Source organism: Periophthalmus magnuspinnatus, chromosome 1 (genome assembly GCF_009829125.3).
Source record: "Periophthalmus magnuspinnatus isolate fPerMag1 chromosome 1, fPerMag1.2.pri, whole genome shotgun sequence".
NCBI classification, from domain to species: Eukaryota; Metazoa; Chordata; class Actinopteri; order Gobiiformes; family Gobiidae; genus Periophthalmus; species Periophthalmus magnuspinnatus.
In genome coordinates, this window is record NC_047126.1 from 19224567 (window position 1) to 19284174 (window position 59608).

At 39.0% G+C, this 59608-nt stretch overlaps 2 protein-coding genes across 2 annotated transcripts; one reads left to right on the forward strand and one right to left on the reverse strand.

The window, feature by feature from the left end:
- The first annotated feature begins 649 nt into the window (after positions 1-649).
- On the forward strand, positions 650-27468 carry zbtb45 (zinc finger and BTB domain containing 45). Its single transcript, XM_033975643.2, has 7 exons — positions 650-903; positions 3107-4108; positions 11224-11479; positions 11914-12048; positions 17808-17948; positions 19277-19550; positions 22340-27468. The coding sequence occupies exons 2-7, from the start codon at positions 3366-3368 to the stop codon at positions 22744-22746; spliced, it is 1956 nt and encodes a 651-aa protein (XP_033831534.1). The 5' UTR covers positions 650-903; positions 3107-3365; the 3' UTR covers positions 22747-27468.
- Positions 27469-33859: 6391 nt separating this feature from the next.
- Positions 33860-41085, reverse strand: dla (deltaA). Its single transcript, XM_055221541.1, has 11 exons — positions 40750-41085; positions 40219-40521; positions 39961-40021; positions 39338-39595; positions 37701-37761; positions 37481-37611; positions 36466-36635; positions 35536-35752; positions 34652-35429; positions 34456-34564; positions 33860-34330 (listed from the first exon to the last, which is right to left on the reverse strand). Exons 1-11 carry the CDS (start codon positions 40801-40803, stop codon positions 34325-34327), a joined length of 2148 nt encoding a protein of 715 aa, XP_055077516.1. The 5' UTR covers positions 40804-41085; the 3' UTR covers positions 33860-34324.
- Between the last annotated feature and the right edge of the window lie 18523 nt (positions 41086-59608).

Genomic DNA, 59608 nt, shown 5'->3' on the forward strand with positions numbered 1-59608 from the left:
AACATTATAAACAGGATGTATGGGATGTATAGAGCCACAAAAATCTGGTGTCTGTCTCCAGAGGATAACTAATATGTACAGCAGTTTATGAACATTATGTATAGGAGGAGGGTCAAAAATATTCCTCAAAACTATATATTGGGTAAATTAATACACAAAAAAAGAATAATATCTCAGTAACATAAACATTAAATTGCAGTCCGTGATGAGATGACGACAGATTTCACTATGTAATTGTCATTTTAGAATAATAAAAAATATTGTAATGTGTACTCTAATATAACCCTACTCCAGCTATCAAAATATGTAATAAATTGATTGAAATTGCAAATACTTTCACTATAGGCCAAATGGTTCAAATGAAGTTTGACATTGTGGCTTGACTAACAATGAACCACGTTGTTGCTATTGTTTATTTATATTTTTGTTACATTATTGAAGTATATCATAAGCGCTTAGTCCTTCCTTGATTACTCATGCATGTTATAGTACTTTGAGACAACATGGCTATTTCCTATTTTAATTGAATGCAAATGAAGCTCAACAATAGCCTCACTTTCCCCATGTTTCTTTGTTGAGATAACCAGAAAGTGTGTGGGTGTTTCTGCAGATAGTTTGCATGCAGCCAGCTGGCACAGTGCAGGTATTTGTCCTACTTTACTTTGGGTGTGATCAAGGGCTGAAACAGTTGAACAGAACCCGCCTGGCAGCATTCATGCACGGCTGTAGATAGGGGCAATAATCCGCAGTCGCACCAGCAGCTCCTGCAGTGCCCGATGCGCGTGGGTCGGGCTGTCTGTCTCGGTCTAGTCTACTGTTTGTCTGCAGCTCAGGTTGGATCACGGAGGGCTTCCTGCGGCATCAATCTGCCTCCAACACACAAGCGGCGGGCTGACACTGCAGGTAGGTAACGCATCTAACACGTTAATAACACCACACGAACAATGAGCTTATTACACGTAACGATACGTGCTCGGAACATAAAGAACCGGCAGCATGCTAACTTTGATAGTTGGCAGACGGTGACTGCTAGCCAGCATTGTAGCCACGTTAGCAAAGCTTCGTAGCATGAGGTGAACTCGAATAAATAAAAGGCTAGGCAACGTGCCAGCTAGGTTAACGTGTTAAGTGTGACTCCGTAAGGACTTATTTGTTAAAATTCTGCGGTTTGCACGAGTAAACCTGGATGCTTTTGCAGATTTCTGCGCGAGAGCTTGGGCGCTAATGTCAACAGCTAACGATAGCCACTGTTAGCTGCCAGCGCTTAACCAGTTTGTTCTTGTTGTTTGTGCGTTAAACCATTTGTTGTAGAGAACAGCGTGTATCGATGACACAGTGTGGTGGCTTTACTGTTTTTACCTTTACCTCGAGTCGTCGGGTTTGTAACGGAACTGTGTCATGTGCGGTGCATTAGGGCCACCCACAGAGCAGCACGAAACTGACCCGCGGCACGTGCTGTCACCACAGGTGAGTCAGGTGATGCGCCGAGACGTCCACGGCGGAGTGGGGACTCTTTTATGTGGGGAACTGTTTTTATCGAAATGTTCAGAATTATAATTATTCCTTGGGGCTTTAGGCCTGACGCGCGTTTTTATTGCCATATTGCCAAGAGACAGCGCGAGCATTGCCATAGAAGCCCATTTCTTAAAGGTGCAATATGTAACTTTTCTGTTGCCTGCTTGTCTTCATGATGTTTTCGGTTTGTCTGTAATGCTCCACAGTATGGTATTAAACTAATGAATCTCGCTTAAATTCTATTGCATTAAATACATTGAAAACATGCATTCATACTGTGAGCAGGTCTCCTCAGTCTCCACAGATCTGACCTGTAAAGTAGCCTGGTGGCAACTGCCTGTATCAATGGAGTTAGATCAGTTTAATGCTACACTACAGAACACTTCATGCAAAGTAATAACACCTCCACTGAGACAAATATGTGGAGAAAAGTTGCATATTGCACCTTTTAAAACACAAAAATCACATTGATAATTGTCATTGCACCTAGTTGTTAAGCACCGCAACAGTGTTGGAGTTTCAGACACTCATCATGATCATGTCCTAATTAAGTCATTATCATGTCATAATCATTCTGCCAGTTGCAATCAAAGAGTAACATAGCATGAATGCCTTTCTCTTGTGCTAATTAAAATAATAGGCTAAATGGAGCACAACCCACTTGAACAAATACATTTCTATGAACAGTGGCTATATTTACATACCAAAAATCTGATAATTGCCTGATTTCTAGAGTTATCAGATTATGAAATTGTGATGTAAATAGACCTGATGTGATGTGTGGAAAATCTGAAAGAAATTACTCACATGTTCAAGTTTTCACAAGGAACATTGTGTAAAAAGAGACAAACAGAAAATGTATTCTAAAATGTATTCTTTGTTTTCCAAATAAAACCGTTATTCTAAAAATCTATTGAAGAGACTGGAGCCATCTGCCCACCATGTAAATAAATATACAAATAAGCAACTGTTTTCAAAAAATGCCATAGTTTATACCAATTGTTTTGTTTAAGAGAAATTTACATAATGTGCTTCTCTATTACAACTACATCAGCGAATAACTAGGCCGGTCATAAAAAAAGAAATGAAAGGAAGTGAAAGTGAAAGAAATGCGATATGCAATGTGTACAAAATGCGAGGCCCTGTACAGTTCAAATGTTATGCAAGAAAGTCATTGCTTGTGCAAAAAATATGTGCCATAAATACTGACCCACTAGAATTATTGTAGTAATTACGGCTAGGCATTTTTGACAAAAAAAAATATATCTCAGTATTCTTGGGCTTATCCTGATACCAACATCCAGACAATAAATAATAATCTAAAACGTGTCTGTAATTGTGTTTGTTGAGGTTGAAATATCACAAATAAATGTAAATTTAATCACAAAAGTACAGAAATATCATAGGACTGTTTGGAAGATTATGTTACAAGCTCTTATTATAACCTTTTAAAATAAGTTTTAATCTATTAATATACTCAATTTTCAAATTTTGCCAGAACAACAATTACATTACAATACATCTTTCACTTCTAATAGTAATTATCATGACTGGCCACTCTACTAATCACTTTGTAATTTTGTTTCTACAGGTGACTGAAGCTGTACTCTCTCTCTCAGGACCACCCCCCCTGCCCCTCCCCTCAGCAGACTTCTCCCCCTCCTCTCGCCTCATGGCTGTGTGACGTGACAGGGCTCACCGTGGCCCATGCGTTGGACCCGTTTCCCTCCCTGTCCTCCTGCTCCCTCAAGCTGACGCAGAACCCTAGGCACCTCCCTCCCCTCCCCCACCCCATATCCCACCCGGTCCCCAGCGACTCCCCCCCTCCTCCGCCCACGCCACACGCTGCTATGGCCCCTGGCACGGAGACGGTACACTACATCCACCTGCACAACTCCAGCCAGTCTGTTTTGGAAGCTCTGCGCACCCAGAGAAGAGAAGGCCTATTCTGCGACGTCACTGTACGCATCCACGACTCTTCTCTCCGAGCCCACGCCTGTGTTCTAGCCGCTGGGAGTCCGTTTTTCCAAGATAAACTGCTCCTGGGTCACTCTGAAATCTCCGTCCCGCCACTAGTGCCCGCCGAAACGGTCAAACAGCTTGTGGATTTTATGTACAGCGGTTCCCTGGTCGTGCTCCAATCTCAGGCTCTGTGCATCCTCACCGCAGCCAGCATATTACAAATCAAAACGGTGATTGACGAGTGCACGCAGATCATTTCACAGAGGAAAGCGGCAGCGGGGGCAGCAGCGGCAGCGGCCGCAGCAGCAGCCAGTGGGGGTGCTATGCTCGGGGGTATCCTGCCCAAACAAGAAGACCGTGGAGGGGGTAAAGGCCGCGACAGCAGTGGGAGTTGCTCTGGAAATCCGGGCGGGTATCCAAACTTCTCCAACTTCATGGCCGATTGCGCGAGTAACATGTCGGGGATGGGGAACGGCGTAAATGTTGCGGAGAGCGGAGGGATGGAGCAGCAGAACGCCGTGAGCCTGATGGGGCTCGGAGACATGGGGCCCACAGGCATGTGCGGAGGAGACGGACTCGGGTCAGGACAGATGCTGATGAAGCAGAGCCCAACCTGCACACAGGATGTCCGGTAGGTGCAAAATTGAATACTAGGGGTCAAGAGTAACGAGATCCTATTGTCCCAGGGATGATCAGATCTTTTCACTGGGACAATCTCAAGACAGATACTGCCCTCCTCCCTTGTAACAGTCATTGTTTGAAAAATATGTAGCATCAGCGCATTTATCATACATTTTATTATTATGGTCATTTTAAAGAGCTTTAAGGGGAAAAGGGGTTCACATGCCGCACAAGTTGCAGAACTTTTGGAGTCCTTTGCAGACTGTCTGCTTACTGCAAAGTGCAAAATGCACATGTAAAATTCCACGTTTTATCTATGCAGAGGACAGAGGAGCAGGAGCTTTTTTTCCCATTACGTTTTTTTCAGTAGCCAATAGCATGTAGCACTGCTAACACAGCTAAGCTGGACTGGAACTGCTGTTACTATGTTCCACCTGCTTTAAACCAATCTGTCACAGTGTCACAGAAAACAATGCACAAATTAAAAAAACAAACATTGTCACTTGTCACAGACAAATCAAATACTTTTAACCAAGCGTCCACAGATCAAGTCAGTTAAGAAAATAAGCCCACAATTTATTAAAATAATTAAGAAATTATAATACAAGAAATGAAACTGTAAGTGGGTAAAGTAATAAATACAAATGTATATGTGCAGTAGAATATGTAGCAGAAATTACCTGGAAATACTTAATAAAAACATTGATATTAGCAATAAACAAAATTATTACCTTAAATTTAATTATATTCGGACAGAAGGAAATTTATTTAGTGAGGCTCAGTCTTTGATTTGGGATGGTTTTGGGACAGTCCCCAAAACAGTGGGCCTAGAGCTCTGTTGACTACATTTACCCCATTTTGCCTTCATGATTATGTTTGATTTAGGGCTGTTCAATTTTGGAAGAACAATTAAAGGGCCAGATACTCGATTGTAATTTATTCTTGTCCACATAAATGCTCATTACATCATACATTGTATGGTTAAAGCAGCTAAATAAGAAAAAACATTTAGATTGTAAAATATAATCTATTCATTGTGCATAGCATTGTTATGTTTGTGTCATAGTGCAATATCACAGTTGCAGAAAGGACTAACTGAGTCGAACTAAACAACTGATTCATTTTTTAATTGCGCTCAATCACATTTCATTTGATTTTTTTTTAAAGGTATATTTAGTTTTTTAATAACATTTTTTGCATTTGTCTCTTTTTCACATTACTTACTTTACTAATATCTTTATTTGTAGGTATGAATACTATCTAGAATTGAGTTTTGGAAAAAACATATAGGCCTATTTGTAATAATGTGAAGCAGTGACATTATGATGTCTTTTTTTAATTATAGTCATAACATCAGGAGTCATTCATTTAAACATTGCTGTGGTTTCAGTGCTCCAGAGTGCAACCAAATGATTGTTTTAATTGACAACTAAACAAAAAAAAGCCTTAATTCAGCTCTCGCCTCTGTACATACTAACGCTAGTCAGAGCTGAGACCGATGCGCCCAGGTCACACTCTGATGCACAGTGCTAAATGCACAGTGGACCTCATAAGTTGTTTTTTTTTCATCTATTTGTGAATGAGACACTGTATTTAAAGTGTTTTATTTACAAATGTGCAGATCCTCCACACTGTGTGTCCTTGTGTGAGGTGAAAAAGAAAAATCTAGACAACAAAAGATGTCACAGATCAACTACTGAAATTGAAGAGGTCTCACTCTGCACTTAAAGTGAACTGTAAAGATAATTAAAAGCACAGACCTCTCACTTTGACTAGTTTTTGAAGCTAATATTTATTTAATAATTTTTTATTGATTAAATTTATAGGCTTCTAACTTATTCCATATTAATGAAAACAAAATGTAAATTCTTAATGTTATTTGAGCAAATAAACATCTTTCATTATATATAACTAGTCATTATTAATATATTATTTTTACTATAATAATGTTGTGAAAAATAATTACAATTCTAGGTGAAAAGTAATCAATTTGCTAAGCCCGGTGAGTTTTGAAATACAGAAAAAGGTTTATTCTTTGTTACAGCAGATACAGACAGAACAGGGCCCATGTGTCCATGGGCCAATGTCTGGTCTGGGTCAGACTGACACAGATCAAATGCATTTAAAGACATACGATATGAATATTTTCTTCACAACATGAATATACTTAAATTTCCACTACAAATAATATTGTTTTTTTTGTTTTTTTCAAAGAAGCGTCAGGTTTTGGTGTTTTGGTGCACCCAGATCATGTTCCGGTGCACCAAAATGATAATCTTATGCCCGCTGGTGCACTCAACTCAAATCATTAGTCTGGAGCCCTGGGGTTTACTGTCAAGTGTTCAAGAATGATGTGCTCTATTGCTGTCTGACTCTTTCACAATAAGGCTCTTTCTGAAGCAGGAATATACAGAGACTTTTATTGTGTAAGAGTCATTTATTAAGCATTAGTCACACTACTAGAGCCTTGACATCTTAAACAGCGGAACTTGTTGAAGTTATCGTACTTTTGGAAGACTATTGCACATGAGAGGACATTTTGCAAATGTGCTCTGCTTTTTTAACATTTTCACGACATGGGAAGGCTTGGATGCTTAGTAACATTTTTACAACAACGACGAGAAAGACGCAGTGCTTGGATCCTCCTCTCCTGCTCTGTGTGTATGAAGTAAACACACACTCCTCTCATCCTCCGCAGCTCCACACACAGACATACAGAGCAGTGAAGGAGAATATTGCACACTCTGTTTTTTGTTTGAACCATGCACCAATCTCCTAAATTCAGCTGAAGTTGAAGCACGCTGATGGCCAAAATTAACATGCGATTCATTTGCGTAAAGATTTGTTGCCGACTCATGTTATGAAAGCAGATACAGGCCATTTAAAGTTGCACTAACTTTTCTGGTGGAGCGTATGCCACCTGCTTGTCTCATGGAGATGTTACGGGTTTTCCTGGTATGTTTTACAGTATGGCATTGAACATAATTATTCATACGGAGATACAAAAATAAATAAATAAATACACCAGACCAGAGGCTTATACTGTGTAGCTGGATTAGAAGGTTAGCAAAGTAACTTCGGGGTTAACACTGGTTTAGGGGGTACTACAAAGCTGCAACACTTTCTGTAGAGGGAGCTGTCTATGGTAGCATACCTTTAACTCATAACCTGCTCCAGACCGGGGTAAGTTCTTGGGTAAGATAAGAAAATGACTCTGTGACCAATCAGACATGAGAATCCAACTGCTATGAGCCCAGCGAGCAGCCGGAGGGAGAGACATGAGGGAAGCGATACAGTGCGTAATCTTTTATATCAGTGTCCACGGATTTATAAAGAGTAATGAAATTTAACGTGTTCATCTTAGAAGGTTATCCCTGGATTGAATATACATTGTTAAATCATTCTGCATTACACTAAGTACTTGCTATTATAATCTGTAAAGATTTAAAACTAAAATGTAGTTGCACATATTTGTATGAGGCGTGTTTCTTTAGACGCTGCTTTGCACAGACATAAGCGCCATTCATTCAGTCCACGGAGCTGTATGATGATGTCATATCTGTGTTTTATGACTTAAGTACATCTATATTGATGAATAATATTCAAATAGGCTATACTCTCCTTGGTGTAGCTTGTGTGGATGTGATTGGCCACTAAGTGGCAACTTCACTTGAATGCAGCAACTGCATTTCCTTTGGCTTGTTCTTTATTATTTCCTCAAATAGTTTGTGTTTTTGATTGGCAGTTCCTTGTGTGTGAAGTTCCTTCTGATTGGTTGGCGAACACATATGACTTAGTTTATGCAGGTAAGAGAGAAACTTACCCAGGATAAGTTCAGGCAGCTTTGTAGTGCAGGCATCTGATCTGAGGCATTTATAGTAGGAATACATGTTCTCTAAAGTATTTTGACCAATAAAAATAGATCTTGCATTTATTCAATTGCTGTCTAGTTTAATGCCACAGCACTAATGCTCTAACTATTATTATGCAAAACAGAGCATATGAACGGGATAAACCGGTAAAGTGACTTCAGTCTATTATACAGGTGATGATTCACATTCTGTTACAGTATTGCACATGATTGCTACAGGAGAATGACACGTGTACAGGGGTAGCATTGTTCATTGTACAGTCTAAGAGCAGCAGCAAGGAAAGAACTGCGGAACCTCTCCGTCACACAGCAAGGGTGGGTCAGTCTGTCACTGAAGCTGCTCGTCAGAGCCAGCATAGATATGAGTTTAGCCAGGACCCTCTTGTCCCCCACCTCCTGCACTCAGTTCAGAGGATACCCCTCTGGACTCCATTTTCTTCCTCCCCCTTCCTCCCCCCTTCCTACCCCCTTCCTCCCTCCTCCGTACTGGATGGCTGATGCCACCACAGAAATGCCCCCCTGAGTCTCCTCTTGAGGAAGAGCTGCTCTGGCCCTTGCTGCACAGTGCATCTGTAGTTGTGAGTCCAGTCCAGTTTGGTGTTTAGATGAACACCCATATGCTGGACCCCAACCAGAGAAGTTGCATGCACTTTTAGAGCCGTAGTTTACATTTAATTTCAATGAATGGGCACTCCTATTTTGATTTAGAGTTTCCATGATTTAATTTCAGCACAAAAGGAAACCCTGGTCCATCTTTATGTTTGAATTTGACATAAAGAAAACATATTTTGCAGTTTTTCTGGTATTACTATTAAACTATTGCATACATAGAGCATTATTTTAAATTAATGCTCTATGTTTGCAATAGTATTGATATAAAACAGGTCCATCGTGGTCAAAACTGCATAACTGACACCAGGTTTTCTGGGCCCTATGCACACTGAACATGGCAGAGGTGGGAGTGACCAAATTTATAAAATATGAAAGTTTAAAATAATATTACTCAAGTAAGTAACAGTTAAGTAAAAGTAAATAACGAAGTTGGATGTAAAATAAAATAAAAATTTAAAAAAATTTAAATCTGATTTAAGATGTAATCTGGCAGACAAAAAAAATGTAATAATATACAAAAATGTGTCTGAGGGTAAGGTGTATGTCAACATAAAGCTTACAAACTTAATATTACTCAAGAAAAGTATATTTTCATGTAAAAAGTCTTAACTCATCTGTACTTAAATGCAACCAACTGATGACTACCCACATCTGCAATGAGGCTGAACGGGTTTATAAAATAAATAAATAAATAAATGGTATTGACACTTATTGCTTATTATCATCTAGTCGGTTCAGTTCACAGTGCACATTTTAAACTTGTCCTAGAGAATTACAACTTTACAGCATAATGAAATATTAACTACCATAAAGTGCAAATATTACATGCATTTAAGAACACCTTTGTAGAGGCCGAAACTACAGGGTTATCAGTTTGGTACACAATAGGACTCCATGGGTAGACTGGGATATTTGGTCTTATCTTATATCTTATATTTAGTTCTGTGCAGTAAACTTCATATTGCCTAAATTGTCTATTGTGACCAGTCAAACTGCTATTTTGACTCAGTTGTAATTAAACCCGGAGTCCTATGTCCCTGGTGATGTTGTATGCCACAGTGGGATGAAATGAGATGTTTTGCTTTCAGATATTCAGTAGCTCACCTCTGCTGGAGCTGCTGCTATGCACTGCAGTAGATGACTCATAAAGTTTGTCTATACATTTTGCTGTAGGTACGTGCTGTTTAAGGAATATTGTGAAGACACTATTAATTCTGCCAAGTTTTTTGTGTCATAAATTGCTATTTCTATTATTAACGCATGGGAAGATATAGCATCAAAAGACTTACAAATATAGTTGACTTTGTGATGTATTTTTGTTTTAAATCTTGTTTAATAGGTGACTATGCAGTTCATAAATAAAGTTAGTAGGATGGTCAAAAGTATCAAAAATCAGATGCTTACCCATACTCATTTGAGCAAGTATCTGTCATGAAAAAACAACAACAACAAATGTAACTGGATACAATTTGATCTTTTCTGAACAGTTTCATCAGAACTGGTGTAAGACCACATGGTATAATAAATAACTTATTTTGTGTTGAAAATTACAATATTGTCTAAAAAAAGCTTTTAAGCTCTATTCTTTGAGTTTCAAATTTTAATATCATGACAACACCACTTAGTTTCAGTGTTAAAATTTCAAACTCAATTTTGGGATTAAGAAAAAGACTTAGAGGTCCTATATTACGCAAAATTGACTCTTGTGAGCTTTAAACCATGTTATAATGTTGTTACCTTTTGTTTCATTCACACATGTCTGAGTAACCCTGCATTATTAGTCTGTCTACATTTCCAAAGTTCAAAATCTTCTGTTCGACCTTGTGATTTCATGATGCAGTAGTCTTTAAGTTAACAGCTATATTTTACTTTTTGTTCAGTAGAGATAGGTAATTCCAAGGCTGAAATCATTCATATGATTCTAGTGAAGGTCTATGGGAATTAAAAACACAATGTGTGTATTACAACATGACATCACAAGGTGGAACAGAATGTTTTCTGTTTGAGAGAAGATTTATGTGTTGGAATATGCGTGAATGAAACAAAACATAACACTGGGTATGTTTTCATGAGGAAACATCATCATAATAGATCAGAAAATATGGGTAATATGGGCCCTTTAATAGTGTGAATATTGATATTTTCACAACAATAGATATTATTATGTCTTATACTATTCCTGATTTAGACCAAGACCATTCTAAGCTATACAGGAATGGTCCAGATTTATCCTATATCTGTGATTTTTTTCTGTATCAAAGCTTGTTGAAATAATTGTCTATTTTTAGTCTAGTTTTTAGTATCAATTAGTGTCTGAATATTGATTTTTTTGACAGCCCTTATAATTAAAACTAAACAATATTGATTTGTTTGGGTTTTTTTTTTCTGACCAGAGTGTGATTGTGATTCTATTTATGTTTTAATTCTCGGATTAGAAACATTAACTGCTAAACTAATACAATTATCAAATACATTTTAGAACATGTACATATTTTTTGAAAGTGCAGTCAATCTAATTGCACCTAATCTAATTTCAATAAGATTGCATTTGAGGAATCTTGCAGTCTTACTAGTAGTTTTTTCTCCAGTCTGCTTTGTCTGGTCAGATAAATGACCCTTAGCTCTTATATTTGTCCACACAGGTACAAGCTGCGTGACCTGTTAGCGCAGACGGCTAACGGTGCTAGTGGGGGTAGCACTGGAAACCTTTCGGGTGGCTGTAGCTCCGGGGTGGGCAGCGTGGACAGCATCAGCCGGGACAGTCTCCGCGGCAACGACCTCTCTGACGACCTGGTGGGCATGGACCGCTACAGCGAGGAGGAGGAGCTGGACCGCGAGCGCAGGGGAGATAGAGGGGCCGGCCACAGTCGCAAGCAAAGGCAGCCGCTCCGACTTCAGGTAAGAGGGGAGGGAGGAGGGAGAAGGGGAGGAAGAGGAGGGGTGAGAGGGGCTGGTTGCCATGGTTACAGCTTTCAGGCATGCAGAGCTGCAACGCGCCGCTTTTTCCTTTTCTGTTTCTGCTGGCTTTCCCTCTTCTCACTGCATTGGCGTATAGCGCTGAGATGTTTCGGCACTTTGCACAATCGGAGACAAGCCCTCATCCTAACTTCAACACCTTTTGCCTTGTTGTTCTATGGACTTCTGCATATTTACTGTAGGTCATTAAACTTGTTAGCCCCTGCTGCTTGCAAAAAAAGGACAACCGCAGGCTGCTCTTTCTCTTGCTGTCTTTGTCGCTCTCTCTGCTACCGTTGCTGCTACTGCTTCTACCTTCAGATGTATTTTCCGTGCTGTGTATTTTCTTTCTCTAAGCTGTACTTTTGTGTGTGCAGGTGCTGGGGGGAGAAGGCGTGGTGGTGAAGGATGAGGGGGTCCAGGACACTGATGGGTCGGTGTATGCGCTGGAAGACGGACGGAGAGAGGGAGACCACCAGGATGCACAAGAGACCATGGCAGGATTCGGACAGGTGAGCCTCAAGCAAAAACTAAAAAGCTAAGAAAACTAGTATACACCAAAGAGACTAATTTAAATAGATTAGGACAGTGTTTCCCAAATATAGTACATTATGTTGCAGTTCAAATATCAATTTCATCCACATTTTAGAAAGCAATTGTGTAGACCTTTTTCTGGCTAAAAACATTATTCATTTAAAACTGTATACGCAAAAGAGACATGTTCTAATTTAATTCATTAGGACAGTATTTTTCAAACTGTGTTGCGTTCTGCTGTAAATATCGATTTAATGCGCCTTTTTGTCCTCTTTTGTGTTTAGAATTAGTAAAGCAATCATGTAAACCTATTTTAGATCTAGTTTAGTCCTAGTTTAGACCAGTTTTAGGCCGGGTTACAAGAAACCATTGCAGGATTAGGACAGGTGAGCCATATCTAAAAAAAAAACTAAAAAAACTGCTTTATGTAAAAATGTATGTGCAAAAGAGACATTTTCTAATTGGTACCTTGGTAACACTTGAAAGTAACCACACTTTTGATAGCCTTAATAAAACATGAACAAAGACTTAATTGATAATGAACAAATAGTTTATTAAGGCTCTGTAACTACCTAATTAATACCATAACTCATAATCCTAATTTCTTAATTAAGTTGTTACTAAGTCTGAATCATTATTAATAGTAAAGTAAATAGTAAAGTATTTGTTAATTATAAATGCAGTCTTTGTTCATGCTTTATTAACTTTATTTAAGGTGTAATTATTGTGGTGTTAAGGTGTTATACATTGGGACATTGGGCAGTGCACTTTACGTTGCAGTTCAAATATTTGCTGAATTTAGAGTCAATGTTATCCACATTTTGTCAAATTTTTGTGTTATAACCGGTTTTGAACTAGGAAAGCAAGTAGACCCATTTTAACCCACTTTAGTCCTAGTCTAGACCTGTAATAGTCTGGTATTAGACCTGGTCATTAATAGGATACTCTAAAAATAAATAAATAATATACACAACAAAAAACACACACATTAGGAGATACATATATTTAACATATATAGGAGGTGACACCATCTCGTCAAGTTGCAAGGGCAGTAACAAAACCTGTATTTGAATAAATGCTAGATATGTAGATAGGTTTAATGCCATATATTCAAACATTCCTGGCAAAGCAATGACATTTCCATGGAGACAAGCAAGTGTAGGTATCTTGCGCCAGAAAAATTACATAGTGTACCTTTAAAAAAAATCACACAGTTTTTAGGTTCTTATGCAACTCAACCACTTTGCAAAAGAAAAGTATACTTGGTGTAAGGCTGTACAATAAATGGGATGTCAATGTAATGCAACTTATTTTTTGAAACTTAATTTACTGTATAGCATTAGCCTATGTGAATAATATGCAGTAATTCCCGGTGGCTCCATGCTGAAGTGAAGGAGAAGCAGTTGGATTCTGCCGCAGCCTGCTGTACTCTGCAGACTGTACCAGAAACATCTGCCACACAGAGAAAGAGACTCCACTGTCAGAGTCCTCCAAAGTGAGGCATTCAGGTGCAGGGAGGGAGATGCAATTTAGAGGCTAGAGACATCAGACACAGTATTTCCCTTTAATAAAAGGAGATAATAATAACATGAGACACAGTGGATAATCATTTATCCAATATTTTTTTCTAAACTGCAATAAGTTTAAGCAGAAAATCAGAATAGCATTTTGTGTGGTTGCTAAACTGCTATTATGAATGCTGCTATTGCTTAGGTAATACTTTATCTTCATGGTATCTATATCTATCTATATAAACCTGTTAACAATGTAGTTTAGACCTCTATAATTAACTTCTGAAATCTGTCAAATTCTTTATTCTCAAATTTCCTGGTTTAATATCTGCTTTTAAATTTCAAACATTGCAAATCTTATCACAGTTAGGACAATACATACTAATACTATTCAGCCCAGCTATTGGGGTGGGCAATAGGTAAAAAAAAATATGACACAATTTTAGATTTGATTTTATCACAGTTCAGGCAGTTTGTATATTTTTTGTGCCATTAAAGGGTAACTAAAGCCATGTGCTGCTGCTGAGCGTTCACACTTCACTGTGATTGGTTAAAACCACCTGTCAGTCACTCAGAGCATGGTGGGAAAGTGTCTGTTTGACCAAAAAGCTGCACTAGACAGAAAACCACTGAATCATGATAAGCTCATCAAAATACCATAATGTTGCATCATTAGATCACATTTAGATGTTTTTTTTTTTTCACCATAGCGCCCAGCCCTAAAGAGATTCATGTCGTTTTCTATAACAATAGACATGTTTTGACTGCTTGTCTGCAGTCATCCTCAGTAGAGTCGCATGATGTTGCTGGGAAGACGTCACAGTAAAATAAAACATCTAACTGCAATATTTCTTACAAGCACTGCGATTGAACAGAATCTTATTGAAACATAATTCACAAATCAAATCACAAAGTTCACATGTTAAACGCAACCAGAGGAAGTGACAACAAATGACATGAAATATGAAGAATATTTTTGTTGTTTGCAGAGGAAATTATTCTACTAAAAAAACTGCAGTCTTTGCGATTTGGCCAATTGCGTTAAAATTGAAATTTGAATTTGATTAATCTTGACATAAACAAATCAAATTTTATGTTACATTCAGTTTTTATTCATCTAGTTAATCCCTGTTTGTTACTAGTTTTGATATAATATTACATAATAGTTGGCAACATCTCTTACATGTGATATTTCATGTGTATGTACATTAATCCAGCCCCTCCCTTTTTGGCAAAACCTCCTATTATCTCAGCTTTGGGACATATTGTACAACACTGAAAAGTTGCATGACAGGTCTAACCACAACATGCTATCTTTGGTGGGTGAAAGTAGTGTATGTTGTGTATGCAAATAATGTCAGGCACTCTGTATGTATGGATGTACGAGAGGAACAGGAAAACTACCTCTGCTCACATAAGACTGTCAAACAAATTTAAGCTAGTTTGAGTGTATGACTAGTATGTGAGGACAGACGCAATGCAGTTTGTAAGTATTCAAAAATTACTTAAACTCTGTATACTTGTGAAGGTGGCCCTATCTCCTGCTTGTTCTTATAGAAATGTGTTTGTTTGGCACTGAATGTATATATCTTGCTTTTAGTATTTTATAGTTGGTTTATTGCTATGCATTTTACTTTGAGTGGCTTCACTTTTCCAGAGATTTGACCTGTAACATACCCTGGTGCTTGTTTCCATTGATATAGACAAGTCTAATGCCATACATTGGGATATTCCAGGCAAAGCTGTTACATCTCCATGTAGACAACCCAAAGTGTTACATAGTGCACCTTTAAGGAGACTATCTGATTGTATTTTCTTCTCTGTTATAAGGTTATTAGGTTCAAAAGCAAGCTACAGCAGCACAGTGGTTAGCAGCATTACTGTAAAAATGTGGTGTGTGGAATTTGCATGTTTGCATGGGTTTAGTTCACTGTATATTACAACAGTATAAGGATCCTATAGTTTAAGGATTAAATGGGCTGTCCAGTTAATTAAATTTTAACAAAGATTTATTCATTTTTTAATAATCATTGAAGTTTTTTAACTTGTCATTGATTGTCAGTAAAAGCATGTGGTTTCAATGACTTTGGACAAAGAAATTTGAAGATTGTTTTGTGGTAAATGGCTATGATTACAAGTATAGTTTATGTTCAGAAAATTAATATTAATATTTCTGTAATTACTGGACCATGTGTAAATTTATGTAAGTTTATTTTATTTTCAGATTGGCTTTATTAGACAAAAAAAATGACATTTAATTCTAGTTTTTGTAATTTTATTTTTGATGTTTGGCTTATTATGGTGTAATAATAATGTAGCAGGTGCAGTAGATGGTAAGTAGTACTTAAGACTATTGAAGTATCGCTCCAGCTTTATAGGTTCCGATTCTGATACTATGGCCCAAGTATCTGCCGATACCCAATATCAACCGATACCAGTGCAGAGACTGAAAACAACTTTTATGTCCATAAAACTAAAATAAAAAGAGACAAAACTGATCCAGTGTGTATGTAGCTGTTTATTCCTCAAGTAACTACAGAGCAATTTTTTATAAATAAAATTCAAACATTATGAGACTTTCTGGACCAGCTACAAGCAGTAAATAGTCAAAGCAAGCACATTTTCCAGTATTGGCCTGGAACAACTGCTGGAGGGCAGAGACCAGTAAATAAAAGACCAGATAACAGAATATTGAGTTATGGTTGTGTATTGCACAAAATAATGTGAAATTAAGTAACCTTTATATTTACTGTGCTGAAACTCAAAATAATACCAGTAAATCAACCAAATGAAATCAAATAATGGAATCAAATAATTGTGTGTAATTCAGCATTATTGAAAGAGTTTGAGGTGGCTTTGGCCAAATAAAAAAATGCAGGTCTCCCAGTTTGATTTGGAAACTCGGGGAACAAGGCCATGCACCGCACAAAAGTCATTGATTCATTGTTCAGTTTAAAATGTCCATACGTGCAAATGATCCAGAGATTTGGTTTATGGAGTGGTTGTGTTAGCTTTGAGTAGTGGGAGAAAAGAACAGGCTGCTGAGCCTCGTACCAGACCGTGGTTATAGCTGTAAACTCCATTTGACCCAACACAGGGGATCTGGCCTATACAGAACAAACGAGGCCATTCAAATTTTACACATCCCTGGGTACAAATAAAATAGTAACATAGTAATAGGTACCAATACACAAAGGAGCTAAGGGTAAGCTAACATTAGCATACCAGAAAACATTACAAAAATATTCAAAAAGCACAGAATTCTTAATCAACTCATTTTAGCGTGGGTTAGCATCTTAGCATTAGCATGCTAACATTGGCATACTGGTTAGCATTAGCTTCATCAATGTTTTTTTATTTATTTATTTTTTTAGCTTTATTTTTTTTTTTTGCTTTCTACCATATTATAGCGTTCAATCTTCAAAAACATGCCTGAGGAGGTTTTACATGTCACCCATGCATGTTTGAGTATTTTAGTGATATCTCATGTATGTCATGCATTCTCCAACACGACAATTTTCCATAAATTTACAAAGGCATGATATAAAACCCAATAAACATAATGGTTTGGTTCTAAAGAGGGTTTAGAACAATGTCTCAAACCTAGTGCGTAATGAATCAGCGATTTGACACAAAGCACAGGCTCTTCAAAGCACTGCTTCTAAACACCATTCGTCAACGCGGATGTCCTGCACAGTTCCCCGACGCACCTGACAGCCAATCAGAAAGCACCTTGGCCAAAAAATTAGTAGACGCCAAATTTCCGCTGAACGCTAAGGCTGTGATTGGTTGATCCACAAAGACAGTTGTGATTAGATTTGCAATTCATGTTTTATATTTTAATAATGGGATTCAAAGTTCATACTTGCGACCAGGGGTACTGACAAAAAGACAGACATATGAACTGAAAAACTAATACAAGAATCACATTTCAGAACATGTTTGTACAGATCTGAACTACAGGATTAGGACATTTTATGCAGAATAAGACAGGATGTTTTGTTGTTTGTGGAGGAAATTATGGCACTAAAAAAAACTTTAAAAAGTGCAGCTTTTGCGATTTGCTAATTGCGTTCATTCAAATTGCAATTTTGATTCAATGGCTGATCTTGCAGCCCTATTTTCAATGTGTTCTTGTTGTTGAAATGTTCTCACCAGCTGCTGTTGTGATAAATTATTTCACTTGCATGTAATCCAATTTTGACATCTGTTTGTTTTTTCTGTAGGATTTCTACGATGAACAGGGCGTGTTTTCTGAGAGTTTTTGGCCTCAAAGTGAACCAGCTCAGCCCATGCAGTTTAACCCCAGGGGGCGTGTCAATAAGCCCCTGACTCCGCCTCCAACCTCACAGTCCATGACTAACCCGGTAAAATAAATACTGTCATGTCCCTCATGCATTATATGGGTAATGTAATCTAGGAAACTCATTGACAAGAATATGTGTGTCTGTGTGTGCCGATAGTTCTCTCTCTTTTCCGAACTGACACTTTGATAAAAACAAGCAGGTTTTTTTTTGTTGCTGGTCTAAACTGCGCTGAAGTTAACTTATTCATAGTCAGTAACTTAGTTCAGACTACAGGAGCAGTTAAAGCAACCGCCTCCGTGCTGCCTCAGAGCACATGTGCTGTTGGAAGTAAGAGCACGTGACTCTAGGGCTGCATTCAGGTGCAGTACAGCGTCACAGATACACAGAAAAATTACTCCACAGATAAATATTGATGCGATAAATATAAAAAATATATCTGTCTGTAAACTGGATAAAATGGTTCTGATATAGAGTCTAAGATTTATAACGAGGTATAACATGGGCGTGGATTGTTGGCCCATAATAGCTAGATTTAGATCGATAGCCGATGTCTCCAAGTCCACATATCGGCCCATAATATCGGCCAAACGATATATCAGTCAGGCCCAAGCCTACTGTCATTGTGGTAAATGTGCATAAATAGGCAGACAATGCAGTTTTATTTTTATAGCATAATTTGTACTCAAAGTAGGTTTGTCAAAAGTATCGAAACACTAATCGATACTAAAAACCAGTATTGAAACAACAAACAGGTATCGATACTAAAAAAAGTCACATTCACAGGAATGACTCTTTCCTGAGTAGCTTCATCTTGAGCTGTATCAGAACAAGTATAAGACCACATAGACTAGTATACGCCCATGGACCACTATGGAACCTAAGTGGACAACTGAGGGATTAAACAGATATTATCAGATTGCCACATAATAATATATAAGAAAGTACTACGATTTAATGTTGATTGTTCGATTGTTCTTATAGTCATCATGGTATGAGAATCGGTATTGAGCATTGAGTCTATTCCTTAGGTTCAAAATGGAGGTTGAAATTTTAGTATCATTACACACATTGTGATTACAATTAGATTAGCTGGATTCAGTTCTAAAATATGTCGGCTAAACTATTAGAGCTTCTGCAGTTATTGTGTGATGATGTCAAGAGCCAGTTTTTTTCTATTGATTAACTTTGCCATGAAATATCCAAAAGGTAAATGCACAATGTAGGTGACTAGACCCTAGAACTCACTGTATTACAACAAAAATCTGCATTTTAATAGTCATTATTTCAACTGCCCCAATGTGTATTAAAATTATTGTTGTGATGTTTCTTCTCATAATAATCTTGAACACCAAAATTTGTTATTGTGACATTCCTATTCTCTTCATTAGCTCCTGTTCCAGTACCCAGTGAGCCAATCGCAGCCCGCTCCATATTTCGTGGGAGGACCAATGACGGGGATGGACAGCATGGCAGGGGCGGAGCCAAACCAACAGGCCCCGCCCCCTGCTCAGATGCCGCCGGTCCCTCCCCCTTCCACCTCGTCCTGTTCGGCGGGGCCCTCTCCTTCGTCGCAGGGATCGGAAACCTCATTCGACTGCACGCACTGTGGCAAATCTCTGCGCTCGCGGAAAAACTACAGCAAGCACATGTTCATCCACTCTGGTGAGATGCCACACATATTTCACACATATTTCACTGTCTGGTAGGACAGATATGGCCTAAAATGTTTGTAGTTGTTTTGGGCTATTTAAAGATCCTGTATGCAGTTTTCTTCCATGTATTTGTGCAAAATTTTCCTTGTCTCAGTACAGATATATTACATTAGCAGCTCTTTAGGTCAAAATAAAATCAGCTGATCTGTTATATTATGATATTTCATGTCATCCTTATATATGTCACAATATGACTGGCGATATGATATGGCCCAGTCCTAATATCTGGAGGTTATAGTAAAGGTAGGTTAAAGATATACAGGATGTGCTCTGGTTTGAAACCAGCCTTCAATTACATGAGTACAAGTTTGCTCTTCTCAGCTTGTATGAGTGTACCATTTGAAAGCTCAGAACAGGCATGTCCAAATTATGGCCCAGGGGCCAAATGTGGCCCTCACGCCAATTTTTCTTGACACTGAGGCTTTTAAATTTACCCAAATTACTTAAATCAGTACTACACTTTGTTTGCTTTTTAATCTTTAAAATCCAATATCAAACATTTGACTAGTGTGTCCCATTGAAATTCTAAGCCCCAATACAGGTCGAGTGGCTCAGTCTAACCTGTGTTAAATTCATTTTAATCATTCACTGTATTGACCAGAGGTTACATTAACTCTTATCAATCAGAGACAGATTATTTTCAGTTGTGACTGAAAAGTGAGTTTTTGTCAGGTTGAATAGATAATGGCCTATATTTGTACATAGGATAGCAACATAACCTCCCTCTCTCGTTTCAGCCTTTTAGTGCCGCAGTGGACACGATACACATGTGTAGCATAACATGGGCAGAGAGCTAGTTTTGATCATAAAAACAGACAAGAACAGAGAGGAGTGTGACAGCAGGAGGATACAAATACTTGCAGGTGCTTGTACGTGTCGGTGTGCTCAGCAGGTAAATTGCAGAATATTTTCCTGCGTTACTGTGCTTTTAATAAACTACTAAGTTTAAAGGGATGATAAACAAAGAAGCATCCATTTTACATGTGTAACAAAGAAATCTGACTTCTTAGTGAGAGCGTGATTAGTTTTTTGCATTTAAAAAGCCCCAGAAGCACTTTGTGTAATCATCTGCCACACACATTCTGGAAAAATGTGACAGATGACATGATGATTTTTTTAAATTTGTTTGTCACAATAACAGATTTGAATTATCTGTACCGATCCCTCTGGTATTGGCCACCAGTTAGTGGCCCCCAATCTTCTCTCACATCATCTGTGTTTCATTTTGTAGTCAGTTGATTTAAAAAGTTTGAACATTACTGGTTCAGAGCCGCTGACAGAAGCACAAATAAAGATGCTGGGATTTTGGAAGTGAGCATTCTAATCTGAGTCAACCTTTTATGTCTTTTTTTTTTCTCCAACTGTAATAGTTATAGGATCAACTACTTGACCATTGTGTGAAACAAAAAATTACAAACTGGGTAAATTAAGTTGGGTGAGATTGTTTGAAGAGTTATGTTTTGTCTTCTCTTCCTCTGCTCTTACTGTATTTATTTATTCACGTAGATTCACAGTTTTAAGAATTTGGGCATTTGCTACAATTATATAGACCTATAGAGCTAAAATAGGCTTGATAAAGTAAGACTGAGTTTGCGAATAGGCTATGCAGTAGTAGCAGCAATCCATAAGTTCTAACTTTTCAGACTCACTCAAACTCTTAAGTGCTCTGCAGTAATTTCACAGCTGATAGTACTTAAGGAAGTTTCTCTGTTTTGTTGGAAGGACGACCTCAGGGCCTAAACTCTTATAGCGTTTACATTACATTTTACAGCCGGCTGTTCTTTGTGAGCTCAAGCTGTGCAGGAATACTTCCTTTAAGGAGACATATTGTGCAAAATCGACTTTTCAGAGCTTTTAAACATGTTATAATTGTTCTCCCTTTTCATTTACCCTCTCAAAGTTGTATTTATTGTCTTGCATTCAGGACGCCATTTGTCTGTTCTACCCCAGTTTTTACCGCCACTGATACACGCCCACTGCTCTTTACTTACGTCATTCTCAAATTTTATTTCTTAATGCGTGTAGGATTCTGCAGTTTATTGCGACTTACCGTACTGGGGCATGTGGAAATAGATTCAACAATAGGTTACATGGTAATTATTATAGCAGCAAGCAGAATATGTCTTAAAGTCTTGGATTCTAACGAATGAAGAAATATTACATTTGCCTTAATTTAATGTCTGACACTATGTCCTTTTTAAGCTCTCATAAGTGCAAAGTCGCCCTAAAATGGTCTCTTTATTGAATCAAAGTCTTACTGTTCTTTAGTACACCTCTTGAGCAAATATCATGTTTTTGTCATGTTTTTTGTAGCTCTGCCTGTTCCTGTAACAGTTGCTGCACATAGGCCTGTCACAATAACAAATTGGGATATATTGTTGAAGAAAATATAGAAAATAAATGACAATATTGAAATGCTACAGACACAACGATCCAAAAGTAGGAGTGCCCCCCTAGAAATATATATATATTCTAAAAGTACAATATTGTTAAATCATGAGTTGCAATAAATAAATAGCACAATGATACACCTTGGTATTTAAATATCTTGAGTCAATTTATTTATTCACTCAGATCTTATTGTAGTACAGACGGGTTCCCCTCTAATACAAAGAAAAAGCATCCACAATAAATATGGACCCCAAAAATGATTGTTTCAGGTATCATTTATTTAATGTTAGGCCTGTTAATGATTTAATCCTATATCGGTTTAACAGCACACGTTTTTACCCTGTGCAGGTCAAAAACCTCACCAGTGCTCCATCTGCTGGCGGTCCTTCTCACTGCGCGACTACCTCCTCAAACACATGGTGGTGCACACAGGCGTCAGGGCGTTCCAGTGCTCCATGTGCGGCAAACGCTTCACTCAGAAGAGCTCCCTGAACGTGCACATGCGCACGCACCGAGCCGAGCGCACCTTCCAATGTAACGTGTGCCACCGCGCCTTCACCCACCGCACCCTCCTGGAGCGCCACGCCCTGCAGCATGCGCACCACAGCGCCCCCCAGGCCCCGGGACGAGACATGACCTCACCAAGCACCAAGCACAGTCCCCCGGCGCTGGGCGGGCCCTCAGGTATGGCCCCGAACCAGGGCATGGTCGGAGGCATGGCCAACATGCCCAGCCACGGGGCGCCCACCTCTTAGGCACAGGATGTGATCACACAGGGGAGAGGGAGGGAGAATGTAGACATCTTTAGCCCAAAACTAGAGCCATGAAAGAGAGTAAGGACAAAGCAAGTTCTCTGCTGCTCTCAGTAGTTCCGTGTCATGTCCCTAAAAATGAAGATTATACTTTGATTTACAGTAAATGGAAAAATACCCTGAGCAGCCAGACTCGTTCACTTTATGAGGTGAATTATAAAAAAAAATGTACCAGTTTTTAATCTGAAGAATATTATGTTTTTAATTGGCAGGTTCTGGTACGATCAAAAAATAATTATAAACAATGAATCTTGTCAACAATTGCACTTAAATTTAGATTTTTACCTATAGGCAAGGCTTATAGACCAGTGCATTTCACATGTAGCAGTCATTGGTTGTTGCCAAAATGAGAGGACTTATGGGCATCAAAACTTGCAACACTCTCTTTCAACAGCTCTTATAAGAATTTTGTTAAATACATAGATACCACTGGATCGCCTTATTGGGCAGGTCAACACAATGTAATGTTTAACCACAACTTTTGTGAAGAATTTGAAATCTCATAATGTGTATGTACCACTGCCAATATTATATGACTGCACAGTTGACCTGTCCAATATGGCATCCACGTAAGTACACTTAGGACACTGTTAGTCAAATTCAGCCTCATTCTTGTAGTGGGAACAGCTAAAGACACATTTCAGGGTTCCTACAAACAGGTAACATGTACATTTATAAGATCTTAAATAGGAAATTGCACAAGATATTTGGGAAGAAACCCCTTGAAAAAAAGTAATCTTCAGGTCTGTGTCCATTTTGACAGTTCATTCCTTCAATAAAAAATTATATTAAACACTTTATTTTGTTACAAGCACTATTTTATGTGCAGTGACCCAAAGAACATTTTAGCTAGTATAAGGCATCTAGTGTAACTGGCACTTTTTCCAAGTGAGGTGAGCTGAAAGCTGTTTTAGTAGATTAAGAATAATGGAGTAATTATCTTATTTTTATCAATTTCATAATTAGGTGTTTACATTTTAATAATATATTGCACTGAAAAGAGTATTATTGTAGTAATATTGTAGCCTTCAAATCTGTCAATTGTCTCAATCTGACCATTACTTAGTTATATATAATTTTTTATAGATTGTGAAAAGGCAAGTAAATGTAATTGGATTATTGCACTATTCTAAATTACATTGATATTGCATTACATTAGAATGGGATTTGCTGCTTGGGTTGTTTCTATTGTCTAAGTTGTCAATGGAAAGCTGCCTCTAGCCCTACCTTTTATTTATTTTTTTTACTTATAGACAGCATACAGCAACATAACTGCTTGTATATTGGCTCAAAATAACGTACTCTGTGTAAAATTACATAGATATTCATAGAGATACCTCCTTGCTGCATGTGCAAAGCTCTCATTTTAACTATAGCCTTCTATACATTTTACTGCAGTCACAGTGGTGCCGAGTTGTCATGGAAACCATACTGTAAGGAAAATGTTCACTTTTTTGCACGGACTGCATATATCCCAGCACTTTTCCCCTAAAGAAGGAACTGAAAAACTCAACATGGACACGGACCTTGTTTTTTAAGATGTAAATTGTAGTTTTAAAAGAAAAAAAACGTAGCCGTCATTGCTCTGTGTTGTGACATTAATGCTGTAACCATCGCTAACAATCATAAATGCTAAACAGCCATAGAACGTAGGCTATATTAAAAAAAATAGCCAAATATAATAGTTTTTTGCGAAGGTTAAGAGTAGGAACCCTGTTTAAGACACCTGGAGTCACCAAAGAGGTTAGCAACATAAAGCAGTCGCGAAAAGGGTTAACATAATGGGGGTGAGAGGGGGCAATGCTAAAAACAAGCTTCATTCACAAATTCAACAAATTCAGGATCAAAAAGCAAAAGATTACAAGATAAAAATGGTTTCTCTTTCTTGTGTAGCAAAAAAACCTCACCCACGCAGTTTGCAAATTTATTATATAATATGCCTCATTTTGTGGTTTGATGGTCCATGAAACCTCACATACGCAAAAGTCTTAAGAATATTTAGAATAGATTATATTTATGAAAGACAGGTGTAATCTATTTTGACGGTCGAAAGAGGTAATGTTTATTCTGCCTTGCAACAAAACAGTAATACTGATTGTAGGGATTAATTAGTCAGTGACGTCTTAAGGAACCCATTTTTTTATGTGAACTAATTATTTTTTAAATATTTGGATAATAAGAATTTAGATGGATAGGGAGTGAGTTATCTGGAGCTTTGTAGTGACTGGACAGTTTTATCTGACATACATAGTAGTTGTTTTAAGTGCATTTCACAGCCACATAAGAATACATTAAAGCAGACCTATTATGCAAAATCGACTTTTCAGAGATTTTGACCATGTTATAGTTGTTTCTCCTTCTCATTTACCCTCTTGAAGTTATTTTTGGAGTGATTCATTAATGTTGCAATCTTTAATCGCATGTTGTGATGATGTTTATGGCAACATTAGCTCCCATTGGGCATTGTAGTTTTCTAAGGCGGATGGTAGCGGACTTGTTTCTTTATTTTAGATGAATATTGCGATTTAAATTGTGTAAATTATAACATACTGATCCACGGGTGTTATAGATTTCAACTATATAGCAGACATAAGCACAGTAGGTCTTCTTTAAGCTCTTACTTTAGATCCTCCACATAATACATTTTGAATAGAAATAAATGCATATATAACATTAAAAATCCAGGGACAAAGTACTATTGTAACTAACCAAGGCATTAGGTATGGAAATATGTTGTAGTAGGTCTATTATTAAACTGGTTAAATGTGAAATAGCCAGAGCAGCTAGTTTTTCTGACAGCTGTCACATAGAAGCCCATTAGCTGTAATAATAATGGTATGCCGGTAACGTTAGCATTAGCGCTACACCGCAGGGATAGTTGTTTGATCAACTGAAACCTGTCAATCAAAGCATAATGTGAAACTGCAAGGCGAAAGAATATAAATTAAAAATTCAGAAAAAGTGACACATATTACAGAAAAACTAAGTGTACTTGGTCTCTTCCACACGGGTATTTTCTACAGTTTTATAAGCAGTTTTTTCTTTGGGTCACACATTTTACTGTTATCCAACCATTACCTCTTTTAACATAAGCTGACCTCTTGTGCAATATTTTGACTGTGGCCAAAACAGTGTTGGTGCTAATACTATTAAATAAAGGACCTGCATGTACACATATATAAACCAGCCAAATCATTATGACCAGTACAAATCTCTAAAATATAGTATTATATATATATTCATGGGTTTCAGTTTTCTAACTAATGAGATAAACTATAGTAGATCTTCTATAGATATTAGAATTGTAGGGTACTTTGTGGGGTTACCTTTTTTGTTTTTTTTTACTCCACAAAATGTTTCAAGTTAAAATTGCTAAACTTCCTGGAGAATAGGTTATCTGAACATGGTGTAGAAAAATATTTGTAATATTTTCAGATGGAGGACATGGTTCTACATAACTATATGTTTTTTTGAAAGAAATACCCAAACTTATTGTCCACAAACTATATTAATTTAGCATAATTTAATTTAATTTGGCATAAAGTAATTAATTTGACACAAATACATTCTGTGATTAAATAATGGCCTGACTTCTTGAAGATATTGTAAAAAAAAAAAAAAAAAAAAATTAGTTGGATTAGTTTGTGTTGATTGAGAAAAACTTGAATTGTATACCAGTGTTTGCTTGTATGGATAGGCCTAGAAATTACAGATAAATCAGCCATAAACCAGGACAAAAATGTAAATTAAAAATGAAATGTTTTTCATAACCCCACTAGAGATTATTATCCTGTGAAGTTTTATCAAGAGTTTAGCATGAATTTATGTAAAATCTATGTGAAAGATATGATACAAAAATGTATAAGGGTGAACCTGTATGAATGTAAACAATGAGTTAGCAATAGGATGGACTAAACGGGCAATTATACATTTCCCTTTGAGTGCCAACATTTTATTCTTTTAAAAATTTAAACAGATGTTTCTATGATTGAAATTTAAGATAAAGTAATAGCCACCTATCATCACAAATTAATTATAATGACTTAAGTTATGATACACTGGTTTTGGGCAAGTAGATGAACCAGGACCAAACTAAGTCTACATGAGGAATAACCTGGGCTTAAATCAGGACAAAACCAGGACAGCACATCCTTAATTAATGATAATTTGCTACCATCAACCAATATAGATTATTGTAAGTATTCAATACAAGCACCAACCACTTTGCCACTGTGCATCATGAAAACCTATATATTTATCTTGAAAACCTGGTCATAAAGTTGTGGCTGGTCAATGCAAACCGTTACTCTTCCTATATTTTCAATACGATGCAGTACTATAGGAACTCAACTCAAGAGTATGTTTTATCACTGCCTAAGTACCTCACTCACACTCATACACAAATACCTCCTCATGTACCCTCAACAGACCACTTACAAGATGTTTTTCCCTAAAATGTGTTGCTTTGAAAACCATACAAGGACTGAAAATATATTTTAAGCCTGTTCACAAGCCTACAGGGACTTCACAGATTTACAGATCCTGAATTTGTTGAATTCAAGTGAATGAAGCTATTCCGAGCATCGACAAAGACACAGTTGTTGAATGATGCTATGAAGAAGAGCAGAGTAGCGTAGTGGAAGCTCTAGCATAACGTAGTGGTGGTTGGGGGAGGGGTGTTGGGAGGGGTGGGGGGTGGGGGGGGGGGGGGGGGTTGGGGGGGTTGTGGTGGGATGGGGGAAGGTGGGGAAGGGGGGGAAAGAGGGGGAAGGGGGGAGGGGTCCAGTGTTGTGAATGACCTTCACCTCATCATCAAAACAGCTTTTAACATTTTCCACGGCGCCTCCGGTCGGCCCCAGGATCATATACCTCGAACCAGGATGGACACTATCCTCCTGAAATGTTTGGGAAACATTTCGGCAAGTTTTACACATCCACACACACCTATGATTACCTCTGTGGTCCAAAGACAGGCATTGTGCTCCACATCTGTAAGCTACATCCGAAACAGTGAAAGCTAAGATAGTTTACTAAATCCTTGTGTAAAGTTCCTGTACATCGCTTAGCGCTCAGTCTGTCCTCTGTTGCTCATGTGGTTCTTTGATGCAGAAATAAGGCTTAAAGCTTAAAAATCTTTTTAAAATAAGAGCCATTCACAAAAGTGAACCAGGTGAAATCAAGACAAATCAATGACTTTTTCAGGATTTCTATTAAGTGTTTGTGTTTGTCTTTTTGGGATCTTTAAAACATGGGAAGTGTTTGTTGCTTAAAAAAATGAAAAAAAAAATCTTGCAGCACTATGAAAAAGACTTTGTAATGTTTTAGTAAAACTAAATTAATCATAACATGTACAATCAGCCCTTGAGTTTTGACAAAGTCAAAGCGGTGACAGTGTGAGCTGCCACTCTAATATTTATTAGATCTGATCTCTATGCACACTTGAGTTTGCACATAGTGTAACTTAGACCTTGATGTTGTTCCCAGAAGTATTTGGCCTAAGATTGTTTTTTAGTTCCTTTTTACGCCTAAAAGGTGATTTTTAAATCCTTGTGTCCCAGCTTTTTCTTAATGTTTGTGAGTCGAAGCATTCTATAGTATTCTGTAGTTTTCTGAAGCTTAAGAGCCTTTAATTGAAACTTGCTTAATATGGACCTTGGTCACTGCCAGATTTGACAAGTGACAAGAAAATATGCCTAAAATTCAACTTAACTTCACTTTAAAGTGAATCCAACTAAGACATACTAAAATCCCTTCTGTCTGGAGTTCACTATAATATGTGACATGAAATGTCTGATGTGGGAAAGCCTCTTCTCTTGGAGGGGAGTTTGGCCTCTGCACACTGCATCAGGCTGGGTGCAGTGATGCTGTAGTCCAAAGTGGGCTAGGCTATAGCTAACGCAGAAGTGAGCTAGGCTAAAGCTAACCCAAAAGAGAACTAGGCAAAAGCTAACCCAAAAGTGAGCTAAGTTAACGCTAACCCAAAAGTGAGCTAAGCTATAGCTAACCACAAAGGGAGCTAGGCTAAAGCTAAAGTTTGTGTTAAACTTGGTGCTGAGTGTTACCTCTGAGGCTGCTCCTCTCACAGAGAAAGGTTGAACTGTTTCAGTGAAGTTTGGTGCATCTGTCGAGGCGGACCCTTGTACAGTACTGTATATGTGTGCTTAAAGCCATGTCAGCGCATTGTAATGTACTGTGTTTTGCCTTTCTGTTTTTGTTTCATTGGGAGGGAACTTAATAATTGTTTTTCTACATTATTTCTTTAACAAAGGTAAAAATATGTCCGAACAGAAATGGTCATTTTATAGTCATGGTAAAACCACATGTTTTCTGTAAAAAGCTAAAGGCATGATTTTAACTTTTTCTGAGATCTTCGATGTCGTACTCGATTAATTAATTGAATTTTAAAAATGAGTGATTTCAAAGATTTCTTTCTCCAAATAAAAGTCTTCTATGGCTTCAGGCCAAACAGTGTCTCTTGTCTGATTTTGTGTTTAGTTATCTTAATACACCATAACAAACGACAGATCGCAGGAAGAACCAGCCTTTAGTCATGTATAGAGACTGTATTTTGTTCTGTGTTGTGATTGGTTGATAGTTCTACACCCAAAAGCTGCTAATGCATGTTAACAATGGAGTTTACCACGTATTCTTAGCAGGGCAGCGGGCGTGGACTACAGGATTACCCATGTATGAATGTGAGTCTGACTCAAAGGCATTTGTTTTAGCTCTCATAGAACAAATTTGTGCTTTCAGCAATATGTCTTTAAGTAATATAACATTTTAGAACAGAGGAGGAGTTTTTGGAGCTTAGTTTTAACCATCAGAATTTACATAGTGGCATTCAAAAATGCTCATGCAAGTTGAACATTTTTTGACACAATATTCAAAATAGATATGTTACATATAGGTCTAAATAACCAGTTGTGTAAGAGGTTCTAGTTACTTCAAGAGTACAAACTGTGCTAAAGCAAATGCAAATTTTTAATTAACTAAAAGTATTAGTTCATACACATATACACATATGTATATATGTTTATATTGAACGCATCAACTTATTATACTTCCATAATGTCCACACTCTGGTCTCTCTTGCTTATCTCCCCTCTTTATCTCCTGTATCCACTACAACAGCTTGTGTCTATGTGTCCCATTGAAGGAGCCTGTACTGTGGCCAGGAGGCATCTGCTCCTCTGGCACATCTGTTCACCAATGGGCCTGCATTACCCAGCATGCCGAAGGAGGGACAGCCTTTGTTAACGCACCATTGTCAATTCCATTATTGTCTCCTTGTGTCAGTGCCTCCATAAGTCTAAGGCTGTTCGTTCAGCAGCACTTTATGGCCCCTACAGTAACTTGTAGATAATTCAGTTTTAATGTATGATGTTTTTACTCTATTTTCTCTCCCTCTTCCTCTCTCAACTTCACCCTCTTTCTCAATCCATCTATTAATCTCCTCTTTCTCTGCTTGTCTGTTCATCTATTCTTTTTCTCTTCTTCCCTCTCTATCTTGTGCCCCCTCTTTCTCCTTCTCTTTCTCTCTCCATCTCTCTCACTGCCCTCTGCCTTCTTTATTTATCTCCTCTCTCCACCCCTCCTTCCCTCCCTATATCTCTTCAAATGAGTTCTTGGGTTTATGTTTAATTAAGATTTTTTAAATGTTTTTGAGTGTTTAAAAATATGTTATTTGATCATTTAAATAATCTACATTACTTGATTTTAATTCATCAACAATAATATGTTGAAGCTACTCAAGTGAAATGGGTCTTAGTTTAGTTTTAGTTTATTGGTTTATTTTAACATGGACCACGTGCAAACACATTACTCTCATAAAAGAAGAGATGCTTTACTCTCTCATACCTGTTTCAGGTAAATGCAGTCGTTTGCAACAGGTAAGTGCGTTTTTGTTTTTTTGTTTTTTTCTGGGAAGTATTGTCCAAATGTGATAACAGTTTTAAACATTTATCTTACAGGGTGGAAAACAAGACCACAGAGAGACAGAGCTTGCACTTAAATTGAGGTGAGAAGCGACTGTTCCCAGCTAGTCTGTGGCCTTGTCTTATTTCTCTTCCCTCGCTCCCTTCTGCTTGATTCCTCTGTTTGATTGTGCAGAAAATAGGTGATGAAGTCCAGCCACAGAGGAGACACTGCAAGGAGAGAGGAGACACAGAGAGAAGTAGAGGAGAGGAGACACAGTGAGGTGAGTGGAGAGGGGAGACATAGTAAGGAGAGAGGAGACACAGAGAGAAGTAGAAGAGAAAGGAGACACAGCGAGGAGAGAGGAGACACAGCGAGGAGCAGAGGAGACACAGAGAGGAGACAGGCCTCTACTTTGACAATGTTTAAATCCAGGCTCAAAACAGTTCTGTTTAGCTGTGTATATGACTGAAAGGTCTTTATTCTGCATTCTTCTGTTTTAATGTTAATTTTATGATGATTATTTGTGATCATTTATGTTTTGATTTGTGTGTTTTTAACGTCTTTCTTATTCTGTAAAACACTTTTACAGAATAAGAAAGACATTAGACAAGACAGACGGACAAGAATTACTTTGTGTACAAATTGTGCTATACAAATAAACTTGGCTTGCCTTTCCAGAGGAGAGAAGCACAGTGAGGAGCAGAGAAGAGAGGAGACACAGTGAGGAATAGAGGAGACACAGTGAGGAGCAGAGAAGAGGAGCAGAGGAGAGTGAGACACAGTAAAGAGAGATCAGACATAGTGAGGAGAGAGGAGCAGAGGAACAGAGGAGAGAGGAGACAGTGAGGAGAAGAGGAGAGAGGAGAAACAGAGAGGAGAGAGAAGTACAGGAGAGAGAAGCAGGGGAGAGATCAGACATAGTGAGGAGAGAGGAGCAGAGGAACAGAGGAGAGAGGAGACACAGTGAGGAGAAGAGGAGAGTGAGACAGGGTGAGGAGAGATGAGAAACAGAGAGGAGAGAGAAGCAGGGGAGAGAGAAGTACAGGAGAGAGGAGACATAGTGAGGAGAGAGAACCAGAGGACAGAGGAGACACATTGAGGAGAGAAGCAGAGGAGAGAGAAGCAGAGGAGAGAGGAGACACAGGGAGGAACAGAGGAGACAGTGAGAAGAGAGAAGCAGAGGAGAGAGGAGACACAGGGAGTGAGGAGAGAGTGGTTTCCGTGTTTTCTTTCCCTTGCCTCCTCTGAGCTTTGGGACACCACTTAATATGGCGCATTTGATTGACAGCTGAAAAATGGAGGAATGAGGAGAGGAATCGAGGAGAAGGAAGTAAGGAAAGAGAACTGAGATGCGGCCAGAGTGACACAGACACAAATCACACCCACAGCAACTAAAGATCAACAGAAGTCAAGCTGATACTGCTCCCAGGTTACGTCCCTCCCTGCTAAAATGGTCATTGTCCCAATGACTACAGTGGCACACAGCCCTTGACTTCTCTCCAACACTGAGGTGGTACGCCTCTGGTCACGCTGGTGGAAAATTATAGTTTAATTAGATTGACAAGGGCCTAAAGGCTCTTCCAATGTTGGTCCTGTCAAAGGTGGCTGCAGGTTGCCATGCACCACTTTCTCCATGGAACTGCTTTCTTGACGAATGACATCTAAAGGTAATCAGGGTCTGGTTGTTTTACTATCAGGTAAGGCGTAATGCTTATTTGACACATACTTTTGTTCTTGTGTTTTGTAAAAGTACAGTTCAGTACTTTGTTTTTTTTTCTTCTCCACTTAAGACATTTCTGGTGGCAGGTGAAGCAGTTCTTCACACATGAGCAGCCAACATTTTCAGAGAGACCTAAGATCCTGGGGAAGGAATCCATGTCTCTCAAACATTAAATAATGTGGTGTGTATCCAGTTGTATTATGAGTTGTTGTATACCTGCACAAATAATGAAACTTGTTCAAGATTGCTTTTACTGTAATAAAACTAGTCAACTAGTCAAAACTAGTCAAAAGAAATGAAATTTTCTGAGATTTAAAGTCATGCTTTTTGCAGTGTGTTGTGAGGTTCTGAATCACAATGAAATCTCCTAGTTAAATAAAGGTATAAAAGGAATTTAAAAAAAAAAATGTACTTGGCTATTTCTGAAAAATAGTGAAAACCTGTTCCAACAAAATGTACCTAATTGTATTTATAACTGATCAAAACTAGTCACAACAACTTACATGTTTTTAAAAGTCGTACAGTCTCTTTCTTGCAGTGAGGCTGTGTGCTCCTGTGAACAAAGTTAATCATGAACATCTGTTGTATTGGCGGCCGGACCCCTTGGTGAGTTTTTCTGCTGCCACGAGCTCCGAGTGTCGCCGTGGAGACGCACAGAGGCCCATTCACCAAAAACAATGCCCCCACACCACCCTGGCCCCTCCCACCTCCTCGCCCCAAAGAAAGTCAGGTAATTCATGGCCCTAAAATTCAGATGGATGTCTCACTGGGGAGTCTGTTTACAGCACTGCTTCCACCCAAATCCAAAAACAACTTTTAAAGGCTTGTTTTGGGAAGGAAGTTTTTTCTTCAGATTTTTTTTTTTTATTACAGTGAAATCATTCCTGCTACTAAAATATAATATCCATGGGTTTAAAAATTAGGACTGTTGCCATAGTGATTAACAATTAACAACAATATATTATAAAATGAAAAGTACCTAAAATGGCACCATATAACAGAAAGCTGAAACCCACAAATACTGTGCTTATGAATGAAAATGAATAAGATATTAATTAACCTTACAAAGGCCCTTTTCCTAACCAAAGCACCACTGCAAAGTCAGAAAGTCACATTTAGTAATATTTATTTGGAAAAATAGTCTTGGCTAATTCCTTCATTCAACAAATAGTAAAGGACACAGTGACATAACATTTGTACAATACAATCCCATTTAAATAACATTTTATTCAAAAGTCCCATTGACCTGAAGTGCCTTTGCAAATATCATAATTAAAATAAAAAGCAACTTAAATAATGATAACAAACATCACAAATATACAATATCAAATAAAACAACACAAATAATTAAATTAACTTAAATTAAATCATAACTTTAAATCTTTTTTCTTGTTTTTCAGTATTTTACAAAAGGGCAATCTGTATCAAAAACATATGTAATTAAGACAAAGTTTCCTGTCCAAAAGAAGAGAAAAGAACAATACTATGTCATGGGGTTTGGAGACACTTCAGTTACACAGTGATCAGTACATTAGGCCACTATGGCCAAACATCACATCCATGCAGCGCTCAGCCTCGGCGCGTGGGGCAGAAAAGGCCTGGGTGCAAATGTTGCAGAAACTGGAGCATGAGTCCATTACATCGTTTACCCCTTTCCCGAAAAAGGCAGTGAAAGCTAGTGGTTCTATGACCATAATATTACCCCGCCAGTCCTCCTCCCACAGGCCGCGCCCCTGCGCTCAGCCTCCTGTAGAGAACCAGCTCATCTGAATATCAGTAAACTATCAGCAGCAGTCTCAAGGCGGGACATCCCCCCGGGTTCAGCAGCATCTGAGGAGTTAAAACTCTCCATAGAGCAATGTGCAACGGGCAGCCAACGCGGCTCTATACCTGTGAATACAAGAGGCACAGGTCAGGGCGTGGACTACAAGCATACAACACTATCATAAGAGCAGTGATACAGGTAAGGACTGCAAACAACACTGTAGACGTCTATGAATGTGGACTTTACTCACCTCTGTTGCAATTATACATTCGTCCTTCTCCTCCGACATGACAAACACAGATTTGTACTTGGTGTCCGCACATGCAGACAGTTCTGGGGCTTTCTTTTCTGAAGCATCACTGTTTGGAAACAGAAGAGAGAGGTGAGCTCAGTTATTACATTACATTACAGAGCAACATGTGCAAATTAATGACGGGGATATGTACCATTTTAATCGTTTGCTTGCTTTCTCCTCAAACTCAAATGAGTCGAGTGAGTGGCACTTGTCGTCGCAGGCAGCCTCTAACATGGCGTCTTTGCCGCTGTGGTCGTAGTGCAGTTCCTGGAGGTTGTAGTCTCCGGTGAGGGGCCGGCTCTTGTAGCTGCTGCGTCCTGGGGAGGAACCCTCTTCTGGGTCTGCGCTGCTGAAGTCCATCTTCTTGTTGATGTTTTTGACCCCGGGCATGACAGTCACCGCCAGGTCGCGGTCACTGCGGTGGCAGTTGTTGGTCAGGTTGAGGTTGTTGATTGGTTCGATTTCACCTGTGACCTCGATGGGCCCTCCACGCTGTGCTTTTGAGCGGTAAAACCCGACCAGAACCGCACAGCCCGCTAACAGTAATAGGACCAGAGCCACCCCAGAGCCCACAGCCATCCAGGGCACGTCTGATCCCCGCACAGCCGCGTGTTCAGGCAAAAGGAACTGACAGTTGCGGCCGCCGTAGCCTGGGGCGCAGGCACACACGTAGCGGTTGTTCCTCTCATGACAGGTGGCTCCGTTGTGGCAGGGGTTGTGCTCACAGCGGCTGATGGGCGAGCTGCAGTTCTGACCTGTGTAGCCGGGTGGGCAGGTACAGGTATACCCATCAGGACCCTCTTGACAGGTGCCTCCATTCTGACAGGGGTATGCTGCACACTCGTCGCCCGTGTGGTCACAGTTCATCCCAGTGAAGCCCTCTGGACATTGGCAGATGTACGAGTTCACCAGATCCACACAGCGAGCACCTGTCAATCAAACACACAAAACTTATAACAGAAGTATTAATAATCTTTATAGAAAAGAAACTTGTCTGTATCCAGACTCTGGACTAGTGTGGCTGTGGTCTCTCACCATTGGAGCAAGGGCTAGATGTGCAGTGGTCGATCTTCTTCTCACAGGTGAAGCCTGCGTAGCCACTGGGACACTGGCAGAAGTAGCCTCCATCAGGGTTATCGCTGCAGCGCCCCCCATTAGTACACGGCCCATCAGCACAAGTCATGGCACTGAGTTCACAGTTGTTACCATAGAAACCATGTGGGCAGGTGCATTTGTACGTGTTTTCCATATCCTACAGAGGAAGAGATTATAACTTTACATGATGTCGAAATGTGATAGTTGGCACTTTTTCAGTTATTTGTATTGTTAGGAATGAGTAAAGCATTAGGTTGAGATGCCAGCAAGCAAAAAAGTTTTTTTCAGTTGCAGCTGCCCACAAGATAGAATTGTTTTCACTTTTTGAGAGTAAGTGCCACATATTATTGTTTTCGCTTTGGCAAAAGTATTTTTCTTATGTTTGTCTGGTTTAGAGTCACTTTTACCCACGTTTTCATCCTCCTTTGGTTCATTTCTTGGTTAGAACTACTGAAGCAATCATCTAGTCCAATTTTAGACCTGGAATAGTTTGGTTTTAGATCTGGTAGTACTTGGAAAACCTTTTTTCCCTCTTTTCAAATGTGGCAATTGGGGGGGAACCATTTAAGAACCACTGCTATTTATTGGTTTCAGAATGATAAAAAATTAGGACAGTGATTTCAATTTTCCTCAGTACTTGTCATTTAAACCAAAACATTATATCTTTGAAATGGTAAAAAGTGTTCAAAATGTCACCAGTAACAGGACGCTGAACCCCATGAATAGCTTATTTCAACATACTGATACGACACTATATTACTAACAACTACTCAACAAGTAATTTTCACAGCTATCCACTACTGTCACTATGCCACATATTGCCTATTGTTTAAACTGTGTATCTTTTAAGCAGGTTTTTAGCAGGCTTACCGTACAGCTCCCTCCATTGCGACAGGGGTTTCCAGCGCATTCGTTGACTTGGATTTCGCAGCTGGCTCCAGTGAATCCCGGGCGACATGAACAGGTGTAACTGCCCTGGCCTGTGTTGCTACAAGTGGCCCCATTCATGCAGGGTTTGTGGTGAGTGCAGTAGTTTAGATCTGTGGAAAAAAGAGGGAGAGAAAGAGGGAGAGTGAGTAACACATGTGGATTAGGTCTGGCGACAGTGAGGCCTTTTGTTGTATGAACACTTGTGCTCCTCTTGGTCTGCTTCTGTCTCTCCAGTGGTTTTTTGTTACCGTTCTAGTCGCCGCTGGCCTGCTGTCCAAGATCCTCATCCCACAAAACAACTGCTGTTCTGTTGCCCCCCTTTAAACTACCCACCCCACCCACTCTGACTCCTTTTTATGTCTGGTGCACACAAATACATTGGAAATACCTTCATGTTGCCACCCACAGACAACTTAAAAAGCCTCATTCCAGGAGCCCAGTTTAACCTTTTATTATTAGGTATTGTTCATGTACTTAATTAACTGCTCACAAGGTGATTTCTGTCACTTCTATAATGGAAAAAACAAAACACACTCTTTTGCCTAATCCTAGTTAGTTTTGATTTGCTTATTTTTCTCTTTTGGATCTAAGAGAACACCATTAACTCATAAAGAGAATATAATATTGTATATTTGAAAAACATCTTGAGTTCTTTAATTTAATAAAGCCATTCATTCTCCTATTTTTCCATTCAGGGCACCACGGCAGGTAAGCCTGTTCTAGAAACTATACATTGTAAGCGACTGTACTCCTTGGACAATGAATGCTCAATTATAGTATAGAAGACTACATTTCGATTATCCAATACTCTTAATACATACATGCCTGGTTGTTAGGACTATTTGGACCAATATATAACTTGATTATAGATCTACTTGCTGGTAATAATGTGCCATTTTATTAACACCTGCCTCAGTTTTGTATGTTTATTATTTATTTATTTTCTGAGCCTCACCTTGGTTGCAAAAGAGACCACCCCATCCTTCTTGACAGTTGCATTGCCAGGGCTGTTGGCAGGTCCCATGCAGGCAGCCTGGATAGCGGATACACTCATCACAATATCGCCCCTTGAATCCTACTCTGCACCTGTTCAAATAAAAATAAGAAAAATACAGTGAATTTGGTCCAATCATGTTACTTCTCACTAGATAACCAGCCAATCGTGGCACACTTACTTGCACTCGCCCGGCTTCTCGCAAAATCCGTGTTCATCATCACAACCGGGAAGACAGATAGCTGTAAAAAACAAAAAATTGTATTCAAGTATTGACAGAAAATAAAGCCATTACAAGTAAGCATTATATTACGATTTCAATTTAAAATCTATCCACTGATATATGAACAAATTTGGATTCATAAAGCATTTCTTAATTTTTATCCTAAACCTTTTTATTATTATTAATTTTTCCCTGATATTTCTGTTATGTAAACATTCATTCTTGGGGATTTTGATATCTGAGGGTTTGTTTTCAGATGTAAGTAACTTTACAAAATAAATTTCAATAAAACTTTTACGTCAATACATCATCAATCAAGTAAATGCTTTTCAGTATCTGGTGTACCCCAAAATCTAAAACAACAACAATGACCAATGCCTTTTACCCTAACCCTTTTGTAAGCAACCTGTTTCAATTCAAAACATCAAAACCTCTCTGTTATTTTGAAAGCAAACTTTTTCAACTAAATTCAAAGTTACTGACTACAAAAGCCCTGTCAATTGTCCTAAGCCTGGTGGATGCTACCTCTTGCTTATCTCTTTATCACCGTGGAAGAATTTGCTGCTTAACATAGGCCTGGGACAAAGGCAATAGTGTGTGAATGCAAGCCCCCTTAAGACCCCACCCCACCTCCACTACCACCACCAAACTCCTTTCTTTTTTCCTCCCTTCTTCTTTTGCTTCAGGGTCAAAACTCTTTTATTCCCCCCCTCTTTTGCGCGCTCCCCTTAATGTCTCGGATTGGGGCAGATAAGAGTGGACAGGTGGCGAGTGTATTGCCAGTGCGAGACAGCTGCTCCATTGTCTGCACTCTGCCGGCAGCTGCCTACTTCAAACAATACACGCCCCGCCTCGACCAATCAAAAGCCAAGCCTACCACGGCACGGGCCAATCCGGAGACAGCATGTAAATTTATGGCACGCGTGAGATTATTCCCCCAAAAAACTTTCCTTAGAATAAATCAAGTGGTCGTGTGGGAGAGGAGGAGAGGAGAAGAGGAGGAGGGGGAGTTAGGGCACTGGGGCTGTTTACGCACAAGTTGTCTTCGCCCTTTCTAACGGCACTCACTCATTAGTCAAGCTGAATTGCACTTTGGATACAAGAAACTGGGCAAAACAGACTGAGCTAAGCCATCATTTTCAGTTTGATATTTGAACTGTTTTGGCTATGTTTTGGTATACATAATTTATCACTCAACTGAATTACAATGAATGAATAGTTGTTTTGATGGCTAAACCAAATCAACTCTATACATCTCAATAATTACCTCCTTACAATGTGCTCTATTATCTAAGATGCAATTGAAATTTCTAAGGATTTTGGCCAATTTCTAAATACTGCCAATAGAACAAGACTATTATGAGTGTTCAACCAATATGCCAGTTTTTATGTACAACTTTCACTGTTTTTTCCTCTACTTTCTCCTATCAAGAATCACAGCACATTTGAAGTTCACTATTGAGCTTTGTCTAATCCTCTTATGCTTTATAAGTACAAGAAACTACACATCCCCAACTTTTAACCTACTTGTTCTCTTGCATTCTCTTCAGTTTAATCAACCAATTTCTTTCCCAGAAATGATTTGCTCTACTCACGTTCAGTGCAGTATTGTCCTTTCCAGCCTGCATCACAGACGATTTCTCCCCTCTCTCCACAGGTGAAGTGTCCGAAAGCATCGTCCCTGGGTCTGCAGAAGACAGAGCATCCCTCGCCGTAGTAGTGCTCGTCACATACAAATCTATACGAGTATTTGAGTTCGGTTCTTCCGCCGCTGTGGAGGTCCTGAGACCACTCCTCGCCAACAGTTAGGTGCCTCTGTGTTGTCATAGTGCTGATGATGCGGTCTGGGTTTTCTAAAATTGATACAAAGAAAGTTAGTAAAAGTGTAACAGAACAATTTTTATTCTAGATAGGAATGATGGAATCAACTTCTTTTGGCTAATTTGTAGATAGGTTGACCTTAAACATAGCTACAGCCAGTTAGAGAGTATTCAAATGTTCCTCCACTTTTTCATAATTGTTTGTAAGGGAAACCTGTTTTAACACCCTCAACATTTACAATAGTGTCTTATTTAGTGGACTTTACGAATAACATAACAACCTAGTCCAGGACGCACACTGAATCCTGTATGAGACAAAAGATGCATGGGAAAGGGAACGTGCGCGTGCGCGTGGCGTGCGCGTGGCGTGCGTAAAAGGCTCGTGCGGGGCTCGTTACCTGTGGAGAGGTCGTCTTTGGAGTCCGTGTGCAATGCCTCGATGATCAGTGAGAAGGTCCCCTGGGAACACAAATGGCTTGGTGAGACAGGTGGCCAGCGTGCTGCGGCGATAACATCAGGCAAGAAAAGACCCGAGGCGACTGTAGCGCTAGCGTGCACCCAATGAAACTAAACACCGCTTTTACTAGAGACAAAAAGGCGCCATTTCATCTGTCACGCTTTTACGCACGGTTACCTTTACTGCTGTGCGCACTTACCGGCCACGTGAAGCCGAAGTTTATTCTGACTGGGTTGGTGAAGGCGCTCTCCGGGATGGCATCGGGGACTTGGAAGGAGTTGGACCCAAGCACTGGCGTCACAGCCCCGCCGTACGTACATGGGGGCTCCGGCGACGCGTTGGGCTGGTAGTGCTTGAGACAAATTCTGAAAAATGTTTTACACTCGCACTGCTGTTGGAAAGACGACGTCAGTCCGCCTTTACAGCAGTTTTTGTTTCCCTGTATTCCCTTCTTGTTCAAAAATTCTTGTAACTTCAGCTCAAAGACTCCCGAACACAAGCCCTGCAAAGACAGTTACTCTAGTTAGCGCACGGAAGGATGCTGTTGTTTTCACTCATCCAATCAAGTCCAAGTAAGCTATAGAACAAACAAGTGCAAGTGAGCATCATAATACAACTTACATGTACTTTTTTGACATCAGAACTACCCACTAATGCCAATTTCAACACTTTGCTATCTGTTCTGGGTAACTTTAAAGCGTGCGTAAAAGTCAAGTATAGCGACTCTTACCTGGCAAAGTAGAATAGACATGACGGCGAGAGTCAGCAGGATAGCGTGCCCCATATTCAATAAATATAAAATAAATAAAAAATAAATAGGTGAAGAGCTTGGGTGCCTCCTCTGTTTCAGTCCCGCTGTTGTTGATGCATCGAGAGCGCGCTTCTGTCTATTTCATTCATTGAATCGTGTCCGGAGGAGCACGAATAGAAAAGCGGTAATTCCCAAAAGTTCGCTGCGTCTTGAGTCCACCACGCGTTATAATCCAATACTGAAAATCCGTATGGTGGAAGCGTGGACAGGGTGTTTTTCTTTCTCTCAATTGTCCAACATGCTTCCCTTGTCCCGTTTGTGTCTTTCTGTGGGCTGTGCGCGTGCCTCTGTGCCGTTATATACCACCGGACACATGCTATGGTAATGACATGGAAATGCACCTCCTCCTCCCTCCACACTGCACTGTCTCCCAATCTGGCCCTGCGCCTTTACAATAGAGCAACATTACAGCAGCGTGGGAGCGCTTTAGCCCTGGTTTAGCCCTGGTTTAGCCCTGCTTTACTACTAGTTTAGGCTATGGGTTTATTTTGGTCTGTTTATAGTTTAGACGGGGTTATTTCATGATTGCTTTCGACATCCACCTGTTGCCTCATGCCTAAATGTATGTGTCTAGTTTTTGTTTAGAAAATCTTAAAGTTTCCATGTGTTGTGTTTGGTGGAGTAAGCCTTTAGCATTTAGGCTAGCTGGCTAATGGTGGCCTGGACATAGATTTAGCAAAAGCAACATCACCTTTAATCTTAGAGACTAAATTACAATTTGGTGCAGTTAGAACCCATTATTTTCAGTCTCAATAGAAAAAGCAGACCACACTTTCACTTGTTTATTTAAAAGGGGCATTACATAACTTTTGGTGGAGGTTATGATGTCACTTGCTTGTTTCCATGGAGTTTTTTGGAGTGAGTTGAGTTTTTTTGTCCATTTTTTTCTTTTACTATAGATCATACCTGGACGACTGAGGGATTATGCAGGCTTCATGGAATCAGTAAAGCAGTACATCACCAGACCAAGTTACATGTCATATCTGTGGAGAGGTGACTCACATAATCCATGTTTAAATATATTTTTGGCACTAAATGAAAAAAAGTTAAATAAAGTTAGATTACATTTAACACCAATGATATTAGTAGTAGACGTAAATTGGGACACTCATTGAACTTCAGTGAACACATGAGTATCTGGTGTCCACTTCTCATTAGTAAAACAGACACCCCCATTGACTAAAGGTCTTCACAGGTGATCGATGGAGAAAGACCCATTGGGACAGTGCATTTTCAAGTTCTGACAGACAACAGCCAGTGCATTCTATTGTTGTTGGATAAGGCACCTCACCCACCTGCCTGTGCATGAATGGTGTGTTGGTGACTGATGGGTGGTGGTCGGAGGGGCCGATGGCACGGATCGGCAGCCTTGCTTCCATTAGTCTACACTAGGGCAGCTGTGACTAAAGAACTAGCTTACCACGACCAAGTATAAGACTAATGATGTAAAGGTGCACTGTGTAACCTTTCTGGAGGATACACCTGTTTGTCTCTATGGTGATGTTATTGCTTTGCCTAGAAATGTAATTCTAATAACATTAACTAATGTTGAATAGGTTTAATAAATGGGTGAAATGTATTTTTTAGTCAAAACATTATACATTTTTTCAGACACTCTTGGACCCTGACCCACCGGTTGATAGTCTCGGGAGGCGTTTGATTGACAGCTGAGTGTAACATATTCCTCCTGCGGCTCCATGGGCCTGGTGCTGTGTTGTGTGTCCTCCTACACTGCACTGTCACATTAGCATTAGCATTTAGTATTCTCTCACAGTGAATCACATTTGACCATCCACAGCTGCTTCAGGGGATCACAGGATTTTGGAGATAATATATATATTAAAAAAATATGATGCAGGTTAGATTATATTATTGCTCTTTCTAAATACTTTGATGCCATGAAGAAATATCCATAAAACATCTAAATCTATAATAGCTTTGCGTCATTAATTTGGGAATTCTCTGCTCTCCAAGTGATTCATGGACATTTTCTGAAGAATATAAACCAGCCTTTTTATAGTTAGTTGGATTGGAATAAGGGATGCAACATGATTCAACATATCTCGACACATAGGATAGTTATAATTACCTTTTATTAAATTACAATATAGAATACAGACATGGGATAGACACGTTCTTTACCAAGTTTTTGCTATTTCATTTAGAGTAGGAAATGTTTGTGTTGTGCTCAGTGTGTACTTAAGGGTACATTTTAAACATTTAGAAGCAGAAGTAATGTAAGTATAGCACAAGTAATAACAGCAGTGTTAGTAGTAGCAAGTATAAGGGACATCAGCCTAATTTTGATGTTTATTTTGATATTTTTTTGTCTGCATCAGTTTGCATCAAAAACACGTTACTGACTGAGTTGTGTTTACGAGCATCTCAACAGGTGTATCTATTAAATTAGCTGGTCAGTGTATGTGGTGAAACCTGATTTGCTAATGATGGCACAGCAGCACAGTGGTGTGGTTGTGGGTTCCATTCCCAGGCTAAGTGGAGTTTCTCTTTCCTCTTTGAGTTTGCATAGGTAACTTATTTATTTATTTATGTTTGATGAATGTAATTACTTTGTATTAATAGTAAAAATAGCTACAATATAGTAAACATGATCAAACGACAGAGTGTTTGTCCGCTTATCTGAAGGTTGGCAGTTCGATTCCCGCTCTCAGCATGAACATCTTTGGTTTAGTAGTGCGATTCCAGCTCCCACAGATGAATAGTGTTGTTGGTTCCTTGGGCAAAACACTTAACCCAACTTGTCCCAGTGTCTGAATACATCGGTGTTGGAATGAACATTTTGTCTTGTATTATGAAAGTAATGTATTATATAGGTTGTATTTAACTGAGAAATCTGAAAACACAAAACAGTTAAAGCTTGTGCCAGTTGTTCCCTTATAGCACAAACATGATGCAACAGTTATTCAGCACCCTACATTGTTCCTTTAACCTGAAGACTGGCGGTTCAATATCAGCTACTTGTTTAAATATGCGCTAAATTCAATATTTTCACACCCACAGTTGAGAGGCAGTTTTCTGTGTGAATTGTGGGTTGTTTTGGCCGTGCGGGAGTGCTGCAGAGAGCTTACTGGTTATGTAGACTTGTGAGAGTCGTGGGCTTGTACTGCTAATAAGGAGAGTTTGAATATTGCCCAAGAAAGATCACAAAGTTACTCAAACATGCATTGGATGACACATTTCAAGCATGATTTTTTTTTTTAATGGGACAATGGTATTACATGGTAGAAAGCTCCAGCCCCTCTTTTGGTTTAGACCAAATTTGTCCTCTCAATGTGAGGACTCCCAAAAACTGTTGAATGTCTTAGAGGTTTTTAGCATGAGACTGTCAATCACTCCCTGTTAGTCCTCTGCAGGGGGTCAGATGTGCTCCAGATTTATCAATAATCTGCTAATGGACCCTCCAAAACTGAAAAGACACAGATCAATACAGCCATTGACATTATAACTGTATAATGCAGACTCAGTATTTCTTTACATTTGAATAAGAGTCAGTGGGGGACAATCTTAAACTCTGAGTGAGTTTCCCAATTATCAGCTGCAGACCACTTCTGTTAAAGATTCTGTCACGTTAAGCAGATGTCCAATTAACCATGGAGGCGTTCTGCAAAGCACATAACCGTCACAGCTATGTCCTTTAATGGGAACTTAAAATATAGAAAAAAAGGGCATCCATAATTTTATAGAGATTTATTATTGCTGTTTTGCATGTTTTGGGTTGATGAGGGAGACTTTAGTGCTTGGAGGAAACCTACCAAAACATTGGGAGAAACACAGAGACAGAGAAAGTCCCAGTCCAGCAATGTATGTTGTTTACCTGGCCAGCCAGAACCACACACTTTGACAAATCTTTATGAAGACGAGTTGGGTCTGGAACCATGTCCAGTCTCCCTGATTTGAAATGGACATGACTGACAGACAGTTTAATCAATCAGAGGGATGCATGGAGTAATGAACAGTGCAGAGTAGTAAGAAACGGTGCTGATTTCTGTAGAATCCACAACTGAAGCACCAAACTTACTTATCTCAGGTAAAATCTGTTATATATTTTGTTCTAAATGATATGAGAATTTTCTAGACGGTCTAGGTTTGTCACACTCTATGGTCCAGTGCCAAAATCTTCTAGATTCTAACAGAAAACTTTAGATAAGACATGCCAGCGTGGAAAAATAAATATACAATTACAAATGGCTGCATTTATTGGACTGATTGAAAGTTTGTGGGGTTTTTTTTGTTTTTGTTTTTTTACAAAAAGCTTAAGTATCAGGTCACAGTAAAGAGATAAACCTTTTCTTCATCTATTCAGCCTAAATATTTATAGAGGTGAGTCTAAGTTTTGTAGTTTGCATTGTGACATAGATAATTTATGACTTGTACTATACTTGTACTATCTTGTACAAACTGGAAAAGTCAACAATAGATACAGTGCTACTAACATGATGGAAATAGTGTTAGAAATGTAAAGCGAAGGAGGAACATGTTTGTCCCTCCCCCAAAACCAAGGCCCTGGTCAATCTGCTATTAATGACTGCAAATCTAAACAGGAAATACATCAATGTAGATGTGAGTAGAGTAGTAAAAAATGTACTCAAGTAAGAGTAACATTACTTCAAAAATAATATTACACAAGTAGAACTACAAAGTAGGGGTCCAAGAAATTACTCCAGTAAGAGTAAAAAAGTATTTGGGGAAACTACTCCAGTGAGTCGGGACCTAACATCTGATTTATAATTTCAGTTTATTTCAGTAGTGCACACAATCTGGTGTAAAGAATGGTGCAAAAACATAAATGTTCAAATAGTTTAATATTGTCAAGATAAAGCTTTGTCATTTAGCTTAGACTTACTCCAAGTGGAATTTACTTTTACTTAGGTAACAGTACTCTTACTTCAACGTAAACAGGCTATTACTTAACAAAGTAACTATAACTGAATACTATACCCAGACAGGTTATAACCAATGAACTGAAAACATGCTGAGTGCATTTGGATGTGAATGTTTTGAAACTTATCTCTGCTCTAAACTTTAAAATATGTTCCAATTGTCAAGAAAAGTGTGTTGACATGAACCTCTAAAACAGAAGAAACTCTGGCTGAGCCATCCCCTTTTTCTTTCATCCACACGCACGCGCACACCCACTCACGCGCACAGCACATTTCTTAAGTTAATTCTAATTGTGGGAAGAATTTGGGTCTTGAATTGGCACCAAAAAACGACGACTAAAAGAAAACATTCCTTGGCACAGCAACGTGATGAGGTAAACGACTCCTGCCTGCCCGCGCTCTCCTTCAGTGAATAGAAAAGAAGCGCGTGCTAGCGACAAGGCACGCGCATAGCGGAGTCGGCTCGCGTGGCCAGCGTCATTGTGAGAGCGCACAGAGTGAGTTGGCTCCTCTCCTCAGCTGTATGGTAATGCGCTGCGCACCTGCTCCTCTGCGAGCGGGAGCGCGCAGAGCTTAGAGAGGCGCGTTCTCGTTCCCCTAGATTTTACGCACGCCGCTACGCACAGCCACACACACGTCCGCACGCGCTCAAACACCTGTCTTCCTTCACACACTTCTCACTCACATCAAACAAGCCGGACATTTCTCAGCGCGTGCTCTGGTCCTCTGTGTTTTCTCCTTCACATTTTGGGGTTTGGCCAAAGAGAGTGCATGGAGGAGGAGCTCATTATCTGTATGCTACCAAAGTAATGTTGGAGGCTACTTAATTGCATTGTAATAGTCTGCTTGATAATGGTAGTACAGAGTGTTTTACTGCTACAGTGGCACTATTGGTAACACCAAACATTTAAATGATTCATACAATTAAAGGTATTTAAAAGTTTGCCAACTTTTCCATTAGAATGTTGTGATTTTTGTTTACTTTTGTGAACAAATCCATTCATTTTATAACAATATAAAATATAGAACACTATAAATATTTGCCTTTGTGCCACGTTGCCAGTCTGAAACATAGAGCCACTGGTACAATTTGGTGTATGTATTTCATAAAGAGTTAAGAATTTGATCATTTGTGCTCAGGGTGCACATATTACTAATTGGTCCTGAAGAAAATGACTTCTACTTCTACTACTGCTAACTTAATTCTACTAAACAAACCCTGTGAAAGTGAAGCTCTCTACCCCTCTCAGTTGTGTGAGTGCAGATATCATAAATTCTGGACAAAGGCTCTGGTGACTTCAGTGGGAGGTTTGTGAGGCTCCTGGGGGCCGTAGTAACACATAGCTTCTCTAAGCAGGTGTCCTGCACAGCCAAAGGAGAGATATATGACTGTACTGGGCTGTCTGCTAGTACTGCTGCTACTACTACTATGGCAGCACAGGGGCCGAGTGACCAGCACTCTTACATCTAAGCAAGAAGGTTCCATGTTTGGGACATGCATTTAAATTCCTCCAGCTAAATGATGCTGAAGATGTGAAGATGGGACCCCAGTGTAGTGGACAAAATTCCCTACTCAAACAATAAAATGTTTCTTAGCCTTTCTACTTTATTTCTACTACTGCTACAACATCTACTACTGTCTACCACTACTGCTGCAATTACTGATAAAAATGGTACTAGTATGAATACTACTACTACTACATACGAGGGGTGTCTTGGTGTATTTATTGTACCACTCAGAGTTACTTAATATTTTTTTTCTGCTACTGTGGGACAGACTGATGAAAGTGTGGCAGCCAGTCTGTGCCTCCCAACAACCATCTGTGCCACTGCTTACACATAGAAAAGGTGGATCAATTGTTCCAATTATTCCAAGACATTAAGCAACTCTTCCTCCATGGAGACAAACGGGAGATCAGGTTAGATCAGTAGGGAAGTGACCCCACTTACCAAAATGCAAGTTTATCAATGTTTTTTTTTTTAAAAACAACAACAACAAAACTTGTAATTGTATAGATGCAAGATAGATACATTTATGCCATACTGTGGAACATTCAAATGAAAACAACTACATGGACTCAGCCCCCCTTATAGCCCTTTATACAGAAATCTTACATAGTGCAGCTTTAAAGGGGCCATATTATGCCATTTTCATATTCTTGTTATAATGAAGTTTCCTCATCAGAAGCATAGCCGGAGTTGTTTTGTTTCATTCACACATGTTTAAAACACAAACCCTGCATATTTATACTGAGTGCTTCTATTCTTGTGTTTTTAAACTCCATACACTTTCAGTAGAATCATTTGGATTATTCAGCCATGGAACTGCCAATCTCTGATGAACAAACGGTAAAAAGCAGCTGTTAACTTGTAAACTACAGCTTCATGACATCACAAGGTAGAACAGAGCATTTTGAGCTTTGGAGATGTAGACAGACTAATGTTAAAAGATTACTCAAAGATGTGTGAATGAAACAAAATACAATTCCAGGTATGTTTTTGATAAGGTAGAGCAATCAAACACGGCTTAAAGCTCCCAAGAGTCAGTTTTGTGTAATATAGGACCAGTGTTCTTTTAGTTTTACAAAAGCTAATCCGAACTGAACTGGATTTTAGCTATGAAACTGGCAATCCAAATGAGAGACTAATGTGAGACTCCCTCTGCTTTCTGATTGGATAACTTTCTAGAGAGCCAAAACATCAAATTATAACATAAACAACTTGACCGTAATGTCCGATGTTGTTGTATTGAAAAATAAATCAGCATTTAAAATCTTACATATAGTTTCTTTAAGTGAAAAGTGAGTGAGCCAGCATTATCACTGCCCCCATCTCCCCCTCCCACTGCCGTCTTTAGCCTGGTCATGATGTGTTGTAGTTACTGATTAGCCTCAGTCAATGCAACCAACCCTAAACAAAATACACTCATTTATAAAGCTGTCACTCTTTTCTTTCTCTACCATTTCAAAATAGCAGCTGAACCATGACCAATTAACGTCAAACAGGGAAATTTGTGCTTTTTTTTCAATGCTGTGATTTGTGGCACAGAAAGAAGAAGTATTGTGACACTAAATTAACCTTCAGACAACAAAAACTTCACTGCATTGTACTGCCATTGGCAAATCCAATATTCAAAAAATCATTAGAAGAATAGGAACTAATTGTACATAATTTATCACAATTATATTCATTGTCTGAATTATCTTAAGCCTATATTACAATTAAAATAATGCACACGGTAGAAACTATGACTGCACCGCATCAGAACTAGAATTAAACCTGAAACTACAACAGGACTAAACTATAGGAATATTTCAAGACTAAACCAGGACTAGAACAGAACAGAACCTGGATTAGAACATGAGAACATGACCCAACCAAGTCTACATCAGGACTAAACAGGGCTCCAGTCAGGATCAAACTTCCAGAGTGAATGCACACTATAAGTTCAGTTCTACTACTATTACTACTATTACTACTATTACTACTACTACTAATGCTACTATCACTACTGCTACTATTACAAGCTCTCGAGATGAAGAAGGGTTAATAATTAAACACTCAAATAAAATAAAAAATAAACTAAACCACACCCCAGGGAGGTTTTTGAGGAAGGTTAAAGCATTATGATAAAAAGGTTTATACAGTGAGTGAAATTGCCTTTAGGGTGAATAAAACATTCAAACTTTGAACTGCACAAATGAATGCAGTGAGAGAAGTGAGTGAAATTAATGAGACATAAACAGGAGGTGACTGGGACCATCCAGCGCCACATCTGAACCATGTCCAAAACAATTAGGATCAACTCAAAATCAATAATGTTTTCATTGCTCCACACAGAAAGTACAGCCTTATAGAAATGCACAGGAGCCTGGACTGGGGGTAGCTCTGGTTTACCATCATGCAACTACGTACTGGTAAAATTTCACATCTGACATCCACAAAAATACATTTCGCTTACACTTTAGTTTTGGGGCTAAATAAGTGGTAGTTAGCATGTTACTTAGAGGTTATTTATGTAATAGGCTATTAATGGTTTAATATAATAGTTAAGATCATGCTGATGCTAAAGAGGGATTAAAGGTCTTATATTTTGCAGATATGACTCTTGTGAGTGTTTAGCCATGTTAGAATCAAAAACACCTCATCAAAAACAGACCTGGAGTTGTGTTTTGCTTCATTCACACATTTGAGTAACCCTGCATTATTAGTCTGTTTACATCTACAAAGCTCAAATGCTCTGTTCAACCTTGTGATAACCTAAAGCTGTAGTTTTCAAGTCAACAGCTTCCTTTTACCTTTTGTTTAGTAGAAACTGGCAATTCCAGCTCTGAAATGATTGAGTGTTTTCAGTCGGAGAGAAGAACTTTGCCTAGATACGCAGGGTTTGTGTGTTAATCATGTGCGAATGAAACACAACACAAATCCAGGTATGTTTCTGATGAAGAAAGGCATTGTAATATATACAGTATGAAACATGAATTATGACTGTACTTAATAATCACACTATAAAAACAGATCTAATTAACTACTTAGTATTACTGCTAGTCAGCCATTAATATGTGGGCCCTAAACTAAATTGTTACCATACTTGGCCACCTCAAAGAACTGTTGTTGCATAGTGCTATTTTAAACTATAGATACTAGGTAGGTTAAAAGAAGTCTCACGTTAAAATGATTAAAATATTAAAAATAGCAGTCAATACATAATAAATAAATACACGCTAAGGAATGCTCAGGAGCTGGAGAGTTTCTGACCCAAGCCCAAACTAACTTGTGCAGTTCTCCAGTGATTCATCACGTTGGAAAGTCAGGATTGGAAAAATTTTTATCCAAGATGCTGAAACACCTTTATTCTTCATAGAAATAAGTTATTTTGCAGAGATTTGCCCAGAAGGAAAAGCCCGTCCAACAATTGTCTGCGGACCCACCTACAGATCTGAGCCCAGCATCTTGGTCAGGACTCAACTGGAGGCAACTTTGCTGAATGGGCTCTGCTTATAATCGATGCATCCCTCCAATGTAACACCAACATGCTCCTCAAAAAGGCATGAACTTTTATTCAGTATATATTTAAGAGGAGACATATGCAAAATCCGCTTTTAACCTCGCTATAACAGTGTTCAGAGTTGTAGTTGGATTCATGCATTTTTGAGTTAATTCTACTGTTCTGTATTCTCAGCGTGGGTGGAGAAATTTCCTCTTTTCACCTACCCCCTATCCTCACCTACACCTGTGTAGTGGGTATTTGAAAAATTAAGATAGTGGTACATGTTCCACTTTTCAAAAATAAAAACACACAAGTTAAAATCTGATACTTGCTACAACTAAGCTGTTTTACATCTGGATTATAATGAACAAAATTGTGTTCAGTACTAGGCACACAAACACATGCCTTCTTTAAAGTGAAATCAAACACTAAATCAACTTATTTTTTTTATTATTAACTAACTGTGGATATGATGTTTTAATAGCATTGTCTACTGTTCCTTGTGCTTTAAAAAAAAATAAAAATTAGTGCAAACAAAATTTGCAGCTGCCTTGTCAAAAAGGTATAAAATGACTGTGCCCAAGCTCCAATGGCCTCTGCAGTTTCAAGTTACCCTGTGACATCACAGACTGCCCTGATTACAGCCAGGTGTAAATTTTCTTTGCACTAAAATTACCAGTCCAACTTTAAAAAAGTCTTTCCTCTTTTCCTTTTGCTTGCTCTTGAAAAAGTCTATGAATCTTGAGAATCACATGTGACCCTCTCTCTAGTCCCTTCCAGTACATGTAGATTAGAGAGGGAGCAGCAGGAAGGACAGGAAGGAGACTCCCACCCACTAAAGTCCTGCCAGCAGCTCACCAAAGTAACTTCCTAGTTTATAGATTCATAACATTTTTAGGAAGATATTTTTCAGTGCCAATCTAGATTAAATGTCTTTATTACATTTCTAGAGATTACAAAATTAGCTATTGTATTTATTTATATTCTTTTTACAATGTGGATTAGTCTTTAGCTTTGATGCTCAAGTGCGTAAATGCAGTAAACTTACTCTAATGCATTTTATTTATTATAATTTACATTATAATTTATTGCAATTCAATGTGAAAGTATATAGCAAATGACGAAGTTTAAGTCTGTCAACTGGACAAATCGTTGTAGGAGAGAAGACATTTTGCTGAAAGTATGTAAATATTCAATACTTTAGGCTACTTTGATTTGGTCAAATATTGGAATAGTTTACAAAATATTCTGTTTTCTGTAACTAAATATATTTTCAAAATATTAACCTGCAACACATGAAATTTTTGTTACATCATATAAATTCCTTGATAGTTCCAGTCCTGAAAAGGTTCTATAATCTGGAGTTGCTTTTTTCTCTCTCATTGGATCCATAAAGTTTCCTGATCAAACAAAAACATGTCACTAAATCAGTAAATGTAAATTGTGGTGGGCCAGTCCTTTCTGTGTGCTGCGTGGTTAACCCTTTGCATTTCTTTACTGTATTTTCCACTGCTGTAACCTCTGAGGGTGACTTGGCCTGTGACTATTCATCCATTCTTGTGCTTTCATTTCCATTGACTGTGAATGCACAGGGGGAGGGAATATAGTTCGGTGGGCCAGCCAGGGTCTTCCCCACGCTGCCGGACCCTTCCAAGCCATCTGCTACCAAAACTACCCCCACCCTCTCCTTCTTCTCTGGGGCTACGAACACACAAGTCCCCCTTCTCCTCCTCCTCCATCTCTCTCTTCTCCACTCCCCCTCTCTCCCTATCTCTGTTTTGGTCTAATACTAGAAGCATCTAAAAAAGGTCCCTGGCTGTAACGGTATGGCCCTTCATAGCCATATGGTGAGGGGGGAAGCCACTTTTTTTCGTGTTCTTCTTCTCTTCGTGGTCCCAGGAGTAGACGGCACATGGCATGGTCACTCGTGGGAACATAAACACAGAACGCCTCACACGATATCGATCATATTAGGACGATTGGGCAAAAGGAGGAGGGGCTGATGCTTAACCCACTGTGTATGATCAATTGATTTTTCCTCTTCTTTTTGCATTGATAGCTCTTCATCAAGGCATGAAATATTGACTTAGAGAGAGCTTTGGAAAAGAGGGTTATTTGATAAATAATAAGCTATAAACCCATGCTTACCAGTCATCAAAAAATCAATGGATTGTGTTTGCAAAACTGTAGTGAAATATCTCGACAAAGATGGTGCAAAAATTGAGTTTTGTGCATGTTGATGATCAAATAAATTAATTAATAAGTAAGAACGTAATATTTCATTTAACATATCTATCTACCTCCAAGGAGACAAACAGATAACGCCACCAGCAGGCCAAGTTACATGTCAGATCTGTGGAGAGGTAATCCCACTCATATAGGAAGAATGCATGATTTCAAGGTATTTTTGAGCAATTAAAAACACCTGTAATTAAACACGCAATTAATATTTTTGTTTATTGTCCTTACAAGGTAACATCTGAGGCAATGACATCCAGCAGATGACAGGTCCTCCTTTGAAAAAAATAAAGTTGTGAAGTTGTGAAGTCAAACAGCTATATTGATTTCAAGCATCCAGTAGGCTAAAGGCTGCTAAACACTTCAGGTTTTTGCCCCTCCTGCCACCAATAAAACTTATCTGGGCCAAGAAGAAGTTTTGATCTGTGCGTGTTGACGTCGTCCCTTGACGCTGTACTCTTTGGCTTGGAGTCGGACCATTTGTTGGCATCGATCGGTTTCATGGAGCTCCACATCTGTCGCGGTGCGTCACGGGGCGATGCGCGCGCGGCAGATGTGTTTTCATAAACATTGGCACGCGACTCGCCACGTACGGCTCCTGTCCCCTTTCCTCCCCTCGCCCCCCTCACTTACCCCCCTCCAGTGCCTCAACTCCCCCCTCCCTTCTCGTGGCACTTACACACTTATGCCGCGCGCCCCCGGCCCCATGCGTAATTGCGGCACGCTGTTGAAGCCGTCCCCACAGCACTTCTCTACTGCTGCTGCTACTGCTGGCCTTTACTTACGAATATGTTTATTTGTTTTTCTCAGAATTGTATTTTTGACGTTTTAATTAGTCAAAAATATTCATAAATGTTGAACCAGATATTTATATTGCCACTGTCCGTTCCAATATCTTATAGGGCCTATCCATCCAACCACACCGCAACATAAATTATATTTATTTTAGTCCAGTCACAGTCGCCTTGCAGGGCTAATATAATTGTTGATTTAACCAAGAGAAACTTAGAAAATCAAACAATGAAACAGACATGGCCAACAGAATACAAGCATAGCCTATAAACCAACATCCACAATCTCCATATTCATTAGCAATAGTCATTTTAACTGCCCCCATCTTAATTAAACACTACGAGCTTATGGGCTCTTGTGATGTCATCTGAACCCCAGAGTTACGCATACATGCAAATGACGAGCGCGGGGCCTGGCGGGTGGGTTTGGCGGACTGGCGGGAGGGCAGGCGGTAGCGCAAGGCACCGTGGGAAGCTCCGGGAAGCCTCGTGCAGCCCGAAGACCCCCACTCGCAGCAGCTGGCGGCGGTAATCGGATCCGGACACAAAGGGCCTGTTGAAGTGGCGTGAGCAGGTACCGAGGAGAGGCTGCGCCGCTGTGTACCCTGATGGGACCTATATCAACTGTAGTGTAATGAATGGGTGAATGAATGAATTTAAGGCCCGCTGACGCCACGCTTTTAACAAAAGAGAATGAAGGAGCGTTTGGATAAGTCAATTAATTAAGACAAAGAAGTTGGAAATGAAACATAACAATGATGAAGGAGAAGAGAAGTACCTGTGCTTTGAGATTAAATGTGAGAATGGTTTTGGTCAATATATGCTCTGAGTATATAAGTGATATAAATCAAATCAAACTGTCACCTACAAATATTTATACAATGTAATAGTGTTGTCATAGTACAAAGAAAATTAAGACTCAGTTTTGATATGAAAGAAATTGTGCCATACTGATTTCAATGTCACAGTGATATAAGAAAACATTGGACTGATGTGTTTCCTCTTCCTAACCATATAAAAGGTAGATCGCAGGTCATTATTTTACATTCTATTCATTATACACCACAATTTGGATCTGCTCAACGTCTTTATATGACCAATAGAAACAGGCCCATTGACTTCATGTTCAAAACTGCAGAACTGAAGAAGAACTGAGAGGGCCGACCTCCTTGTAGTGGAATTTTCTGTAGCAAGCTGCTAATTTTCATTAGTATGTTTTTATTGTTGAAAAATGGCTATGTGACAGGTCTAAACCTAGACTAAACCAATAGCCCCATATGTGACTGCTGAAAAATGACTACGTGACATTTTTGAACCATACATGTATGACCTGAATCTGAATTCTCTGAATAAATGCAAGTAACTGCAGAAAGTGGGCAGAGATATGGGGTAAGTGAAAATATATATTTTCTGAGGATCGAAATACACCTTTGATTAAACTAATCATTAGGGAATACTGTTACAGTATAACATAGCTAAAGCATAGTTAAAAGTTCCTAAAAGTCTATTTTACAAATGTCCCATTAACAGGGAAAAATAAATAATTTAATAACTAAACCAGGACTAAATCAAGACTAAACCAGGTGTAAACCAGGTCCAAACCAGGACTAAAACCAGGATTAAACCAGGTCTAAACCAGGACTAAATCAAGACTAAATCAAGACTAAAACAGGACTAAACCAGGTCTAAACCAGGTCTAAACCAGGTCTAAACCAGGTCTAAACCAGGTCTAAACCAGGTCTAAACCAGGTCTAAACCAGGTGTAAACCAGGTCTAAACCAGGTCTAAACCAGGTCTAAACCAATAGCCCCATATGTGACTTTTTGGCACTGTGCTACTCCACGCACCATTTCGCTTACTGCTGTTTTTGTTTTGATGCCTGTGTGAATGATGAAGCTTTGGCCCCTCCTCTCCTCCCCCACCCCTCTCTCTTTCCTCCTCTGTTTCTCTCTCTTTTTCTCTCTCCATCTCATCTCTCTCCTCTATCCTTCTCCGCCTTTTCTCTCCTTTCACCCTCTCTGTCCTCTTTCTCTCCTCTTCCCTCCCTTCCTTGTCACCCTCTCCCTTTCCTCTCTCGCTTTCCTGTTTTCCATCTCTCTTTTTACTCTCTCTGCCTTCTTTCTCTGCCCCCCCTCCCTCTCTCTCTCCCACCTCCACTATCACAGCATCTGCCCAGAACAGATGTAGGCACCTGCGTCCTGCATATGCGCACTGCCCTCCCTAAAAAACCCTTCTTTTGCCCCCCTCCCAAAAATAAGACCCCACCCCTCTTTTCAACCCAGCTAAAGCCCGGGACCCCTAAGCCAATACAATGGGCCTGGAAGCAGTAACCAAATACAAGCTATCCCCCCAGGACCTGTGCTCTGTTCTGGCCATTGTCACGAGTTATATCAAGTGGCTACACCAAACAATCTGGCTCTATGATGACTGCTCATTTGGGACATCACATAATTCAAGGGGACACAAAATTTTTAAGAAAGACAAAAATAGGGGGAGGGGTTTTGGAACAGAGGTGGCTACAGCTTGGATTGCAATAGTGGGCCTAGGAGAGGATACAATGAGTTATAGATTGCCTTGATTATGCTAAAGTCATAAATAATTTCAACTTACTTTATAGATTTCTATGTTTACAGACAAGATATTAACTGTTAACACAACATATTTAGATCATCATGTTACCTTTTATATTTTTGAAATGCTATATTCGCCGAAAACAATGTATTAGCGTGCTTTTTTAGTTTCACTTTAATTTTTGATGCTCTGAGTCTCCCCTCCCTTTGCTAAGTCACTTCCCCTTCGGAGCGCTATCGCAACAATATTTGCATGCATGTCACTTATGATCCATCCATCAATCTTCTTCCGCTTGTCCAGGGTCAGGTCTCAGAGGCAGCAGTCTAAGTGGGGACTCCCTGACTTCCCCCACCCCAGACATTTCCTCTTAATGAAACTACTGCAAATCGCATCAGGTTTTTTCAAGTTGCTATGTACAATTTTGCATCATCCCTTTGTATCATTATGGAGAACTGTCATGTGAACAGAGCATTGGACAGAATCTTACAGCTCGTACAGTAAGGAGGGCCCGTGAGAGATCGCTAAATTACTGAAACATGGATGGATGACATAGAAAACCTCATGCTTTGATAAGAAAACAACATTATAACATTGTACAAAGCTAAACAAAAACTGAACCCTAACCCTAACCGTAACCCACTTTAATAAGACATAAAAAAGCAATTAACATTCAGCATTCATTCAAACAGTTAGTCATAGAAATAAAAATACACATACACATGAAAAAAAAAGTACAATCAGTATAAATCTGGTCAATAAAGAAGTTGGCAGCACTCACACAATTCATGGTGTTGCCCAAGGACACAAATCGAGGACAGGCTAGAAATGGTGATTGTGCCAAGGAATCTTTTACACTAAACCAGGACTAGCAGAAGTAACCTGGCCTGAAACAATTCTAAACAAGTATTAAGTCTATCATAAACCTATCATAATTAATTTTAATACAGTTTGAAAAAGATCTTAAGAGTATCAAGATTTAATTTGATTCTGTTTTACACAAGGGGACTAGTGCTCAGGTAATAGCTGGTTGCCGTCTGTAGTGGCAGCAGGTGTTAGGTGGGACATTCCGTTGAAAGAGGGGCTTGTCGGAGCGGAGCGGTTTTGGGGCCAGGTTACACTTAAAAGTCCTCACTTTTGTTCCCGTTAAAGGCACGGATGTCACTTTGTTTTGGATCATTCCCGTGACAATGGACCGTCCTAATGAGATGTACTAATGTAACCAAGATACAGGGACTTAAATGAAGTGATTAAAGCAGTAAGGTCTAGACCAGGTTTAAACATATTTTTTTTGTCTATGTTTCTAATTAAAGTACACTAATCAAGACTAAACCAATATTAATGACATAATACCTAAGACTATAGAACTAATCACATGAACTATTAACATTTTTTCACTCAAGAAATGACAACAACCAAACGTTTTTAATGCTCAGTAAACTTTAGTAACAAATACTTTTTATAAAGAGTTTTTCCCCTTTCCAATAACTAAAACATAATATAATATAATGTAATTAGTAAAACTTAGATTTTAGTTTAGTCCAAATCAATTCTATTTCATGATATACACTTGCTAGTGTTGGCTGATGGAACGTCATTGAATCTTGAATAAACTACAGCCACAACCATCATAAAGACCACACCTGAAGTAATCATAAACTAACTAAGCCTGACTCGTTCTAACCTAAACCAGGATTAATGGCCGAGTTTACAGTTGGCAGGTGCAGTCCGGGATGTCCCATTGAGGGACAGGACCATTACAGGCCAGGTTACACTTAAAAGTCCTTCATTTTGTTCCCGGTAATAGCTCGGATGTTAGAGAGAAGCTTTGTTTTGTATTGTTAGGGTGATAATGAAATGAAATTCTATAAGACTTAGGGATTCAAGCGTGTCCTGTGGAATGAATATTTAATGGAACAGCGCGGGAAAGTAAAAAAACAAACACTTAAGCTAATTAAAACTTAATGCCTCAAATTAAACCAGGGCTAAAATCCAGACTAGGATTTGATCTGGAAATCAATAGAGATAAAATATTACATTTATAATGGTATTTATCTTGTACAGGACCAAAAGCTGAATTCAAAAGAATGCCAAGCCAAAACTTAAGAAAATATGCCAAACTCAAACCCAAGTTCTAACTTAAAATCAATAATAGAACTGAACCAGGTCTTAAACTGGAGATAATCAAAACCAGTATTAAACATGGAGTTAGGGCTCATTCACACTTGCACATAGACCCTGTCCAAATTGGGACTAAACTAAATTCAAAAACTAATCCTGGTCTAGACCAGGACTAAACCAGGACTAGAACAGGACCAAACAAGGTCTGTAATCAGAACTAAATTGCTCAAATGAGGACTTGACAATAATGTGTAAAGTGTGAACATAACCTAAATCATGACTAAAACAAGACCACCATAGGACTAAACTTGATGTAATTCAGGAAATATGGATCAGAATAGTTGGGATAAAACTATAAAACCATGAAGACTAAACCAAACCAGGCCAAACAAGGACTTACTAAGTAAGGAACAAAAGATAACTTATTGCCAGAAAAGTTGTAGTATCTTAAACCAGGTCTAAACCAGGACTAAAGAAGTCATAATTTAATATAAGAATGTTCACAGTTATTTATTATAGTTAGTTATTATAGTATTTTTTATTGACTTTATCTGGTTTAAACCAGGTCCAAAGCAGAACTAAACCTAGAATAAACCGGGACTAAACTACTAAACTAGGACAAAACAGGACAAAACCAGAATTAGACTAGGACTAAACAAAACTAAACCAGGATTAAACCAGGACTAAATGCTTTGGAAACATTTTGTGTGTCCAGAAGTGAAAGCTGGCCTGAGAGAGACAGAGACAAAGGCAGAGGAAGTGCCTAAAGCAGCAGATGGCATTTTGTGGAGCACACTGACCACATTGACTGTGAATGGAGCATAGAGCTAGAGCCAGGACTGAAATGACCAATCATTCAGTGCTGGACTCTGGACTAGTGTGTAAAGACAGTGGGTCTGTATCCTGGACATCTGGGGTTTAACCTTTCAAGACAAATTTGGATCATGGTATATTTTGGAGGTATATTCTTCACAAACACAATACCACCAATTATTCTATTGGCCTAAGGGTCCAATACATAACCCATTATATTTTTTACATATTGTCTCAATATTTTGCCTATAGTTTTGTGTTTTTCTGGTTGATCGCTTCATGGACATGATGTAGAGAAAAAATCTACATTGGGATTTTCCATGTTAAAACAAATTAAAATTACACAAAAAAGAAAA

What these genes read in the sequence shown, in the direction of transcription:
- zbtb45 (XM_033975643.2), top strand. Translation starts at nt 3,366, where the DNA reads ATGGCCCCTGGCACGGAGACGGTACACTACATCCACCTGCACAACTCC. An exon ending in CACAGTCCATGACTAACCCG is followed by an intron (nt 17,949 to 19,276) that starts GTAAAATAAATA and finishes TCTCTTCATTAG; the next exon opens with CTCCTGTTCCAGTACCCAGT. An exon ending in GCACATGTTCATCCACTCTG is followed by an intron (nt 19,551 to 22,339) that starts GTGAGATGCCAC and finishes TACCCTGTGCAG; the next exon opens with GTCAAAAACCTCACCAGTGC.
- dla (XM_055221541.1), bottom strand. Translation starts at nt 40,803, where the DNA reads ATGGGGCACGCTATCCTGCTGACTCTCGCCGTCATGTCTATTCTACTT. An exon ending in TGGTCTCTTTTGCAACCAAG is followed by an intron (nt 36,636 to 37,480) that starts GTGAGGCTCAGA and finishes TTTTTTCCACAG; the next exon opens with ATCTAAACTACTGCACTCAC. An exon ending in GCAAGCAAACGATTAAAATG is followed by an intron (nt 34,565 to 34,651) that starts GTACATATCCCC and finishes GTTTCCAAACAG; the next exon opens with TGATGCTTCAGAAAAGAAAG.